This window comes from Oenanthe melanoleuca, chromosome 2 (genome assembly GCF_029582105.1).
Source record: "Oenanthe melanoleuca isolate GR-GAL-2019-014 chromosome 2, OMel1.0, whole genome shotgun sequence".
In the NCBI taxonomy this organism is placed as follows: domain Eukaryota; kingdom Metazoa; phylum Chordata; class Aves; order Passeriformes; family Muscicapidae; genus Oenanthe; species Oenanthe melanoleuca.
Window position 1 is genome coordinate 139,089,697 of NC_079335.1, and position 72,089 is coordinate 139,161,785.

Consider the following 72,089-nt stretch of genomic DNA (forward strand, 5'->3'; position numbering starts at 1 on the left):
CTCTATACAATATATTCAAAATGAAGTAGTACTGAAGTTGCTGTGGTTACTGCAGTCAAAATTGCAGCCCCTGGCTATGCTAAAATCCATACACTGACCAAACACTGCACTCCCAAGGTAAGTTATCATCAGGGCTTGATGATGGAGAGCTGGAAAATTACCTTAAGAAGGTGTTGGAGGAGAAAAAGAGAGAAATTGTTACCAATGTTATCTAGTGTCCAGCCAGTACAAGGCAGATAGACAGCAGTGCAGAAAGGCCACATGACAATAAACATTGAGATAATCAAACACAACAAAAATTGAGAACATTAGTAGATGACACTTTGAGTCTGGAGCCTGCAATTCATCACCATTCTACAACTGAAACACAAACCAGCAGCACAGGGTGATGACTATCAGTGAAGGGACACAGCTTACAAAGACTTACACAGAGTGAGAGTTTGGGGCTGTTTCAGTAATAGAGAAGGAGAATCAAGTACAATTAACATGTAAGTTTAGTACTGTATGAAAGCTGTTATCAGCATTTGACCTGACAACCTTTCACGTCTTCCTGTGCCACTGTGGACTGAGATACTTGGAGTGAGCAGATGCAGTTAGTTCAAGCATAATGTAATTTGAGGCTCATTTACCACAGAGCAGTCCATGCAATCAAAGCTCTGTGATGAAAGCTGTTTTACAAATAAAAAGCATCAATATTGAAGGTTTGTTACCAATTGACACATGCAAATGCATTAAGAAAAAGCAGGGGAAAGTGCACGTTTTAGCAAGGGAAAGCGTGCACTGTGTGTGTTCTTGATACACTCTATTTGTACAGAATGTCAACATCTCAATCCTGCTTAAAAAGAAATAAGAGTAAGCCTTAAAATCCATGCAGACAATTGCTCATAATAAACTTCTAGGACATTCTGAGCTTGTTCCTTTGTTTTGTGTTCTTGTCTTGTTTTAACTGCTTTGTGCCCTGTGCCATCTCTAACAAGTGTGGAAGGAATATGTAAAATACCACCAAATCTGGAAAATTAGCACATTATATCCACTCCAGTCATTTTGCTCCAGTGTAAATCACTGCATAAGGCACAAGATAATAAAGACTGAGGGCCACAGTTATTTCCATAGCGTGACCTTAATATAAAATCCTATGATTGGTGAGTCAGTTTCTGTCTGGTGTTTTGACATTTGCCTCTCACTAATCATTCTGCACAATTCCATTAAAAACAGTATATATTAAAGCAAGGAAATTACTTCTAGAATCAGTTTCTCAGTCCAAAACAGCATTGCAAGTGGGGAAAAGTTCTACTGACATTTCAACTCTGGGGACTGAATTAGCTAATTCCTGGCATTTTTTAGTGCACATCATTCCTCAGTGTGTGAGGTGCCCCATACTGCAGCTTGTTAAAGAATGATTGAGGAAATATGGGGCAAGATCTACTCCATGGACATCCATTTTCCAGGAAATGAAAACATCTGGGGCCTACCAGCACTTTATTTTATCTGTTCAAAGTTATTAATACCTATATTCTGTGTAATACCACAGCAAAAAATGCACTTTTCCAGAAAGTGGGAAATGTAGGCACCAGGGTTATGTAAACTGAGAGATCTGAACACACAACTCCTGGCTGTCCAGTCCACCAGACTCTCTGCTCAATGACATCCCCTGTGTCCCCCTGAAGCCACCATGGGCCACTCTGCCACCATGGCTCTGGCTCTCATTTCCTTTCCAGCTCTTTCTAACAACTTCCAAACCAGGTAGCTCCTGTCAATCCCAGAGCTCATCTCAATCCAGGACACAGTACCAAAGATGTAATCTAGAGGACAGAGCACACCTCTTCTCTTAATATTGCATTTCCCAGAGAGACCCCTGCTCACCTGAATGTCCATCTGTCTTCACCCACTAATGCTGACAGCCCATAGCACAGCTGCCCTGCCCTCTCCTGCCCCTCTGGTGTTTTCTGTTTAACTTGGGACCTGAACTGGGTGGTACTGATTCTGTCTATAGAACATTCCTGTAGATTACAAGACCTTGTTTTGCCAAAATCTGTTTCTTTTACCCTCCTGTTACATGGGAAAATTCTTCATACAATCCTCAGTAATCCTCTCCTGATCAGAGTGTCATTCAGATCACATTACACTGGACAATTAGGCTTCACTTACAGTGTTGTTTCTTTGCTACCTGATGATTTTTTTCTCTTAATGGAGACAGTCATTTTAGAGTGTTTAATCGTTTGATTACATCAATGATGACATTTTTCCTTTCGTATCTCCTGGGTAGGCTTGAGCTAAGCAACAGAAACCAAGCCTCATATTGATAACTACACCAAAATCTCATCTCTCCTTTTTCTAAAATTGTTGCTCTATTTATATCCATTAGGCTCATGGTTAGTCAAAGTTTTTGACAGAATGATGTTCTTAATTTCAAAGGCATTTCAGTCTTCTTCTTGAAGTGTCAAAAAAACCTGCCACAGTGCAAACAATGTTCTATCCTAAAGATACAGAAACTTGAAAATCAAAACCACCTTGAAGTGCAAACTTACTCTAACTAAAAATTCACAATATGTTTACTTGGATCTACTCCAAGATTCAAAATAATGCAAAACTAGCACTTAATCTTTTGACTACATAAAAGCAGTTCTCCCCCTCTCCCTTTACCAAGATGAGTGATGGCTGGGATTTTTCATCTCTTTTCTCAATCATCCTTTAATACAAATCGAAATGTTTTACTTTCCCCTAGTTCTGGAGAAGAGGCCAGTACAGGTTTTCTGATACAAATACTCTCAGATTACAAAAAAAAGAGGATCCAGATGCAGTTTTTGCAAATTTGCCTAAAATCTGCTCTGCTCCAAGAAAAGTTTCCAGTGAACAAAAAAAAACTTCAGAAAGTAGAGCCTAATAGTGACTTCTGTTTCCCCTCTAGCAAAATTTATAGTTGTTTTGAAAAGCCCCAAATGGAAATATTTATCCAAAAGCTAAATATTTGTATTTCTGGCAAAAATAGTCAGATTTTTGATGAAAAATAGAATTTTCTGCAAAGGTGTGCACACTGTATAGATAGCCACCATTTGTGTAAACAGAAAAAAAAAAAATTCCAGCAATTGATTTTCTGTAGAACAGTGATTTTGACAGAAAATTTGCAGAAGGACTATTTATGACAAAGTCGGATAGGGGCTTGAAAAAGACCTATAGAAAATCACAGTCTATTGTTTGTGCACAGAGCCACAGTACAAAATCCTTTCAACAGGCTGATCATGTTCTGTCTTGAAAAAGAAAAAAAAACTTTGCCTTCACTGTTAAAATATTTGTCCAGCACAGCCACCTGGATATGAATATGTGCATTTACTCTCACCTAGATTAATCCACCCATTTTTCTGCCAAATTTCCTTTAGTCTACATAGTTCCTTTCCTGATGACATATTTCATCTCAGTTTACATTTTCACAGGCAATTGAACCAAACATTCTCTAAAATCCTTAGGTCTTCATTAATATGTTCTCTATCTGCTGAATTCATCTTTCTTGACTGCAGATTGCTAAATTTATATGCAGTGCTCCAGGTAAGATCCAACCAGACCTCTGTGTGCTACCTGGCCTCATTTATTGCTTTTTAACTCTACAACAAATCTCTGTCCCACGTGTCCTGAGAGCACATTTATTTTTCACAGCCATGTCACATTAATACTTGTGTTTGCCACACACTGACTTGCATACACAGGACTTCCTGCTATTGCCCTTTTAGCTTATGGTGGTAACATATGTTTGCAGTTTTTAGCACATGATGTTTCATCTTGCTTTATTAAATTTCCAGCTTTTTTTTAGGATTTCATTTTCAGGTGATCCATTTCTGTAGGATTATCTGGATACTGCTTACTACTAACAGCACCTTGAATCAGCAGCACATTTTGTTTTGTCAAAAACAAAAATAATTACTGAAAGGCATAAAACAGGACCCCAGCCTGATCTCTGAGGAACTTGACTGCTATTTCCTTTTTTCCTTCTGTTTGTACATCAGCATTATTAGTCAGGCTTATTTAATGACATTTTAACCAAATAGATGCTTCATTACAATCTATCAATTCAACTAGCAATTTCTATGGCAGCATACAAACACATGACTGACAGCTATCTAAAACAAATCTAATGACTTTTCTTCGTATAGAAAGACATTTTCTTACTTTTTCTCAGTAAAAAATCATCTCATGCTAGTACTAACTTCCTTTGATAAACACTACTTGTATTTTATTTTTTTTCTTATTTGTCTTCCCGTCTGCACTTACTCTTGTCTATTCTTCTAAAGCCTTTTATGCCACTTTACCAGCTTTTTTTTTTTTTTTTTTTTTTTAGTTTTTGTATTTTGTCTTTAGAGCTTTTTAGGAAGATCTATCCTTTACTTTAAATTAAAAAAAAAAATAAATAAAATCAAACATCCTAACTAACTATTACAAACCTTCTAAAACTAAATGGGAGAATTTTCTCCTCATTGCATCAGAAAAAAAGATTTGATGTTTCTGTGTCCAATAAACTCTCAAAAAAAAAAAAATCACTAACCGAATCTGGAGCTTTGAAACAAATTAGAATTAAAATTACATTAGCCAAGTACTTTCCATTATGCTAAATACCCAACTTAGTTATTTTAAATTTAACCTATAAATTTAAAAGATCAAATTCTACTTTTGTAACTGAATGCCTATTAGTTTAATGAGTATAATAAGGATCTGAGTATAATGGAAATCAGAAAAATTGCATACCCTGGCCAAGAAATTGAAAGAGTTCATTATACTAAAGGGATGCCTCTCACTCTTTTGAAATTACATGGAAGTCTTCTACATTTGAAAGAGAGAAAGAAAGAAATTGCATACTTTACACTAAGTATTGTAGACTACATCCTGTGCATTCAGTGAAAAGTGTCCCTGTCCCTTCTGAGAATTTCACAGCTACAGACATTACTTTAAACAAGCTATTCAGCAGTCCTGAACTTAACAAAGCAGACAGAAAAGTGTCTTTGTTTTCACTGAATTTCCTTTGTATTTGTGATCTGCAGAAGCATCTTTGTGCAGCCAAGCTACTTTCACATTACAGAAAGACAACTCTGGAGGGTTCCTCATGTCACTGCAGCTGGCTGGGGATCTCTGCCCTGGGTGGAGCTGGTGGAGCTGATATTGGCAAACTGCCACTTCACAGGCCAAAAAGTGTTTGTGGAGCAGTTTGAGCCTCACCGCTGGAAGATGCACCCTCAGCTACATCCTAAAGCTACTTTTCATGCCCAGACACAGCAGGGCACTGCTGGGGATGCTCAGAGGGAGGAGAATGAAAAAGCTGAGGTGACACACTTGAGGACAGCCTTTCCTTAGAAAACTCTGTATGTGTGGTGTTGCTTCTCTGCCTAGAAAACAACACAGGGTCCAAGAGATTATGGGGACATAATATGATTGATAATGGTGACAAGAGTTTAGAACTTCTTTATCATCTGTATCTTCAGATAAAATGCAGAGAACCTCAATTTCATTTTATTATTTTTATTGAGAGAACCTGAATTTCCTCTTCTCCTCTTACTGCAGTACAATATGTGATGCAGGAGGGTTGGACAGTAGCATCACTGTGCTATCTCAAAGGATGGTGCTGCAGCCACATGTCCCCTGGAGCACACCCAAGGTCTGAAATCCCATTGTCATGAGCAGGACAAATACTGTTTGCTTCACTCAGGCCTGGAACTTTCTTTGTTGTATTCTATCTGATCACTGAGAGAGGCTGAGATCAAGTGTGTCAACAGTAACTGATACTAAAATTTTTCAGAACTTTAATTTTTTCCAGTATAAAAGATCCAAATGCACATACGTTAGCCACAATCTTTTTTTCCTGGAAACCCTTTCTAAAATCTATTTCCAAGGCTGATGGAATCTTTCCTTAAAAAGGGCTACAGGGAAAAAAAAAAAAAAAAACAACAAAAAACCAACAAAAAACCCAACAAAAACAAAGCAAACAACCTAACAAAATTTAGGATGACAGTAGAGAGTGCCTTTGGGAGATTTAGGAATATCTGATGAAGACCTTGTGTCTTTGTGAAGACCTAGGAAGAACACTCCTTTAGCAATAAGACTTAGTACAGCATTCCACATAAACTCTCTGGTCTGCGAAGCAGGGCTCAAAACACATGAAACAGCTTGAGCAGCTCAAGAGACAGACACTCTTGCAAGAGGGATGTTGTTCAGCATGGCTTGTAGACACATGCTTTGAGGGAAACCCTTCAAAACTTTTCATGCAGTTTAGGTATTTCTGGTATGTTATGCACTATGTGAGCAATAATTGTTAGATGATTGAGCAAAAGAAAACTCCTTTTAAACAATGAAAGCAATGGATTTATAGTTTTTATACACAGAACATGAACAAGATTTGTGGGTAAAATATGGATTTTCAAAGCATCTTGAACTTCATCAACAATTTAAGTAATAATTGAGCTCAAAGGGGATTGGTGTCAATACTTGAGGATGGAAAGCCTAAATCAGCCAATTACTGCCAGCACTGTATGAGAGGATTCTGAACAGACAGGTAGCCAGGCAGCAAGTACTTGTTACTTGTGTCTCTACTGGCATGTACCTTTCCTCAGCAGGCAGACTCTTCCAATAACTGGAATTGAAGAAAAGCTTTTGGGTCCTGATTGTGTTGTGAGAGCAGAGAACTTGCTGTACCTTGGCACAGCCTGCCACTGTGTCCATTGCCTGTTGCTGAACTTTCTATTTCCACTTTTACTGCTCTCTGAGGAACACCCAGGCTCAGCTGATCCAAAATAATATTTATTTCAGTCAAAATGCATGTTTTTCTCTACCACCCCTATTGTGGTGGATTTCTATGACGCCATTCTCTCTGTGTGTTTGCAGGCCTGTGCCTCATGGATAACTCCATAAAATTATTTCTTTTAATTTAACTGTCCTTTCTTTGAAATGTCATCAAATCAACTCTGTCCAAATTTATATGACTTCTTTGTTCTTTCATAAACTATCTGTTCTTGGCTGATTAAGAGTATCAGTCTCATTTATATTTACCTCTATATATCAACAGCCGTTCTAGTTTCATTCTCGTTCTTTATTTCCCTTCTACATCTGCTGTAACAGAGCACTGAATTGTGATATGTTTAAGTGAAAACAACTTGAACCATGATTTCTGGACTTCATCCATCAAGAATTTGTTTTCTTCTTAGGAAAAAAAGCACTTAGTTACATAAAAACAAAATATTAGTATTTGATACATCTCCGTCATCTCCTCTGTCTTGTCAAAGAGTCACTAGGAACAGCAACAGAGGAAAGGGCTGAGAAATAACTGATATTTCCTTTCACCTGAAAATGCTGATTCATTGAAAACAAAACATTGCAAAAGTCTGACTGTGTACAATCTTTTGACAGAAGAGATGCAAGTTTCAAAACTTCTTTGTTAGTTCTAAGATATGTGGACTACTAATACTTGAGACATTAGTTTCTGTCATTCCACAGAAGGAATAATGAAGACAGCTCCCAAGACTGTTTCTACACAGAACGTTAACAGCAATTTGTTAATTGGTTTCCCAGGCTACTCAGCTTCATCAGCCTAATGAATCATTTGCTCGAAGAATTAAACACTGGGGTTTGGTGTCTGGCAGCTCTTGTGTCCTGCTCAGCTGGGGGACAGCCTGGCTGGTGCTCCTGCGCACAGGGACTGCCCTGGGGTTCACTGCTGACGAACCTGATGAGCCTTGGCATGGATTAATTCCACTCATGAGAATGACTGCTCTCTTAGCAGGATGCCAGTCATCACAAAGGGCAAGAAAGAACTTCTAAAGACAGAAGACAGGAGGGATTTTCCAAAGCCTTGCAGCAATGATAAACCCTCAGATTCTTGTGAATGGTAAAAGAAATGGTTGTGATACTGTTGTTTTGGAAAGACTGATTGATAGCTCTTTAGAAATTGTGAGGAGCACATCCAGACTGCCTGTGTCAACCAAGAGCCCAAAGAGGAATCCTGGACCCTGGTCTCAGGAATCAGAGGGATCACACTGCAATTCTCATGTCTAGGAGTTTTGACCTGAGAGTTTGCCTGGGAATGTCAGAGCTGATGGCATAACCAGTCTCCTCTGCAAACTGGCTGTGTCAGGAGTAGGTGCAATCTGCCCTTTCAGTCTACCTGTCACATACAGATCAAAATCAATCCAAAGAGGTATTCTTTTCTGCTACAATGAGAATACTTTTATTACCTGACAATATACCATCCTACAAGTTTTTCTTTATACATTAATGTTTCCCTCTGCTTTCAGCGTGCAGGTCATAATACTGTTTATTAGTTTGTAGTATTTTTTTTTTATGATATCAAATATAATCAGGTACTTCTTCTTAATATATGAAAATAATTTTTACATACTCCTTAAAAATCTAAATTCTCTTTAGCTTTTTCTCATAGAAATGTCCTTGTTTTGCTTGTACCTGGTTATTTTGGGGGGCTATTTAGGAGACTTTTATGCTGCCTCCTCAGTCCCTTTCAATACATAATACTTACAACACATGTTAAGTCAATGGAAAGGCAAGTCTAATATATTTCCATGCTCAGCTAAAAGCCAATATTTAAACACTTCCTTTTCTATAACATAAGGCATGTGCTAACGTGTCACTTAACTGCCTACTTTCTATGCCTTGGGAGGCAAAACCCAGATCCATGCTTGGTGCACACTGCAACATGGAGTTGCCTTAAACTCTTGGTTCTCTATTGAGACCTCAAAAAAAAAAACCAAAAAAAAAAAACCAAAAACACAGTTGCGTGGAAGAAAGATTTAGTAATCCAGCTGTGGCTCTGCACAGTGGCAAGACTGACCCTTCCAGGGATCACTGCACTCACTCCTCAATGTTTTTGGTGCGTGCCTGGCTTGAGGGGACTGCGCTCGATGATCTTACCGGCAGAAGGCACCCAGTGCGGGCACGGTGCGCTGCCGGACGGGCACCAGCTCCCTGGGTGTGCCATGGGAATGGGGGTTCTGCGGCACCCTGGAGCGGGCAGCGAGGGGGGAGCGGCACCCAGTGCCCGCAGCAGCCCGGGGTGGCGGGGACACCTGCGGGACACTGCGATGGGCGGGGGGCGTCCCGTCAGGGCAGCGCTCGCACCTCTCAGCGAGAGGGAGGAGGAGAAAAGGAAGGCGAGGAGAGGGGCTGGGGAGGTACGGGGGCTAGAGGAGGAGCTCCGCGCAGAGCGGCGGTGGGGCCGCCAGCGGAGGCGGCGGAGCGGGGCAGGTGCGGCAGCGGCCGGCGGGGGCGGGGGAGCCGCCAGCGGCCCCGGAGCAGCCGGCAGCGGCCCCGGGCTCCCTATGGTGCCGGGCGGGACCCGCAGCCCGCTCCCCGCCTTCCAACGGGGCCCGCGGAGCGGCGCGGGGCAGCGCAGCCCGGCGGGGCCGGCACTCGGCGGGCATGAGCGCCCTGCCCTTCCTGCTGCTCTCGCTCTGCTGGAGCCTGCGGCCGGTAAGTCTGCGGAGCACAGCCCGCCCGAGCGAGCGCTGAGCCCTCGGCTCTTTCCTGAGAGCCCTGCGGAGCGCTCCGGGCTGTTCCCGCAGCCCCGCGGGCCGGGGCGGGAGCGGCAGCTGCGGAGGCTCCGGGACAGCCGATCCTCCCTGCAGCGCTGCCCTCCGGCTATCCGCGGGCGGGGAACGCCAGGGCAGGGGCGGCGCAGCCCCCGCCGGGACCCCAGGGCGCTCCCCGTGCGCTCCTGCCGCAACCCCGGGCGCTCCGCATCCCCGGGACGGTTCCGCATCCCCGGGACAGTTCCGCATCCCCGGGACAGTTCCGCATCCCCGGGACAGTTCCTCATCCCCGGTACAGTTCCGCATCCCCGGTACAGTTCCGCATCCCCGGGACGGCCCCGCATCCCCGGGACAGTTCCGCATCACCGGGACGGTTCCCCATCCCCGGGACGGTTCCCCATCCCCGGGACAGTTCCGCATCCCCGGGACAGTTCCGCATCACCGGGACGGTTCCCCATCCCCGGGACGGTTCCCCATCCCCGGGACGGTTCCTCATCCCCGGGACGGTTCCTCATCCCCGGGACGGTTCCTCATCCCCGGGAGGGCTCCGCATCCCCGGGACAGTTCCGCATCCGCGGGCGCTCCCCATCCCCGGACAGTTGCCCATCCCCGGGGCAGTTCCACATCCCCGGGACGGTTCCGCATCCCCGGGACAGTTCCCCATCCCCGGGACAGTTCCCCATCCCCGGGGCAGTTCCCCATCCCCGGGGCAGTTCCACATCCCCGGGACAGCTCTCCATCCCCGGGACAGCTCTCCATCCCCGGGACAGCTCTCCATCCCCGAGGGCTCGGCATCCCCGGGACGGCTCCGCATGCCGGGCGTGCTCCCATCCTCGCGGAGCCGCCGCTTGATCCCCGCAGTTTTCCCGGTGGACACCGCTGGTTTGCCAAGAGTTTTCACGGAGCGCTGCCCGGGAGCCGTCCAGGGGAAGTCATCGTGGGGGATAGAGCCCCACATCCACAACTGCTCTGTAATATGTACAGGTTGCCATGATATTCAGATATTGAAGTTTTCTTTAGGACGTCTGCATTTATCGTCTTTATATTTCCAAGTATTTCTTGAGTAGTTTGTAGAAGTCAGTTAGATTGATGGAAATATGATACACAAAAGAAAATTAAAAACCTTTTAAATTTTTTGTTACTGTATAACACCAAAAGTCGGGAAAGCATACTGAAGGTGAGCGTAAGCTGCTTGTCAGAGGAAATATTTATCTGTCAAACTGCTGCTCTAGATGCTTTAGAAATTGTTAAGCTGCTTAAAACGTAGAGAGGCTCCTGAGCTGGATTTCCAGCTCAGTGTGCACCTTTACACAAGGTTCTGTATTCATTGGTGACAAAGGGTAACCTACTGTTGCTTAAGCAGAGGGAAAGATGGATGAGCATAAATCCTAAAAAGTGGTGAATGACCTCAAAATCCTGGATGTGTTTTGGGAGTTGGTCAGAGTCACAAAGTCCGGAATCTAAATCTCTTCAGCTTTGTGAAGTCCATCTGAATGAACTGGATGTATTAGAACAAAGTATGGTACAGTTTAGCATGTAGCCCAGCTGTGAAAAGTAATATGCTTCCTTTGGGTAATAACAAATGTATCTTTTCAAATTAAGCTTTACTATTAATCACTGATATTTCTGAGGTACCAGAAAAAGAAGTTTATTCAGCAGGCTTCTTCATTTCAGTAGCTAGTTTGTCTTGTCCTTCATTTAGTTAACTTTTTTGGTTACTGAACCTTGCTTTCCAAGACCCATTAATTTTAATACTTCTTGATGAGTAGGAAATCCAATGTCAGTTACTGAATATTTGTACTTGGAGATGAAAAATAGCCAAGAATATGTTCTGTGAAAGGAAAGTGCTATTAAAAACATTATGTATACATGAGACTTTTATTTTACATGACCGCTCTCTGCAAAATGGATTATAAATACCGAAATGTAGGTATTTTCAGTATAATGCTGAACTTTAAATTATAAGTTCGAGAAATCCTAGTTTATGTTAAATATGTGTCTTTGAAAGGAAAAGAATTCTGCGCGTGAAACATGTAATTTCAGTGCTCAACAAAGACATGGAAAAGGAAGTCAGGTTCTTATGTTGTCGATGGTGAAATGAAACATTTGGAGAAGGAACAGATTTTTGTGAGTTTTCATAACAGCCCCTGCTGTTATGCTTCTGGATCTTGCACTGTATTTTTAAAAGCTGTGCAAGTGGTTTGTCCACAAAGAGACTGCAGCATCACCAGGTTCTCACTCCTAACTCTGGACCTGAAGTTCTGGGCCCAGGATCACAACTTAATTGATTATTATAGTTTTTTTTAAGTTGCTATGTCATGTATCAGAGATCAACAAGAGAATCAACAAGATTCCGTTATCAAATGTCCCCTAAAAGATGTGAAAGAAAAGACAGAAACTTGGAGAGAGACCACATTTTTCTTGGTAATTACAAGTGTGAGGTGTGAGAATGACTGAAGTGATGCATATTCCCATTTTATTTATTTAAGATGGATTTCATTTGAGCTAATCACTGTCCCATCAGCTCCACTGATGTTTCCAGCTTTTCCATTTGCCACTTCCTGCAGTAATTTCTACCATGCAGTCTCTTACAGACTCTGTGTGAATCTCTGTTTCTCTGTGAGACACTGATTGAGTCTGAGTTCAGCTGAGCCCAGTACAACTTTCCAGGGTCTCTCAGTACTGCTGCATTCCTGTCTTTTCCCATGGACTTTTCTGGAAACCAAAGAACTGAGGGCAGGGCTTTGAACCAGTAAAGGCATTAGTGCTTTAGTTTTTAAGTAGTGGGGTTTCCTTCTTGTGTAGCATTTGCTTGAATCAAATAATCATGCTCTGGGGCCTTCAGGAGATAAAATATGTGTGGTGGAAAAAGGAAGAAAAGCAGAATTTACCATGTCAAAGAGAATGAAATTTGACCAGTTTTCATGTTCTGTGATTTGTGTTAAACTTTCTCTAACTTACTACAAAAGGGAAGAAAAGCAAATGTATCTACTTTCCTGGTTCAATTCCAGCTCAGAGTTTTTCTGGAGAAAAAGATCTGATGGCACAGTATTGAGGAATGCACTAGAAAGCTAAATGAAGAAGCCAGTAGATTATTTCAACATTTTGTTCTGAAAAGTCAATGTGTGAGAAGCTAAACTTGGCATCAAGTGTGAAAAATGTTTAGCATGTGCTTGGGTGAAACCTGTGCCAGTTAAAGTTGTGACTTTTGTTATTGGTAGCTGCACTCTTCATTGAAACATTTAAATTTTTGTTTCAAGACATAACCCATTTGTTAATTTGACACAGGTGAATGGTGTCCATCCAGAATGCAGATTTCAGCTGGAGATTCACAAGGAGGAAACCAGGTGCATGGAACTTCTAAAGAATGCAAAACCAGTGGACTACAAAGGTAAGAAAACTGTAATGTAAAGATAACTGGAGTGTTGAAGATTTTCTCTCTTTACCTTCTTCATTGATGTGATTGCAGTTTCCATAGTTATCTGAACTGTGCTTGGAATTTTATGGTTTTTAGAATTTATGCAATTTTGCATTAAATGTACAGCTGCAGCAAGCAGTGGTGAGAGGTGTGCAGGTGCTAAGAGTGCCCTGGCTGGGAGCAAACACATTCTCATGTGCTGAGATGTTGGTGTAGTATTTTCTGGCTGGCAGAGCAGCTGCAGGCTGGTGATGACAGGACCAGCAGAAAGAGCAAATCTGAGGGAAAGCTCAAAGCCTTGGATTCAACCTAGCTGTGGTTGAGAATAAAGTAGTAGTGGACACTGTTTCAGACTGAAGATCAGATTCACACCCAGAGGACCATGGAGTGGTGCAAAGGGAAAACCAGACAGTTGTGTTACACCCAAAACCCCAAATCCCTCTGTTACTTCATTGTTTTCCTTTTCTTTCTGCACAGAAAGATGTCACTGGCTATATAGCTAGTGATGCAGCAAACTGTAATTTAATGGAAGGAAGGAAGAAGAATAGTAGATGTAGGGGGTTTTGTTAGGTTTTTGAGTTTGGGGTTTTTTTGATTTGGTTTTTTTGTGGGTGTTTTGGGTTTAGATTTCATTGGATTTCCTTCCTACATCTTCATGTGAGGAGAAAAAAAGTTTATGGAAAAATGACATTTTTCTTGTAAGTTGATGCTGCTGGTAAAGCCATTTGTTCAGCAAGTGGAATAAAAAGGGGACAGATAAATTCAAATTGCCAATACGTGGTTTATTTGGGCTTTTTGTGCTCATTTTGTTTTGAATGCACTCTGAAGATGGTTATGGGACCTCAGAGACCTGCCATCTGCAGTGCTCTTTGGGCATAAACATGAGTCTCAACTTATGGTGCTTTTTCCACTTCTCCTCAATTTAAATGTAACTCTCTCAGTGCATATTCTAACACTAATTTGTATAAAATAAAAAAATTTCAAAGGATCATCAACAGTTTGTATTTTATTATAATTTCTCCATTTTATTAATCAAGATCAGTAATTTTAAAAATGCAAAATCTTACTGGAATAATTAATCTGGAATAAATAATAAAGCCATAAGGTTTGTGGCTTTTATTTATATATGAGTGGTGAAGGGAGATGGCTGTTACATAAATAATACTAGTGCAAAGCCAGATGGAGAAATAATTAGTAGCCCAGCTTAATGAATTAAATAATGAACCAATAAATTCACTGTTAGCTGTTACATGGCTTTGAAAGTCAAGCTTTCCTCAGGAAAACACTTTAGTGATCCACATGCTGGACTGCTCCAAGGGAACCTTTGTGATGCACACCAGTTTTATTTTGGGTTCCCTAGGGGAAGAAGGAAGTTTGCTGTCAGTATTTTCTTCCCAGACTTTTCACTGGAATAGGGGTGCCTCCTGAAGGGAAACTGCTGTGAAAGAAAACTCGTGTCTTGGAAGGTCACAGGATGTCTGATGGTGTTGATTCAACCCTGCAGACAGTGGCAAAACAGCAGTGAAAGGATTTAGACATTTTATTGAATGCCCATCTGAAACTAAAGGAATATTTCATTTTGTTGGAGACTGGAATAAAGCCCCTGTGGTGATGAAAGCTGCATGGTTAATATTACAGGAGAATTTGTTCTGTGCTTCCTGTTACAGATACCCTCACCAAGAACCTCCAGAGAGTAGCCTATGTTAAATATATGCATTTACATTTTTAAAAATAGACATTCTCTGTGTGTCTTTATTTTCCTAGTAAGCTCTCTGTAATCATACAAAGAAGTAAGGACTATTTTGAAAAGTAATACTCTGACTACTGATAAAGAAGAATTACTAATGAAAATTGACAAGCTGGAACTAGTCCAAGTTGTAGCTCCACGTGTAACTTGTAGCAGATTTGAAACATAATTCTTTACAATAAATTCCCAAATACTATTCCACTTTTTCCTGCATGGGAAAGATGGTTATACAGCCCTTGTTATACTTCTCTAGCTTTAGTATTTGGTACCTGACTTACAAAAGCTGTTAATGAAATCCTGTGAAGGTACTGTCTTGAATTTGGAAAAAAGGATTCCCTGAGATTTTCCACTAAGGCTTAGACCTCCATTATCAAAATCAGTGGGAACATTCTCTTTAATTTATTGAGCACCTGAGAAACCTTCACACCTCTATGTCACATGCTCCAGAACTTGGCTGGCATGCACAGCCTCTGAATTTTGGAGGATCCAAATTGTATGGACAAGTAGTTTATTCTTTGAACTAAATTTCAATTATGTATTGAATATCTTACCTAATCTTTTCAGCTCCCAGTTAGGGAGATAAAAAGGAAACATTTAAAGGCTATTGGGGTTTCTTTGACATGATAAAATGATCTTACACCTGAGCTGCCTCAAGACATGGGCTGAAGAATTTTGCTGGGTATTTTTTACATTGTACCTAAAATCACTATGAAGGCTATGAATCACTTGTTAACTTCAAGACTTAATAAAGCAGTAGTGTGTTTTGCAAAGAAACCCTTTATAAAGACAGTGTAAATATCCTCTAAACTATGCTAAGGATATGCTAAAGCCAAAGGACCCAAATTCTGCTCATTTGCCAATATCAAACTGTGAGGCACCCAGACCTCTTGCTTTGCACCCTGTGGGGGATTTTCAGGCATTTTTACTTTTCCATTAGTGGACAGCATTACATTCCAATTAGGAAAGAAGTCACTCTCCAAAGACCTGTGGCAGTGCTTTCCTCTCTGCAGTGCTCTTTAGAACATCTGGGTGTTTATTTTATGCAGACTGCTTTAGCTTCTATCCACATTTGTTGTCTTCTTTCCTGCTATAATTTGGCCCCTGAGCTATGGATGCACCTTAGCTGGAAGCCTAGGAGAGGTTCTTCTGTCTTTGTGCACATCTCTTTATTTTTGAAGGGCAGATTAATTTTAACTAGCTCATAATCACTGCAGATTTTCAGGTCTATATGGAAAAAAAATAATTTGTTTTTTATCTGCTACCCATGGCTTGTCTTCTTACAAAGGAAAAAAAAAAAAAAAAAAAAAAAAAAGCTAAAAAGCTCCCAAGAAAAGTGATTGAAAATGCATAAAAATTGTCCTTCTGCAAATTTCTGCCTTTTTTCAGGATTTAGAATTTTTTCTTTTAAAGTAACTGGGTCATTTCTCTTCACCTTCAAGAGAAAAACAAAATCTTATGGTCAAAAAAGTTAAAATACAGGAAATTTTTTAACAGAGTTCTACAACCAAAAGTTCTTAAAGAGATTTCATTATGAAAATTATGAAGTTTAGGGATTTTTGATTCCTCTCGGACTGAGTGGCTGCACAGTTAAATGTGTCTTTTCAGAATTTGATTTCTGAAATATATTTTTGTGAGACCCATATGTCAGATAACTTTTTAAATTTTTAATATGGCATTTTAACTTTAAGGAAAAGTTGATGAAAGGAAAAATGGTTTTGGAAAGAATCTCATAAACCTCTCAAAGAGAAGCTTCATAATGCAACTTGTAATAGGAAATTAAAAGAGACAAGACACCAAAATAATGCTCTTAGTTATTCATAAGTTTAAAGCAAGAGGGACCAATATTGCTGTGTAATCCAATCTCCTGAATTGCACTGTTAATAGAATTTTCCTCAGTGATTCCAGCACTGAGCTCATGATCTTGTGGATGAAACAGAGATGTTCAGAACAGTGAGATGGACATTCAAATGTTGGACCCCTGGCAAGTTGTCCAGAAGTTAAATTTATCTGACTAGCTTACCTGTTGAGGTTGTTTTTCTAGGAAGAAAGGTGCATAACTTGCATTTACACCCTCCCACACACACTTTGTGTATAATACACACATCTCTATAATACTCTCTCTATAACCACACCAACGTGGTCACTCCATCCTCCACGTTAGTGAACAGAAGACTGACACAAAGCCAGATGAGGCTTTTCTTTTGCTGCATGAAAAGGAATCTCCTCAAGGTTCTCCCTTTCTTAGGGCTCCCTGTCTCATCAAGGTCTTGCATCAGCTTTTGTTTAGTTTTGAAGCTATTTTCTCTGTAAAATGAGTCAGTAGTTCAGACTGCAGAGTGCTGACAGTCCTCTGATGTAATATTCAAAGTAGAATTAAATGGGGTGTGGGTCATGGAGCTTCTTTCATGCAGCACAAGTAACTCTTGGAAGCTCAGCTTTAGCTTTCTTGAATCTCTGTGCTGCTGCTTTTCCAGCTGTAGTACTTTTAGCACTAGCACTTTTAGCTGTAGTACTTTTTAGCTCACACTTTTTTATTTTTTATGAAGGAAGCCAAAGGGGCTGCTTGGGATATTTTTGTTTTGGCTTTCACTCATTGAAGTGTCATCATTAATGGCACCACATAAAACTGACCCTTATGTTATTGACAGTGTCTGGGCTTTGTGGAAGCTGTACTTAAATATTTGAAGGCAGAAGGGAGGCAGAACTTTGTCTTTTAAGGAGGCTGGATGATAAAGGTGAGAAAGAGCCTTGAATGAAAGGAGTTTCCTACTGAAAACTAACTAGCTATAAATAAAATGGTGTAGACCAAGAAAACATCCTTGTCATCCTCATTCAGAAATCTCACATAAAATAAAGTTTATTAAGAGTGACAATAACAAACCCTTTTGGAAAGAAGAGAAGCACCAGGTATCCACAATGATTTTGACGACATGAAATTCCTGCTCTACCCAAAATTTAAATAGAAACCTAGCAGTAGTCATTAATATATGGCATTTGTAGTCCTAAAGAAGGAAAGTGCACAGCCATAAATGAATTTATTGTGTTTTCCAGAAGATTCTGAAGGAAATACTGCCCAGCATAGTCTTGCACTTCAGTTCTGTTAAAGACAGCTGTGGCCATGGCAGTCTGTTCTCCACGTTCAACATCCAAAGTTAAAATACCACAAAGAAGGAATTTTGAGTACCAAAACACTGGAAAAGCTTCAGCTGATACAACAGATAGCACATGGGTTAGACATAATACATACTAGCAGAAATACATGGTCCTACTTCTTATTAGAGACTTTTAATATTTTGTGGTGGTGTTTATAGGAACAGGAGATTGAGTTTTAATGGCAATTTTGAAGAATTTCAAAGCATGTCAGAATTGGGGCAACATAAACATGAAGGTACCTCTCAAAGCTTTGACTATACACACATTCATATATTTGCACAAGAATAGAAAATAAGTTTCTTATGGTAAGATTTGCACGCTGTTCAGTCACACCAAAATTGTGCTCTTGTCTCCAAAGGACAATCTGAGTAATTGAAAAGCAGAATTTACCTGGAAAATTTGTTTTCTTTTTTTGAGAGGGGTTTTTCCAAAGGTTTAGCTGACAATTTCTGTATTTCCTAACAGAACCCTAAAAATATATAAATTGAATTGTGTAAAACTAGCCAGTGGATTTTTGATTCAACTAAAAGATGTTCTTTTAAAGGGAAACAAGACATTTCTTCTGAAGTGTTTAATCTCGTGAAAATCCACAAATCCCTTAGAAATCTCAGAAACAGCATTTCTTGCCATTCCTGGTAATAGAACTTTTGAAGAACCTATGAATTGCAAATATTTCAGGTTAATATGAGATAAATCCTATTGGTTTCATCATTCTTTTTAAACTAGTTAAATCTGATGTATACTGCAGAATTTCAAATTTCTGTTTGCTGTTTTTACACGAGTAGTGTTTGTTGACCAGAACTAAAAGTTTTTACATTGGCATTCCCTCAGTGTTTCTGAGTAGCTGGGGGCTGCTTCTTGACCACATTGTAGCCTGTGTTTTTATTGTTTTTATTGTCCCAAGACTGCAGCTCCATGCAGAGGAGTGTTGGGCAGGCAGGGTCAGGCAGGTCATTGCCCCCAAGCCAGGACAGCCCCAGCCCCAGACATGTGTCACTGTCTCCAGGTGTCACCTCCCTGGGACAGGGACATCAGCCTGCAGAGGTGGGTCAGAGCCCAGCACAGGACACCAGGGCTGAGCCACAGTTCAGGGCAGGGCAGGCTCTGAGGCCATCACAGCCTGTTCCTGCTCCCTGACAAAAGCAGGTGGGAACAGCCTTTTTTGGGACTATCTCATTCCTATTCCTGCTCTAAGTTCTGCTTTGCTAGCTTGCTACTTGTGCAGCACCTCCTTTTGGTTTCTTTTCTATCACTCCTGTGAAAGTGCAGAAGGAATGTCAGCCCATATATGTTCATAATTCCCATGCGACCCAAGTTCCATGCTGTGGCACACAGACCTGCAGTCTAGAAATCATTGCCCATAAGAGGTGAGATGGCTCCTGCTTTGCCAAGTTAAGTACAAAACTCAAAACATTGAAAAATAAACCCTAGGCTAGCTGTCGACTTTCTGACTCGTTTTCAAAGCACTCTGTTGTTTTTTCATGTTTTATGCGCGCCCTGACAGTTTTAAAAATGCTAAACCACTCTTGGAAGTGACAGTTTTTAAATCCAAATACAAAGTGCCATCTAGTGGTTATGTATTTATAAAATGTGTCTATAAACAAAACTCCCCAGCACAAGCCCCAGTGTTTCAGGTTTTTACAGATGAAGAAGCACACATAGGTAACTGGACTTGTTGCTCAAAGACTGGATCTCAAAAAGCAGGATGATGAATGGAGTGGCAGTACTTATGTAAGCTTAAGAATATGGAAAACAAAATGTAGTTTATAGTCTGTTTCCTTTTATTATGAACTATCTTCAAATGCGTGGCAAGCATTAAAGACCAAACATTCAAATAAAGTAAGTGCTCTCACTGGAACTAGCTAACAATAGCATCTGCAGTATCCTCTGGAGGAACAGGAGGGGATCAGTAGGAGAGACTTTTGGGTGAGTCACTGACAAGCTTTTCAGGGAAGTTTGGTTATTTCCTTGGATATTCTGTGAATGAGACATCAGAGAAATGAATGGTGCAAATTAAGAGATTGGAAAAGGATTGTTCTATGCAGGCTGCGGGAGTGTTCTTCTAGGCACCACAGAATCAGGGATGAAGAACCTTTCTTCTTTTTGCCTTTGCTAGTTTTATTAGCAGTTGTTAATGGCTTAACCCCAGAGATAAGCTCAGCCCTGCACATACACTCACTCACTCCCTCACCATCAGGGTTGGGGAGAGAATTGGGAAGGTAAAAGCTGGAAAGTTCTTGCACTGAGATAACGACAGTTTAATAGAGAAAGCAAAAACCCACTGTTCAACACAAATCCAAAACACAGCCTCATATCAGCAACTGTGAAGAAAAATAACCATACCCCAGCCAGAACCAGTTCAATAGTTAAAGAAAAAAGTAAAGAATATAATAGTAGACATGCCAATAATGTTGAGAAGGTAACACAAATCTAAGCTGGACTGAATTTTTATGTGTACATATCAAAGTGAAAGGATAAAAACACTCAATGCTTGAGAATTTATCAAAGCACAGTGCAAACATAGAGAATAAATCAAATAATGAAGATAAAAGAAAAAAAAAGTACATTAAAGAATATCTGGGTACTTAGAATATTTTAAAAGTATTATAAATATTATATGAAATATACATTGGAGCAATTAAAGTTTTGCCTTAAAGGTGAGCTACAGAAAGAAATATAAAGCTAGCCATAGAAAGTATAATTTTACTGGTAAAATTGTTACCAGAACTAAAATGTGAAACCTTATTTAGACCTAAAACTATGAATATTTTTTATCTTACTTGATTAATATCCTTCAGAGATAGTAGGAAGCAGACCTGTATATGTGAGAGATGGGTAAAATTTCCAAAAAATGAGACTTTAGATAATGATTTTATGAGTTCTGAACTGGTGGATGACAGTCCAGAAATCCTAACACTGATTGAATTAATGACTGGACAGAGATTTGTAGAGAGTGAGTAGAGAGGAGAATATTTAGTTTGATCAAGTTAGATATTTTATGCAGAGAAACAGAAACATTTAACATATCATTACCACACCTTCACTTCCCAACAGAGGTATTTAAAGTACCATAGACTGCTTTGTGGTCATTGCAAAGAAACAGGCAATCATTGGGAGCAATTAACCTGGCCTAATTGCATGGGTTTTAGGATGAAGTCAAGTTAATTGTATCCCACCTCTGCATAAAGGTTTGATTTCCTAAGAGAAAAAGAAGATGCATTAATGCAATATTCTTAAATCTGGGCCAATCTTAGCCCAGTCAATATGCAGCAGCATAGGAAAAGTTTGTAAAGGCCTTAATCTGAGTTGTTGGCAGATTACTGTAACAAACCCACCACTTTACAGAGAGTGGATTAAACAAAAGGGAAAATTTGAGAAAGTCATCAGCTTCCATGGGTGTGCATGAACAGTTTCATGACTCATCTCAGCTCTCACTGCTAGTGGAAATGGGGTTGAAATAAAAACGGCTGAGGTCTTGCAAGATGATAATTATTCCTGTGTACACCAGGGCTTGTTTATGCTGGCTCAGACAGTGCATCAATCAAAGCCAAACAAGTTTCATTTTGTCACTGTAGTTCTGAGTGCTGGCAGATGAAGAAAATAGTTTTTTGGTCTTCCTGATTACTTGTATGTCGTGTTGTTGATGTTGGTTTTGGCTTAAGATCAATTGGGAAGGAAGCACAACCTGAACTGGTTCAGGTAAACATTCTCTTACTTTGTGTAATCCCTGGTGCTACATCATGGAGATTTGGAGTTGATTTTGACCCAGAAATGCAGCTCAGGAAGCACCTAAGCATGTTGAAATTCCACTTCAAAGGCTATGAAGGTGACCTGCTCAGTGTAAACCTCTGAAATCGTGTAAGATGGCCAAGCCACCATCAGAGATCTCTAAGGGATACTGTTAGCAATGCCAAGAGAGGCTGGTGCAGCATACAGGGCAGTGGAAGATAAGGAATTGCATTATCTATGCACAGAGATAAACTTTGTGAAGTGTTCCCTTTAGTAATCCCTTATTTTTGGCATCATCTTTCTGAATATAGAACAGATGCTGCATTTAGAACTGTACAATCCTAAGAGGAGTGAAGTCCCAAGCAAGTGAACCCTCTGGAGAATTGCACTTCCTCGGGAAACTATATAAAGAGGACTCTGTGGAATTGGTGACAAATGCAGAATTTCCCCCATCATCCTCCTCTCATCTTTATCATCTCCAAACCTTGTTCTTGGTACCACACAGAGGCTCCCTCCCAGCTATCACACTTGTATGGATGTTTCCAAAGGAAAGCAAGGCCCATGGGAACACTGTGCCACTGGTTTTCTTTCGTGCTGCAGCTAGGACACAGCCCTGGGACAAATCCAGCTGCTGGTCCTGGAACACATTCTTTGGTTCCCTAGTTTACATGTGCTTTGAAAGTAACTTAAACTTTGAAAGCAGGATGCTGCATATTTTAAATCAACACAAGCTGTCCAAGTCTAATTGCACTAAAAAGTTTTTATACAAATATAGAACTTCTAAATACTCCTTTTCAAGTTTCGTTTAACTCGTGTGGCTTGATTTTGGGCATGATTTCACCAGTGAAAATAAATTAATAATGAATTGTTAACACTATAAATATTCTGAAGAATAATATGACTGTGAGCAGTTCCCAGTCCAGGTTTTATGTTCTCTACTGGAAGGAAAAAACTGTCCCTTATACTGCGAATAATCTTGTGGAGATAACACCAGTGTGATAATAGTTTTATTTCTGTCTTTACCATTAATTACAAATTTAAAATTTTAATTGCCTTGTCTGAAGACATAAATGCCCAGAATTTTGCACAATTTCTTTTTTTCTAAATACCTTGAACTAAGATAATACTAGTAACATTTCCTTACTTCTTTGTCCTCACAAGTCTTATGTTGACAAACTTTCATAGCTTAGAAGATATTCATTATAAACAGACACCTTTAAAGAGGGTGTGATTGAGCCAAGTGCCTATAGTAGCTATAGGAAGATTTACTCTCATTAACAATACAGCCTTTGAGCCACATTAATATGGATATCAGGGGCAAAGCTGTAGCAAGTTACTCTCTACTTGTAACAAGCATTTACTCCCACTATAAAATATGTCTATGAAATTTGAAGGCCCCTGAGCTTCCTGAAACCAATATAAAGAAGCATGCTTTGTTCAAATGTCAGTTATTTAGTTTGAGAGATTATTCTGTAAGTTCATGCCTATTGTTCCAAACACTCCCCAATCATAATGCATTCCTATCTTACTTGGTGCTGAGTCCAATGACCTGCTTACGTATTTATTTGTGGTGTTCAATTTGCTTGATAGAAAACTCCATTTAACTGTCATTAGGAAATTCTCAAAATTTAGCCATTCTTAATAATCCATATCAATATTCAGGAGCTATTTTCTAACATTTCTTAGTTTTTCTTAGCATCCTCACATTACAATGACATTGTTTTAATGAGAAATTTTGCAAACAATGTATTAACTGACCTAAAAATTGGCTGGTTAATCAGCAAACTCTTATGATTCCTTTTAGATTTTCATAGAAAATATCATCTTTGCAGCTTTCTTGAAGGTGTCTAATATTTTTTGACCTGCTGGTCCAAAGTTTTCACCAGGTCTTTATAAGGTAAACTCCCTTATATAGTCTGTTAACACTGGTTTTGTTTCAGGATGTGTTGGAGTTTGGGATAACATCACCTGTTGGCGTCCTGCGAAGATTGGAGAGACTGTCACTGTCCCTTGTCCAAAAGTATTTAGCCTTTTTTCTGGCAAACCAGGTATTTTATTTTAAAGTGTATTTTTACTGGCTTCTCTCTGGTATTCTGCAACATAATGTGCTGAAAATGGTTTATTTGGGGGTTTAAATTTTCTTTATAGATTGAAAATTCTTGTCAAAGCTGTTCAGGATACACCATGAAAAGACCAAATGATCATCTTTGTGTTCTGTTTGGTGTTCTTTGAGTTAGATACTAAATATATTTTCTGATTACAGTGACACTCACCAAAGCTGCCGACTTTCTTGCTCTTTTTTGACCTATTTTATCAATTATTAAGGCAACTGAGCCTGACTGACATCTCTTTACAGTTGCCAGCAGGTCACATGTAGGTTGTTCCTTCTGTGCCTCAGGAGGGGAGCTCTGCCTTGCCATCATGAGCATAAAGAGCTCACATTAACAGATAATACCTAAAAATTACTGCTATTACAATTTATGGTAGTTAGTGTGAAACCTTTTATTCTGCTTTTTAATGGAACTTGAAAAGAGCTAATCAGTGTCTCAGACTGCTGAAACAATGAACTAATTAAAGTCTCCCATCTTCTGCACCATCTTCTCAATACATCATGTTTTCCCTGTGGCATGTAAGTGAGGTTTTGAAAATAGATGATGCACACAGAATATTTCACATGTATCTCAAAATGCTGCAGCAAAAATCTCATCCCCATTTCTCAGGTGGGAAACCATTGTCATGAAGAGCTAGTGAAATATCAAAAACTTACCTCAGTTATGTAATTCTTCCTTGGGGGGTATGGGAGCAGGGTTGGTGTCCCTGTAGAGAGCTTTAACAATATTAATTTTAACTTAGCAGCTAATTTGAGGTATGACTAAAATACCTTTAAACTCAAAACTGTTGAACAAATCTTGTTCCAGTAAAAAATAGATAAGTAAAACAATCTACAGATGAGCAAAGGTTTTCATTCCTGGAACTGGTGAATCTTGATTAGTTTATCATGAATAGTCTAAACAATTTGTAAAGGGGAAAGTATGTGTAATCGTCACTCAATGTTGTGAAATCTATAAAAGTTTTCAAATTACTCAAAGATAATAAACTGTTGTCATGAGACAAAGCAAACAAATATCAAAAATTCAAAATCTGAATTAAATCATGCTGCTTCTGTCCATTTGCCAAAAGTTACAGCATGCACACTCTCTCTGGAGTTTATTTCACAAACTTTAGTTATATTGCAACTTTATAATTTTACTATAAAACAACTGCAATAAATACTGAAGTCTGAAACCTTCACAGTACATTACAGCCCTATCTCACTTCACCATGGTGTCATCAAGACTGAAAGATAACTTCATTTTATAGTTTGCTATAATTTTTCCATATCCAGCTTTTTTCCATAGCTACCTGTTTACTTCCTGGTCATGGAATTAACAGGGTTGGTTTTTAGAGATTCCTGTTCAATTAAGAGTGTTTTTAAAACCTGGTCTTTCTATGATTTCAGAGAAGGAAGGCAACAAACATTTTGCATGGTTGATTCAATTAAGAGCTAACTAAATATCTTGGTACTTCCATAAGTTGATTATGCTCAGGAATATGTAATTTATTTAATTCATACACGGCACATTACAAATTAACTTCATTCTTATACCAGAAAATTATGAAAAAACCTTGAAACAAGAAATTTAACTCTTTTTATTTAGCCAGACTTGTGAGATGCATGTGTTTAGGAGGAGTTAAAATTCTATTACAAGATGATCTAGACTACCTTGGTGTTATGCATAGATTCCAAACCACAAGTAGGATTTTAAATACCATCAATTCCATAAAGGATTTCCCAATTTAAATTATGAATTTTGAAAACTAGTTGTCTTCTCATCTTTAGAACTTTTGGAGAGCAGGCTCTAAATTTTTTATGTGGTGCTCTATGTTACAGTTTCAGCATATCACATGATTAATTCTTTATTGTATTTAGTAACTTTTGATTAAGAGTTTTTACTGTAAAAGCAATCATATTACCCTATAATGTTTTTCCTGTATATTACAAGTTTATGAGTCTCAGAAAGTAATTCTGTAAAGTTTTTATTCAAATGTATGTGTCAAGTTATAGATTTTAAATAAGGCTGTCATCTAAAATGTTTAATTGCATGAAAAGATGTTGTAGAAATAAACATTGCCTTTCTAGAACATTTCCCAACTCTCTTTAGGTTACAAGGTATTGCAGTATTTGAAGTAGAAAATAGTTCAGCATCTTGAGTACATTGAGTTTTTTCCTGCAAAACTGGCTTTGACGCAATTTGTGGTTCTGTTAACACATTCCTCTGCTCTGCCTAGTCAGAGAATCTTGATGTACTTTTAAAGTGAAGACTCTTCACAGTGTATAAATAGGTTACATTTTCTTTTAAAAATGCCATTTCTATGCCAGACGGCAAAAGTGGTCCCGTTGTTTGAGGAGACTGTGGGTTTAGGTCAAGGCCTTTTTATTAGCTGGAAAGATTTGGCTGGTGAACCATTTATGGGATATTTACAACTTTGCACTGAAGACTTTATACAAAGAAGAAATTCCAGTAACCAGTGAACAAAGTAAAGATCACAAAAGCTTTAGTTTGGAGTGTATATAAACAAGGTTGGTTATTCTACCAACACTGGCCTATGACGCATAAATTTATTTTTCTATGGTGAAAATCAGGCATCTTGAATTCAATTATAGACCAGTGGTAAACTCCAAACCCAAGCAGTATATTATTATACATTTCACATATTATAGATATACAAATTGCTCTAGAAATGTGAGGGGAAGTTGGCTATGAATTAACATTGTAAGAGTTAGTTATAATAAATGTGATGACTATTCTTTAGTCGGACATCAGACTTTTCTGTTTTCCCCTCCTAAAGCTGTTCCATATTGCAAGAAAATTAATTCATTTTTATTAGATTGAGAAGTAGAATCATGGGTTGCCCCATCTCATCTATGTGACTTTGTCTCTAGAAAGAGTCAACTTTTTCTGTCAGTTCCAAAGAGAAACTTTCTGAAATCAAAAAATGTTCAAAACTCCTTTCCAGCCATACTTTCACACATCCTGTACATTCCCTGTACTACATTGTTTCAGTATTGGTTCAGAGTGAAATTCAGCACACATCTTTATTCCTCATTTTTCAGCTTAAGACATAATTTGGCCTTCAAACTTCATTACCAAACTTAACAACATTTGCTGTAGCAGTAAGTCATCACCTTTATGTCTAAGAGCTTTTGTAACTCTTCAGTAGATCCCTTGCTGTTGGCTTTTCAGAAGGCTTAAATAGGAGGTTAGAACAGCTCTCACTGAAATGACTTTTCTTCCAAATTGCTTTGCCTACAAATAGCCCATTTACAGAGTGAAGTTATGGCTCCCTTCTGAGTATTTTAAATAAAACAGCAGAACAGTTTAGGCTTTTGCAGATGTGTAACAGAAATTGCTGTTATACCAAAGGAAAAGTCTCAGGTTTGCTTGTGTACTTCTGTAGTGAAAAGGCAACTCCAGGCAAGAGTAAAGGCCAAAGTAATATGAATGAAAAGCACATGAAAGGAAAGGGCTGCGTTGAGTCTTAGGAAAGAAAGGAAAAAGAGCTAGATTGTGACCAGCTGATGAGACAGATTGTTTAAGAAGTCATTGATGAGGAGATTTTTGAATCTTTCCGATTTAAACTCTCTAATTTTGCTTTGTAGGAAACATTAGCAAAAATTGTACAAGTAATGGATGGTCGGATATATTTCCTGACATCTTAAGTACTTGTGGATATAATGACTATGAAGACGATTATAAGGTAGGAAAAATCCTTTTTCTTTTAATTTAGATATAAATTAATGGTGTTCAGTACCAGCTATCAGTTCAGCTATCAGATATATTCTGCTTCTAAATAAATCCCATTTTACTCAGACTGAATAAAATGAAAATCTGTAGTAATTTTTCATGGCATTGGTTTCAATATGCTTGGATTGCAGTTGTTTAATGAGATAAAATCAGGAATATAGAACCCAGTAACTGTTTGAAACTCAAGGCTGTAAACAGTTGGCAATTGCAGTAAAGCCTCTGTATACCTACAGTGCTACTCAGCTGATGCACCATATGTTTTGCTTTGTGTTGTTTCTAGAAGTTTGTTATTTCAAAAGAATATTTTTAAAAAGTTATCTCAAAACCTAATACTAATAATCTGTTCTAATCTGTTAATATTACATGCACCACTTGGTCGATGCTATGTGTTAAAATTGCAAGTAAAATAGAAATGTTTTAGGTCATTGGAGTTATTGGCAGATTTATATTGGACTTGAAATTGTGCTAGCAGTTGTAAGTTATTCAGAAGGTATCCTAAATGCACTATGCATGGAAAACTGAATTTGTTCACTTTGCAGATAATATCTTTTTGTTGAGGGAAGGGTTTTACCATCATGTTTTATGTATTTTCTGTCTGTTTTCCTGCTAAGACTAACAGAGCAAGAGTTTGTTTACAAGGATGAGCTCATAGTGTCAGTAAAACTCTTGTTACCCAAAACAGATTAAGTTGTCTCATGAACAAAGATACTTGGCCAGTTGTTTTTTTCCCCTGGATTTTAGTATGTGTGGAATAGCTGTAGCAGATCTGTTCTGTCTGGCTTGCAGAGATGCACTGGTATCCCAGCTGAGGCAGGAAGCTTTTGGCATTCTTTTCTGTATTTAAAAGCCCAACCATTACTGTAGTTGAAAATAGATAATAGAGAAAATTGAAAGTGTATATTGTTTCCCTAACTTTTCTGAATTCAAATTCTAAAACATCTGTGTCATCTGACAGCTTGAGAACACACATGTATTACTGCTAAAACAGCCACTTTAAACATTATCACTCAACCCAGGAACTGTCATGTTGTGGGAAAATGGGTCAAAACAGAAAAATTCAAATTAAAAAAATAAAATATTTCAAGTAGTCAGAAACAGTTCGAAGATGAACTAGTATAATAGAAAAGCAGTTCTTGTTTGACATATTCATTAGTAATTTGAAGGAAGTGAATGAAATGCAGATTGAATATACTTGCAGGAATTAACCTAGACAACGTGAAATAGGATATAGCAGCAACATTTGCAAAAGTCTTGAAAAAAGCAAATAATAAAAGTGTGAGAATGAAAATCAAGGAGAGGGATGTGGAAAGCAGTGCTGTAAAATTATTGCCAAACATACACTTGATATAATATCATACATTTAATATAAATCATAGAGACAATAGAAAAATGCAAGCATCATGCAGCAGTGAGATTTCAGGAGGCATTTGAGGTGCTGAACCAGCTACTTGTTTACACAGATGTTTTCTTGAATTCAGATCTTAGTGCTCAATGGTAACCCCTCAAACCAAAATCTTACTCAGCATAAATCAGTATAGTTATTTTCTCTTTTCTTTCTTTTTTTTTTTTAATCTAATATTTCAACTATGAGAGCTAAAAATGAAGTCCTAATATTTGGATACTGAGTATTGTGGGCATAAATGTGTCATGCAACAACATGCTCTGCAGGATGGAGTATGAAGTATATGAGGTTGTCCTCGAAGTTAGATTAAGTAATATTTTAGGGAAGGTGGAAAAATAGTTTTTCTAGAGTGAGTCCTAAGTTTTCTTTTTTATTTTTAATTTGAAGATGATGTTAGAGGAGTAGGTAGAAACAGTCTTTGGTGTAATTTTGGTGCTTGCATCTTCACTGCTGAATGAATTTTCATTATAGATCCATCAAAGTATTTGTTCCTGTGGGGGTTTTTTCTTGTCTTCTAAGATAGAGACTTTTTAATGCAAAGAGGGCTTATTTCTATGCATATCCTACATATTGTATATATATGCATACTCACATATCTCTCTGCAGATATGCATTTGTTTTGGGCAGCTTTGAATAGCTTTGAATATTCTAGAGAAGGTTTAAATTATAAAGATCCATGAGTAAATACTGAACAATTTGCTAACAGGTACCAAATTGCTATGCTTAAAAATGCACTGAAATGAGGAAGCTTAATAAAAAATAGCATAAACATGTCAGCTCTTATTTCCTTACTGAAAGATCTTGCATGCTTCCACAGTTTGTATTGATTTTATGTTTAAATTAAAATGTTCCATTTTTATTCCAGGTTAATGATTAGCACGTTGTATAAAAATAAACAATTTGCTTAACATTTTCAAATTAACTGTAAGTGCCTGATACAAGACCCTTGGTTTATTCTATGTTACATCTTAGTGTTCTTTACTGCTCTTGCCATTATTCATGGGGGATCAGTTTGATAAATATGACTGTTTCAGCTGGGATGGAGTTAATTTGCTATCTAGTAGCTGGTACAGAGCTGTGTTTTGATTTTAGTGTGAGAATACTGTTGATAACACACTGTTTTAGCTGTTGCTAATGTAGTGCTCACCCTAAGTCAAGGACTATTCAGCTTCCTGTGCTCTGCCAGCAAGCCTGAGCACGAGGAGCTGGGAGGGAGCATGGCCAGCAGAGCTGACCCCAGCTGGCCAGAGGGACATTCCCCACCACAGAACTGTCATGTCCAGGGTTAAACTGGGAGGAGCTGGCTGGGAGCTGTCACCTGCTGCTCAGGGACAGGCTGGGCATCAGTCAGGGGCTGCTGAGCAATGGAGCTGGGCATCTCTTGTCTTCTTATCCCTACCCAGGTTTGACCTTCTTCCCAGTTCTCCTCCCTACCCATGGCAGGGGAGGAGGAAGGAGTGGGTGTGTGATGCTTTGTTGCCACTGGGGTTAAAGCATGAAAATGACAATGTCTGAACAACATATTTGTATGTTGATATGGCATCAAAGTGTAGATCTAAACCTTTATTATATCCAGACCTCCTTCTGTAAGTAAAATATTTACTTCTAAGCCTTCAAGATCGTTTTAGGTTCATCTCAGGTGTTCAGATAAGTATCTATTTTTCCCATTTTACATTTGTGTGGAGCTCATGGCAGTAGAACATGTAAACAGCAAACAGCAAAAAAACCCAATGATTTGACCATGTTAGAAACACACATCAAGGTGTGTTAACCAAACCCAAGCCTCACTGCTATCTTTCCTTGACATACTTTGACATCTTCTATCTAGACTGAACAAGCTGGAGATAAGTCCTAGATGTTGTCAGAAGTTATTAGACTCTGTGTCAGCATGATTAATATACAGCAAGATGTCTGGTGAATTAAAGCCCTGAAATGTGTCCACTTTATTTAAAATAATGGCTGAATCTGTTATAGAGCTTTGTCTGATCTTAGTGTGAGTTGGCCCAGGATTTATTTGATCACACAAAAGCCCCACTATATACAAGTTACAGGCTGTGTGATTTAAATGTGTAGTGTCATATGAAGAGGAATTCATGGAGAGAAAGATCCTCAGGGCTATTAAGTGTGGTGATACTGCTGCAGCTTGTGCCTTTAGTAGAAGCATCATCCATGGAAGAAGGATCCCCCATTTGGCCAGATTCCTGGAGTGCTCACATCACCCTGGATGTGCAGCAAACACCACCCCAGACAAGTGGAGTCGAGGCAGTGAGGGCAGAGTGGCACAAGTTAAACATGGAATTTGCACTATTTAATTAGTGACTTGTCTTTATTTTCTTTTGTTTTACTTAGAGTCAGGATTAAAAACACGAAGGAGACACATTTTGTCATGTTCAGGCTTGGCTGTTTATTAAATCTTATCTAAAGTACAGAGAGTTTTGCAACACTTCTAGCTACCAGCTAAAAGTGAGCAAAATGGAGCTGAATTTAGCTAGTTATAAGATTTTTTTAAAGCTAAACAGTTCAATAGAGAAATAACATTTATAATATTTTTAGTTTTAATCCAATAACTAAACTCCTGTGACCTGCAGTGGAGTACTAACTATCCAATCAGAAACTACTGCCTGAAACCATGAAGAAGGAAAAAGACAGAAAGGAGACAGCACCCCAAATTCTCCTTTTTGTCCCATACTTACTATTATATTATAAAAGCTTAAATTCAAAACCCTTCACCATGTGAAATCACACACTTCTATTCTAACTACACACCTGTTATTCTAACTCCATCACTCAAATTTGGAAGCTTCTCCAAGGCCTCAGGACAAAAGCAGTGTTCTCCTGGGGGTCAGTGTCAGAAAGCACAGAAAGCTCAAAGCTCCCAAGTTTCTGGGTTCCAACTACGAGCAGTGCCTTGGCTGTAGCTGCCTTTGGAAAACAGATGCATTGCTGCAATAATGGATGGTTTCCAGTGAGTCTAAATGGAATCCTTGCCTCTCACCAAAATCAGACACCAGGCAGACATCTACCAAGGTGTTTTCTTGTGCCTGTAAGTCATGTTAAATTTATTTATGCTATGCTGCATTTTTCATTAATATTTTTCCATGAAGTGTGATTAAGAGACAAATATTCCTTAAAATAAGAGCAAAATCTTCCATTGACTTCAAGTGAGGACCAGGACTGAATATTAGCTGATATTCCCTCTTGTAGAGCATAGAGGGAATTTGCTTTAATTGCAGAATATTCAATTAACTTCTAAATTCCAGTAGACAATGAGTGTTCACATTCACAGATACATCTGCTGATACACGTTTGCCCAGGAAAATGTGGCACTTTGTGCATTTACAAAGTTGTCATCCCTCCCACTATGATTAGGGAACTTTGAATAAGAAGAAAATCTGAGTAGCATAATTAAAATTAATTATTACTAGGAGATACTTATGGCAATGCTGATCTCATCTTTTTTGGGGTGATGTTTAGGCTCAAGGTGAATTGGAGGAAAAATGTCAGAAAAAGGATATAATTAATTACTTGTAAAAAGATTATTAAATACTATGAGGAATACCAATTTTTATTACATGTCTTATTAGTAAATTCTATTCTTCTCTACATACATATTAAAAATGTGTGGAAGTGTCCTATAACAGAAAATTTAATTTTCCACAACGTGTAATCTGCCTCTTTATCTCAGTTTATATTTATTCTAGTATAGTACAAGAAAAATGGCTACTGCCTTGTTGAAGTTAATTTTGCAGAGGAAAGAACTAGGGTCCCTTACTCCATTTCTATTTCCATTTGCTCATTTCAGTGTTTTATAAGACACTGAGCTTATTTGCTAGGCCCAGTTCTTATTTTATGTTGTACAGTTTAAGATTTTCTGATATGTTCTTCAAGTATGAATATTCAAATATTATTAAATATTCAAATATTAACACATAGATCATGAAAATTTAAGATCACAAATTTTAATACAGTTGTAAGTAATTATACCTGTAAAGAGGAAACTCTTACTGCAGTGTTACAGGATTATAATAACCCATGGAATAAACAAAATGAAGAGTCAGTTGGGATGATGATGGTCATATATTCCTTAGCAATGATAAATTATATTTCTGAGTAAATGAATAAAAAGTTGAGGACTTTTTTTTTTTTTTTTTACACATTAAGGGTGATTTGTGGTCAAGAGCAAAACTCTTTTGGACAAAGAATCAAGCCCTTAACTCTCTGCAGTGTTTTCTCCTCCAGCACTGAGGAACCTTCTCACCCCTAGAGGTCCTTCCAAACCAAGGCTGAGCTTGAGAGATCCACTGGGGACTGTCAGCTCTGCCTAGGAAGTGTCTCTGCTCTTCTGTGCTATTTTGTAAATAAACAGAAGAATTCTGTCTCCTGAATTAAGTAAAAATACCATGAAACTAAATTGAAAGGAAACATTAGCAGAAACAGGTGTCTTTTCTAAGAAAACAAAACAAGTGTGCCTAAAAATAGATTTTACAAAAAATTTATTGAAGTTAAGACAAATTAGGCAAACTTGTACTAATGCAACTTCATTTTATGTTTGTGCTCTTTAAAACCCATTAACATTAAGTAGCCACAAAAAAAAAAGAGGAAACATTTTAGGATCAGTTCTTTAGGAAACACACTTCCTGCAACCATTTCCATAATTTTTTCCTGAAAATCATAAGCCACTGATTTTTTTCTGTGCCTAACAACATATTGACTTTGTTTTAGTGGTTGTAATTTTAATATTTTCCTCAGAAGTTTAAAAATAAATAGTTGGATTTCAGTTTTGGAATCAGCATTGTTTAAATAATCCTGTGAATATTTTGCAGAGGCCAGCTGTTCTTCCTATGTTGCAAAAGTACTGATTTTGTTTGACCTGCAGAAAAGTTTATGTCATTTCAATTTCATAATGGCATTTCAATTTCATGTGTATGACTTGAATCAGTTTTTCCTTTGAAAAGAGCTATAAAATCTGATGGGGTTATGATATTTCTTCTGTGTTAAACTATGTTTAAAGTATAATTTCTGAAATTCTCTTTTGGTCAATCCATGCTTTTGTTGCAGTCATTTTATTCCTGCCAATCTTGCACATTTATATTTTAAGTTTAGAGGTTAAAGTTAAATGTTACTTGAGACCAAGTAATTGCAGCTCACACAGAGTAGTAAGAAATAAATAAGAAATCCCATTTTGTATAAAAGCCATTGGGTTTTTGTGCTGTCAGATTTGGCATTGCTTTGCCTGTTTCTTTTGCACCAATACAATATAAACAGTTTGTTTGCAAAGGGTATTAGCTGAAATACAGATGAGTGACAAATATTTAATTGTTGTGACTAAGTCAATATTAGTCTGATGAATTTCCTGGTTTTCAATTGCCACAGCACAATTTGGAATTTAATTCTTTGTCTTTATGGATTTTGTGTGTATATTTAACTGATATATAATTTGACAACACCATTTACTAATTTTTTTTTGAGTCTCTAGGAGTTCTAGAGGTCTTAGAGGCAAATTAAGACACATCTGTTTTATGTTCACACAGGAAATGTAAGGAGCAGAATGATTGCATCATCTTTGGTGCTGAGTCTGATGAAGTGCTTCATGCTAATAATCTAAAGCATTCTAATAATCTAAATCATTTTGGAAAATCAAAATACATTATTTTGAATAATCGTAATTTTTGATGTAACAGATTAAAATGGGTTAGTGTTTACTTACCTTTGCAACAGTTTGAGAAGCAGGGTTAATTTTTCATCAGTAGAAAATTTTGTAGCATGTAAGATTTCTGTCCATTATAAAACTACACCACTAAAATGTCTGAGAAAAAGGGAAAGATGTTCTTTTCTACCATTTCAAGTGCAGAATACAGGATAATTATTATCATATGATAAAATAATTTTAATTGTGTAATTATTTCTAATTTTCTTGTGCTTAGATTGAACAAAATGACATGGCCATTATTAAGGTAATATCCAAGCACTCTTGGCTGATTGACTTCAGTGCTGACATACTTCCATGCAGTTACTCCACATTCATCTGTTTGGAACAGGAATGGCCAGCAGAGACTCAGTGCTGCTGGTCCTGGCAGCTGTTTGCTGGGCTAAAAGCACACGGGGCTCTTCTTTTGATTTTAGCCAGCTACTTGTTGTAGGGGTTGTGTATATACAGAACGCCAGACACATGAAATAGTGTGGTTCTTTTCTGGCAGAAGGCAGCCTCTTCTGTTCTCCCTAGCAGGGCAAAGTGACAGAGTCACAGCAGCCTGGCAGTTTCTGTCGAGCTCAGCAGTGGGGTGGGCAAGTGATGCTTTGTTAGTAAGCTCATGCAGGGCTTCCACCTATTTTTCCTTCATTTAGGAATTCTGAAATCAGATCGGTTCAATCTCAAGTGTCTCAGTCAGTGGAGTTTTCCTGAAATTAGATCTGGGCAGGATTTTCAAAATGGTGTGGAATGATGAAAAATTAAACCAGTCAGCTTTCTTGTTGGGCGTGTCTCAATCATGCCAATGCAGTTTGAACAGTTACTTTCTTTATACCAAAGTACAAAAGACTGTCTATTCTACAATCTAATAACAGTTGCTATGAATGCATTTAAGATCCATGGCAATTGCTTCCCATATTTTCCACTTTAACCATATCTACAACAGTGCAGTTGCAAGAGTCTTCATTTCATTCCACATTTCATTTTGCCTTTTCCATATCTGTATAACATTTGCAAAGGGAATGTTCAGCTAATTTCATAATGAGTTGTGTTTACTAAAATAACCTCCTTACTTGGCCTTTTGAATGCTATAAAAATAAATACACTAAGTGATTTGAGATTCCTTTGGCTATGTTAGTTTTCTTTAAAGTGTTGCTTCCTTGCTACTTTTTACAAACATCTTTTGGGAAGGCAAATGATAACCATGTGCAGTAAATGTTGAAATTCTGTCTCTTATATGTAGCATGTTCTACGTTGCTTTTTGAATCTTTAATTTCATACTGTAATAAAAAACTTCACTGTTTAAATATTTTATCTAGCTTGAGTGGAAACTAATGTCAGTCTAATGACTTTGTTGTAGGCATTAATGGAGAAGCAGTTTAATTCTGAAAATATATTTAGTCCTATTTTTCTTGAAGTTATCATTCAGAATAGGACTTAATGTGGTGTGTAGCTGGTGAGTTTACAGATAAATGCAGTTAATCAGCAGATTCTGCATTTCAGCCTGCTTTTCTTCTTTTGAAAAATTTCCTTTCCAAGTTTTAGCAAGTTACTTTACTAAAGAAAGAGTTGTTTGGGTGAACATTTAATACAGTATTTGAACATTTAGAATAGGAAATTAATGAAACTTGAATGTGTCTTTAAAATTAAATTCGTGTGTAACTGCATTACAAAGTACTCTAGAGCAGAAGGACTGAGGGAAATTATCTGTTTTAGAGATAATCCTTTCTTTCCAACTGACTTGCTCTTACCAGTTTGATTGTGTTCATGGAAAATGATGAATCAGATTCTTTATTTGACCTCATTGACATGCTATAATCAACTGGAATGGTACCAGATTATGTGTCTAAGTTTTGAGTTCCTGAGGCTGAATTTTCTACTGAAGTCAATTGTCTTGACATGTTGCCTTGCAAAATGTGTTGGAATAGAGATATAACAGTCTCATCATGTACTGTAGGGCAAAAAATGAAAATTGTGCTATAGCTTTCAGAGCTATTTAATGGACAATTACATCATTTCACAGACAATTTGACATATCAGTAAGTAGTTTCTGCATATACATTTTTCTGTGCAGGTCAACTTCTATGTGAGGGTGAAAGCAATTTATACCCTTGGACACAGCGTATCTCTGATTGCTCTTACAACAGGAAGTATAATTCTTTGCCTTTTCAGGTATGTGTTTTTCATGAGTAAATATTAACAATGATAAGACACCTTTAACTGATTGCTCAGCTATTTAGAAAATGCATTGAGTTTGCCCTTTTTGCAGTTAAACAGCTGACAGTAATGTAATGCTGACTAGATTTTTGCTAGCGCTGATTGTATTAACAATTTTCAAAGCATTTTACAAATTTACAGGCATTTCAGCCATGTAAGAAAGAACAGTAATTTAGAAATTATTAGATAAAACATTTTCTATTTGGTTATTAAAATCAACACCTTGAATTGCTCTTGAGAATTAGTTGGATGCTGATCTCACCACTGGACAAGAGCGCAGCCACATTTTGCAGAAGATTCTGAATGGTTTCCAGGGGTACTGTAATCAAAGGCAATCACTAATTTGTCCAGCTGGGGCTGTAAATCACTGAACCACCAAGATTGAAAAAGACCTTCAAGATCATCTACTCCCACCATCAACCCAGCACTGCCATAATCACCTCTAAACTATATTCCCAACTGCTGCATCCAAACACCTTTTGAACCCTTTCAAAGACAGCTGATCCACTGCCTCCCTGGGCAGCTCATTCCAATGCCTGACCACCCTTTCAGTGAAAATTTTTTGTGTAAAATCTAATCTGAACCTTCCCTGGTGCAACCAAAGGCCGTTTCCTCTCATCCTTTCACCTGAATCATGGCAGAAGGGACCAGTCCCCATCTTGCTACACCCTCCTTTCAGGTGGTTGTAGAAAGCAATGAGGTCCCCCCAAAACCTCATTTTCTCCAGGTAAAACAACCCCAGTTGCCTCAGCTGTCCTGCACAAGATGTTTTATAGACTCTTCACCAGCTTCATTGGCCTTGTCTGGACACCTCCATAGCACAATGTCCTTTTTGAAACGAGGGGCCCAGAGCTGAACACGGGGTTCAAGCCTCACCAGCTCCAAGCACTGTAGTAAAGGTATGGGCAATTGTGCTGGGTCTGGTTTTTGTTAGGCAGTGTTAGGAAAAGCAGTACTGCCTGCTGCTTTTGCCTAATTTCTATGAATTTTCTTAGACTGAAGGCAATCTTCAACTAGTAAAATAACTTTTAAAATGTTCATATCAGTATTGCAGTTTTTCTCAGTCCCTCCACTTTTGTGCCTTTCTGTATCTCTTCCACCTGTCTAACAGCACAGCCTTTATATTCTCCATTATGAACTTCACACAACTTTTCTGCTCCACTTAGGACCAAGAAAGCCAAGAAAGTGCATCTCACCGTTTTGGTAGAAGGGAAGTACAAACAATAGGTAGAAAACAGCATGTTGTTTGTCAGAGCCTCATCCCTCTCATGGAATATTCCTATAGAGAGTTCTGTAAGCCTTTCAGTCTGCCATCAAATGTTGTCAATATCTAAATATTCAGAGACCATTCAGAGCAGATTCATAACCCATAATTATGTTTGGAATACCTTCTAAAAAAATTAATTGAGCCAGTCATGGTTATACTCCTTCTACCAGCAAATGCTCCAGGCAGATCCCAGTGGAGATTACTGCAGTTTCAAAACTGCTAAAACCTAAATCCCCATTTAATACAGAGAATTGCAGACATCTAAATGTTGCCCATCACCAGAAGTCAAGTGTAACAGATCAGGCATTTAAGAGGTGTATTCAAAACCTTCAATTTAAATATCCAGCTAGAGATCTTTTCCTTCTAGTCTTCCAATAGAGTCAGGGAAAAGACAGACTTCTTTTCAGGAGGCAAGATATGCTCTTCTAACAGCTCCTTCAAGAAGAGTCTGTTATTTGCAGGAGTGTTGGGGCCTCCCAACGTAATTGAACTAGGAATTAATTTCTTGCCCACTAACTCCAAAATACTGGTTTGACAGCCTTGTATATATCCAACATTTATTCTTTGAGCTACTGAATGGAATTAATAACTAATCATCTACATGAGTTATTCAAGAAAAAATAGTTTCCTCCTATTTACAGCTTGCATGTATCTCTGAATTCCACAGAGCATCTGATGCAGTCCAAAGTAACAGTGGTATTTCAGCAAAGGATGTGCAGGGCACAGCAATTGCTGCATTTTTGACAACTGTTTAAAATTAAGCTTGGTATTATGTCCTTTGCCAAATTCAGGCCTAGCAAGGCAGGTCTGCTCTTTATTTTCTTACACTCACTGAAACTATCCTTGCTTCAGTAGTTTCAGAATGGATTATATATGTTTGGTAAATCACAACTGGAAGAATACTTGGAAGCTGCCACTGCACACTGCCATTACACCAATTGCATCTTCATTTTCACTTCTCATGCTTGCTAAAATGCTTTGGCTTCTGTCTATTTCAGGTGCAGCTCAAGGTGCTGGTTGTGACTACAAAAACCTCTTAGCAATTTACTTTATAAGGATTTTCTATAAAAAGAATATTTTAAATAGGAAAATTTTGAAGGGACTGTATTTTAAGGGAAAAGTCCTCAACTTAATAGCTTGCTTCTCCTGAGTACTCAGAAGAGAAGTTGTGCATTCATTGGATAGAAAGGATAGGTGATCAAATGTTCTGAATGTATTTTTAATTACTCCTGCATATACCAACATCACAGGATCAAAAGTCACCATGTAGCAAAATACAGGAGTTAAATAAAAGAATGAAACCAGAAAATAATAGGTGAGAGCACATCTGAAATATATCCAGGATAATCAAAGCTGTATTTGCAAGAAAAACAATGGAATGAGTTGGAATTGAATGGAATGCACACAGAATACACACAATGGAATATACACAGAAGGATATAATAGCCTGTATTTATTGTCAGCTTATGTTAAAATGTGAGAGAAATACCACTGGGAGCTTTTAGTCTGTGATACTGAACAGAAGTAAGAGATGAAAGAAAACAGGACAGCAGCACTGACAAAATGACAGAAAAGGAAGGGGTATGCTCTTACTCAAGGTTCATATTGCTAAGAAATATCCACAGTGTAAGAGAAGTCTGTTCAACAATTTCTGCATCATAATCTAAAATGCCTGTTTTTAAATCTCTTTTTAGAAAACTTCATTGTACTCGGAACTACATCCATCTGAACCTGTTCCTCTCTTTCATTCTAAGAGCAATCTCTGTTTTAGTCAAGGATGATATTCTCTATTCCAGCTCCAACACAGCTCACTGCCCAGAGGATCAAACTTCATGGGTAATAAACCTCATTTGCTACCTAGTGCAACACTATTTTGTCACTGAATTTTCCTCCCTGATCCTTTTAAATATTTAGGAGTACCAAGATTTCAGTGTAGACAATTCTGAAGAGAATATAATGACCAGGGGAATGGTGTATTAGACATATCCAGATAAAGAAGGTTGCAGCACAAGTAGGAGACCTTAATATTGTTTGCATGTACGTGAAGGACAGCTTTTCATCAGCCAAGACAAATCATAGCCAGATACAGCTCAGAATAAATATGGCCACTGCATTAATCAGCTGGGAGAGTTGAAGACAAACAGAAGTCCCATCAGCTGGGAGTGATTAAAGGCAGATGCTTTAGAAGTGTTCCAGCAGCTTTATCAGGGGTTCAGGAATTGGACAGGTATCAGTGGAGGGAGGGAAATAACTCAGGAAATTAAATATTTGCAGGAGTTGTCTTCATTAACTCCTCTGTACTTCTGGGCTATGACAGAAGTGTTATCATCTGCCTTCTTGGCAAGCTAATATGTTTACTGCATTTTCATGTGCAGGGTTTAAAAAAATCTCAAGTTTTGCTTAAGTTAAAAGACTGACCTCTGTATTATATGCCCCATTCTCTGCATTGTTGTTTCTGTGAAAAATACTTCCAATTTTAAAAAACTACAGTTTAAGCTTGTGAGAAAAAAAAGGAAGAAGATATTTTTTTCTTGATGAATCCATATTGTCCCAAAACATGAAGTTCTTAGCAGTGACTACCAAGCTATATATAGAAATTAATAATCTAGGATATTTCTAATGGAGAAAAACAGGAACTGAGGTAGTAGACTCCAGTCAGGCAAAGTAGATAGTAGACATGTTGCCAGGGGTAATCAGAAGTTCTTAGGTCCTTAAAAGACTGTTCAGTGGACTCTCAAAATACTAGTTTCTGCAATTTCATCTATTCTCCAGTTATTCTTGGCTACAAAGCCTTACACTTTCCTATTTAAACATGTCAGATTTTGTGGACTGCTGGCTAATTTCTGTTTCATTGTATGTGGGTTGGTCTGGCTCCAGCCTGACAAGGCTGTTCTGTCTTGCATTGGCTTGGAGCTGCTTTTCACACAAAACAGCACGAGAGGTTTGCCCCTTTTGTCTCGTGTGTGAGATGTTCCACAGTTCTGCTGCACTCACAGAGGTCTCAAACACACAGTTCATAAGGCTCTGGAAGTAGTCCTGGCTCAGGATTACATGGAGAATTAATTTTGGCTAATTTTACTGATAGATACCTTCACTGTTCAGCATCTGGAAATACAGCTGATACAGGATTACCTGCAGAAGGAAGGGAAAATATTTTAATGCAGGGTTTTGGTATGTAAACTGAGACTGAAATACAAGGGAATATTGGAATTTATAAAGGATTACAAAATTTTCACTGCTGATCTGATTGTAAGGAGTCTTAAGCCTAAAAGCAAATTTCAACTTGCTTGAAAATTTCAACTTTTTACACATTTTGAAATGCTTAATTTTATCCATCTTATATTTTCTGGCCCACTGCTGATCTGCAGTGGACATCCCAAAGTGCAGAGGTAAGATCAGTCTTATCAGAGTTAGATAGCTTTTAAACCTAAGTTGTGGGCAGATAAAATCAGGTGAAATTAATTCAAGCCTTTGGACTCTTCCTTAGCTTTCTGTATGTGAGTATACACAGGCGTGAATGTTACCTGGGATGCACTGAGGTACCTGAGACATCTTAGGGGGCTGATGGAAACAGAGAAGTTCCCTGAGGAGGTCTGTGCCCTTTTGGCAGCTGGTGACTGCATCTCACTTCTTAATAAGCACCTGTGTTTAGAGAGAGCAATCAATCACTGCAAGTTACCTGCTTGGGTATCTGGTGTACTTGGAATTTTAACAGAAAAGTGCAGGTATGAAAGGTTTAACAATGAAGAAGTGAGTAAAGCTGGCAGAAACTAGAGATTTTATTTGGTCCAGTTTGTTTAATCTGTTACATTCACCATATCATCACATTTCTCTGCATATTCTCAGTCCACATGAGCATTTTCATATTCAATTCTCACATCCCAGACTCCTGCTGGGAAGTACCAAAGTAGCAGCAGCCAGCACCGTGGAACATCAGCAGCACAGACATCTGAAAATTAATTCTGGAGAGCAGCACACAGTCTATAAGTAAAATTTTTTGATACATGTCTGTGTTTTGTTAACTAAGAAAGTCTACAACATTTTTTAAAAGGAAAATATTATTTTTTAAAGTCTAGCCAACTTTTTCTTCTAAGTCTACTTAGTCATCACACCAAGTTATATTTTTCACTCAGTTTCACATTCAGCTTTGAGAAAATCATAAAGTAGTTTCTTTGTTAATTTTTACTGTCTTAGGAAGCCATGTGAAGTTTTAATACATTTATTAGATTCTTAGTAGATGATAATTTAGTTTTATAGCCATTCATTAACAAACTGTTGCAAAAGTTTGCATTTATTGATAACCACCATATTTTTCTATATTTATCCTATGAAAGTTATGAATTTTTCAAAATTTCTGAGAGAATTTGCAATGAGATGCATCTAAATAATTTTTAATAATTCACTTTCTTTTAATATATACGGTAACATTTACAATGTCACAATTTGCTTGACTGAAGATAAAAATTTCTACTGGATCTGGTTTATTGATATTAAAAAACTAAGATTTTTGGCTGTAGTAATAAAAACAATGGCATCTTTCCTGCAACAAATTTGATCCTTCTTCTCATATTTCAGGTGGGCTGCAAGGCAATTCTGGTGTTTTTTCAGTATGGTGTTATGGCAAACTTTTACTGGCTCTTAGTAGAAGGACTTTACCTGCACATCCTCCTTGTGCTAATATTCTCCCCCAACAGACACTTCACCATCTACCTGCTGATAGGATGGGGTAAGAACTTGCACACCTTGCAGTAATGCTCTTTTTCCTCTGTGTGTGTGTGTTGGGCAGGTTCAGTGTTTCATGCCAAGGCAGTGGAGCTGTCTCTGGTGTGATCCTCAGTCTCAGGTTCCCCAGCTCAGCCCCAGCACAGGTTACAGCTGCTCCAGCACAGCAAAGAGCAGGCACAAAACTGCTGGAGCATCACTGCTGGCTTGATCCCTGCACAGCTTTCACCTGGGCTGTCTGCACCACAGCCAGGGAGTGCTCTGGTGCAAGGACTGCCACTGCAAAATATGATTCAGGTGTCCTAATTTGGGAGGAAAATTAAAGTTTAGCTGCACAGCCATGAGCTATGCTATACAATTTTCCTTTTGAAAAGCACAATAATACTGTCCATCTGGCTCTAAATACATATATTCCCTTCATTTACAGAAAATGAGATTATGTTTATATGGAACACTTTAATGCTTCCAGTAATAGGTGGTCATAAAACATTTGGGTGTTGCTGGAAAATGGGAATAAACCAGTGTGTGGACAAGGTTCCTTATGAAATGATTTATACTACTATTTTATACTGCAGTCCTTGGAGGTGCATTGGGAATGCATAACTTGTATCTATTTCCCTGTAAGTCACTCTGACACCTTGCAAGAAACCTAAGAAAGGCGTTTTTTGTGTATTAGTAATTATGGCTGCATTTTTTCTTTGTAATATATTGCTGAAGTATACATGTAATCATGTAGCTCATCAGATACTCTCCTTCCATTCATGGAACTGTTTTCTGTATGCTGTGGATTTGGGGAATAACTGCTTACTAGCAGGCTGAACTTTTTAAACTTTTTGTTTTCTCTTTTTTTTCTTTTCTTTTTTTTTTTTTTTTGTGGACTTTGTGGATTTTTTGTGATCATTCTCTGAACCTCTTGCCATTTTTCAGGAATTCCGACAATATTCATTATTACCTGGACAGTGACACGGATCATTCTAGAGGACACTGGGTGAGTGTGTGTGGGAGAGAAAGCTTAAAGCCCCCCCATGCCTGTACAGTCCTTGCCTTGGATATGGTGTTGCTGACACAAAGCTGATTTGCTGCTCTGGAGGGGACAGGCACAGACCTGAAATTTCAGAGATGGCAATAAAAGGATGGGTGTTTGGGAGCTCTTCTGTGGTTTATGCTTGATGCTCAGAGAGCAGGAGAGAGCAGAAATGGGTTATGACTGCTGTTACTCCTTGGCACCCACATCTTGTCAAAGCAAAGTTTAAAACAGCAGTGGGGTCCTTGGGTTCAGTGCTGCTATGTGCAGGAAGGTGCTGGGCATCCTAATTTTATAACAAGCAACTCAGCAGATTGAAGTGTAGATAGCTTTGGGTACACATAAATTACACTCCCAAAAGTGAAGTGATGTAAGAGTATGACAGATGCACACAGCCAGGTAAAGCTAAAGCTCCCTAGAGCTAACCTGGCTCCTGGCATGAGAAGGGGAACTGAGACAAGAATTCTGTGGGAAGATAAGATTTGATCCTGATGCTCCCAAGGAGTGGAACAACATCCCTAACTAGTGGACAAAGAGTTTTGTTTTGTCCAACTAACTATTATTTTTCAATTTATTCTGTAATTAAACTGAAAAATCATGTCCTACATAATTATTTCCAAGGCTTTCTTTGCAAGACCTCTAACATGTAAACCAAAGGCAAATTCCTTTTTCCTTTGTCATTATGATTACAGAGGATGTCTGAAGGGTGATTAATCTTTAATCTCTAACATTTCAGAGCACTTAGAGTATTTGGATCAAAAGTCCTGAGCCCAGGGTGAAAATTAAATATTCAGTTTTTCAGACAGAGCTTCAGGTTCCATCTCACATTTTCACAAGTTCCAGGCATCTATAATCTAAATATCCCACAAGAAATTATGTTATTTCAATTGCACCTGTCAGTTGCTTTGGATCTTCCTGCTACCCAGAGGTCAGCATTAAGTGCACACTGAGAAGTGTCCTTACACAAAGTGAAACTAAGCTTGGTTCTCACAAAGGTCAACATCCTCCATGGTGTTTAATGGTATACAGCCCAGTATGGTTGATGTTTTAGCTGATTTCACAGAATCACAGAATGAATTGGGTTGGAAGGGGCCTTGAAGACCAGTTGGTTCCAGCCCTCCTTGCCATGGGCAGTGATGCCACACTCAGGTCACAAAGACCCCTTACAGGGCCTCCCTGGAAAATCATCCCTTAGATGAGAAATTGCTTCCTTAGAATGGCTCATGCTGGAAATATCTCACCCCCTCTGCAGATCCCTGCTTTATCTCTTAGTGCTTTAATTGGTCCTTTCTCAATCCTTTAAGTAATTGGTCACTTCTTACCTAAAACTTTTAAGTAGTTGGACAGTTTTCAATCCTTGATATCATTGGTCCATCTTCTAAGGCACCCTAACCCTAAAAAAGCCCCTTTAGTACTTTATGTACTGGGACTGCTGCCAGAGCCCTTCGTGGACAGAAGTAAAGTTGCCTGGGAACCTCTGTGCAGCTTTCTCAGTCTCTTATCTCTTATCTGGCTAAGAAGGTGCTGCAAGTGAAAATGAATCTCACAAAAGAGCTGAAAGCCTAAGCTTTAGGCATTGCTTGCATCTAAGCACCTTGTGGCTGAAGTCTGCCTGAAGCAGCCAGGAAAAGCTGTTCCATAAGGAATGTTTTATCCGGGCTTGTTGTGGCAGCCTGGGGCAAAACCCCAGCCCTGGCAGCTGCAACTCAGAGCCCCATCCAGGGGCTCTGCCAGGGATGGGCATCCACAGCTTCTCTGGGCAGCCAGAGGATGCCAGAGCCTCATCAGCCTCAAAGTGAATGCACTGCTGAGGCTGTACCTGGAGTGCTGTGTCCAGTTCTGGGCCATCACCACAGAAGGACATTGAGGGGCTGTACCTGGAGTGCTGTGTCCAGTTCTGGGCCATCACTGCAGAAGGACATTGAGGGGCTGTACCTGGAATGCTGTGTCCAGTTCTGGGCCATCACTACAGGACATTGAGGGGTTGGAGTGTGTCCAGAGAAGAGCAGCAAAACTGGTGAAGGGTCTGGAGCACAAGTTATGAGGAACAGCTGAGGGAGATGGGGTTGTGTAACCTGGGGAAAAGGAGGCTCAGGGGAGACCTTATCACTCCCTACAGCTGCCTGCACAGAGGCTGTAGCCAGGTGGGGTTGGTCTCTTCTCCCAGGCAACCAGTGACAGGACGAGGAAATGGCCTCAAGCTGTGCCAGGGGAGGTTCAGTTTGGACATTGGGAAGAATTTCTTCACTGAAGGGGTTGTAAAGCATTGGAATGGGCTGCCCACAGAGGTGGTGGAATCAGCTTTCCTGGAGATGATTGGATGTGGCACTCAGTGCCATGGTCTAGGGGTGCTTGGTCATAGGTTGGACTCAATGATCTCAGAGCTCTTTTCCAACCTAAATGATTCTATGACTTTATGAGTAAAGAATTTCTTCCTAACATCTAAATCTCTTTAATTTTTAAACTATTCTTTCTTGTCCTATCACTACATGCCCTGTAAAAATGCCATTTTAACTCTTTTCTAAGCCCCCTTTAAGTCAAAATTTCTCCATGTAGCCTTGTATTCTCCAGGCTGAACAAACCCAACTCTCTCAGCCTGTCTTTGTAGGAGAGGTGCTTCAGGCCTCTGCTCATCTTTGGGGTTCTCTCTGTACCTGTTCTAACAGGTCCACACCTTTCTCATGTTGAGGACTCCACACGTGGACACAGTACTCCTGGTGGGGAAATTAAATATATATATTAAAACAAAGGAAATAAAATCAATAGCAGGAAATGATTGAATGCCAAATTCTAGGCTAGAGCAGGCATTATTTTAGTGTGCTCTGACTTGTTTGTAAGAAATACTTCTCCTCATAGGTCTTGCTTGCCAGATGATATTAATGTCAACATGATTTTCCCTCTTTTTTTTTTAATAGTTGCTGGGATACAAATGAGCATGGTGGTCCCTGGTGGGTTATACGAATACCAATTTTAATTTCTATTATAGTAAGTAAAATTTGAAGCATGAATTATAGATCTGTTCAGCATTGTGCAGTGCATGTAACCATTATTCTTTACTGCTAGTTACAGATAGGCAAGAATTCTGTTTTAATGAAAAGAAATTGTGCTGCAGGAGAAATGTTAAACAGATGCCAAGGCCATTAAAATTTGTTGCCTTCAAAATTTATCAGCATCCTATTAAATGAGCAGTTCCTTTTATTTGTGTGTTGTTCTTTCTTTAACATCTCTCCTGTTTATGAGCCTGGAGGAAGGAAAAATCTAATTATACTTTTCAATGAATTGCAGATTTGATTTTGTGTGTAAATAGATAGTCCTGCAATTGACAATCTGATATTAGTCATAAAAAAGCATGGCTGTGTATATCTTTCTTTAATTGGTAACCTACTGAAATATATATTGAACATGAAGTATTTGCAAAATAATACCATTTGAGAATGTTTCACAGGGCTTTTCCTGTTTGGAACTCATTAGAATTACTGGACTAGTGCAATAATATTCCTGTAATGATTGTGTAATTAACTTTGGGCATATAACTGTGGTTATATGTCCATTTCTGAAAACAGAAAGAAAATTAATGTATTTTAGACATACTTGCTTCATTTTTAAATTGTAGGCAGAAAATCTAGGGCATTGTTAGATTACACAAGATTTCAGGAGTTTGCGTTACGCTTGGGCTTGCCTTTCAATCTGTGCCTGCTGAAAATCATTTTGGGAGAAATTCCTGTCATTGCCCTCAGAGTGAATCCTGCAGTTTGAAGAGAAAGAAGGGTAGGCCATATATGTGAAATGACATAGGGTAAGAAATGAGCATGCCACAGAAGAACAGCATTAAGGGAATACTTGGACCTCAAAGGAGCTGGAGAATGGGGAACAATCCAGAGTGAAGAAAATATGTTGGAAGATGAAAGCAAAACAAACCACCTGGTGTTTACAGGAAACTCTGTTCTCTGGATGCTCAGTTTGAACAGATATGTGAGACTTCATGTGCCAGAAGGCAATGCTCCTCCAAAGCAGTCCTGGACCTGGAAGTTATCCCAGGGCACGTTGGCAGATCTGAGCTGCAGCTGGATCCTGGTGAAGGCTGGGAAGAGTTCTGATCTAAGAAAATGGAGTACTGGTCAGGCAGCAGAGTCTGATCTGTCCAACAGTGTTGTGAGAGCAAGTTCTAGCACCATCTTGCACAGTGGAATGGCTTCAGTTAATTCAATGCCAGAGCCCTCCCCCCTCCCTGGCATTTCCTCCTGGGAATTTTGGCTTGAGAGAAGTCATTTGGCAGACATTCACACTTCATGCTGTACACACTTCAGAGTTACTCAGTGGGATGTGACTGTTCCAAATGAATGTGCTGTTACCCATTCTCTCCTTATCCACTAACACTGGCTCCAGTGCATATGGCAAGTTAATATCCCCTGCTGGGTGCACTCAGCTGCATTAAATCTGCAGATAAAATCTGCAATAACAGATTTCTGTCTGTTACCTTTATAGGCAAGCTTCTAAGTAATCATCTGCCTGAAAAAAATGTATGTTAAGTTCAGCAAAAGCCTATATTTTCTAATATTTCTTTTTTATTCTTTTTTGAAAATATATTAGATACGATTTTTCTGCACTTTTATTTCATCCCTGTCAGTTCCTTTGACTACCCTTCACCTGTCATTTCAAACAAAATGTTAAAAACCCAAGACATGCAGTTGCTATGACCATGGTTTATTTATTAGTATCCAAAATTCTAGGCTGTGTTACAGAAGACACAGAAATTAATTGAACTTGAAAAGCTCAAAGCCAAATTTTTAGGAGAAAGGAGAAGGGTCCCACCAATTCATGAAGATAGAGATTTATAACAGTGAGACAGGCACTGGTTAGGTACCCCACCTCCTGATTTTGTGCTTTGGGATGGGGTTAGTTTAAAATAACAAAATTCTCATTTTCACCATGTGATAAACTTTTCTCTAAATTAATTTATTATAAAATGTGGGCATTTGATACAACTGTTTCTGTAGCAGGAGTTGCAGTTTTTAGCACACATTGTTGCTCTGAAGTTGTGGATTCCAACTGTTCCTTACTTCAGTATGGATGTGATGTATTTAATGTACAGTTTTCTTGACCACACCAAAGGATCTAACACCAGAAAGGATGGTGACCCGGACAAACTGAAAGTTGGCTGAAGAAATAATGGGACTGAGACTTAGGATATATTGAGTTTTATACTTCACTTTTCTAGACTGATAAGGTTCTAATCATAATGATTTTTATGCAAGTGCCTTTCTATAAAGTAAAATATGAAATAAAATACAAAATAAAATGCTACTCTTCTGTCTTAGAGGGCTGTCATGAGAATTAGGCTGCAGGGATTCAGATGGACTAGATGATCTCCAGAGCTCCCTTCCAACCCCAGCTCTTGTGTGATTCCTTCATTCATAATATCAGCAACAATATCCAAGACAGTCAGATACTTGTGAGAGACCTTTTTGTGCTTGATGGGAGTAGACAGATCAGCTGACAACAATCTTCCCTAACCCTAATTCAGACAGAAAATATTGAAAGTTGAGGTGAGGAGCAAGGGAAGGTCAAAACTACCTCTGGGCTTCCAGCTGTGAATCCATGTGACAATTTAGGACAGTGTTTGATTGCAGAAAACCATATCCCATCCTGCTGGGAAACCTGTCCTCAGCTGGAGTAGTGGAAGGAGGACATTCCTGAAAATTGGGGCTTTCAGAGAGTTTTGGCAGCCAGAGCAGCCCTGGTGGGCAGGCAGTGGTTGCTGGATGTGGCAGAACTGGTGCTGCAGGGCTCAGCAGGTTTGGCACTGCAGAGCTGAGGGGTTCTGGAGGGAGGTGCTGACTTCACTCTGCCTTGATAAACATTTCTTTGTGCTCTGTGTTGAGCAGAGGATTCAGAAATCACCACTATATTTGTTTTCTTTGCAGGTGAATTTTATACTTTTCATAAGCATTATAAGAATCTTGCTGCAGAAGTTAAGATCTCCAGATGTCGGAGGAAATGACCAGTCACAGTACAAGTGAGTCATGTTTTTAGATATTATAGACAGAGCCAAAATAATCTCTAAGATTCCATCTGCTGAAAACCAACAACTGCTGTGCTACTATAATTACATTTAATTTAGAAGTATTTTAGATATGGTTTAATAAATACAACTATGTGGAAATTGAGATAAATACATTTTTATCAAACACTGAATTCAATAAAAAGCACTAAATTTCAGGAAGATCAACCAGCTATTTTTGAGTTTGAGTTTGATCAATTAATTAATGTTGATAAAAAATATATGGAGAGTAATATCTTTGATATATAAATGTTTCATTTTGACATAAGAAAAGTTTCAAAAAGTTTCCCTTCATCTCCTTAAAACCCTTTTTTAAACATTTCTAAAATTCTTAAATATATTTTAAACACTGAAGAGAACTTACATTGTTACAAAAATATTAAAATTTAAGTACAATATTTTATGTTAATTTAAAATACAGTCTTTACTTTTCTAAAGGAAAATGGTTGTTTCTGGCTCAGATCAGCTTCATTTCTGTTCAGACTTTCTTCTTTTGTGTTTTGGTTTGAACATCAAATCCTAAAATATCTTTGTTTCCACAGCTTTAAAATCAAGGGATATTTGGGGACAATTCAAATACATTGCTCAAATTAGTTTTGTTCTTTATTGCCATATCTGTTATTGTTGTTTATTATAAGAGCTGCTGGATATGTAATAATCTGCAATTAAGTCTATAGATCTTATTTTAAAGCCCAGACACAGATACTGACAGTTCAGGGTATCAATATGATACTTGAGTGACAAAGCCTGACATGAGCACTGAAAATCCAAAGCCATTGTGAGTGGCCTTTGAAAATGTGCTGCTGGACAGCACCTTCCTTTCATTTAAAAAATACTGAATTCCTGTTCTAAAAGCTAATAAAACATGGTGTGCAGAAATAAATAATATTGTTGAAGCCAAGAGAAGCACGACCTTATGTGTTTTGTAGACAATGTGTCATGTTTGATGCAAAAAGTGAAAAATTCTGATGTGCCACAGAAGAGTCAACACAATTGGACTGACAAGCACATTTGTTTTGCAGAGCTACAAGGGTCTTGTTTTGTGGGAGAGTTTATTGAATCTAAACTGTGCTGTTTCCACATTGTTATAAAGATGTCCTGGTTTCAGTTAAAAAATTATTCTAACTGAATTTGAATTTGAAAAATTTCAAGAAACCTTCACAAACTACCACAGTAGCACAATGACCAATCCACAGGCAGGAGATCTCCTCAAGTTTACTTCTTGTGACATAAAGCTTTCTTTGCTTCCATGTGGTATTTATTTACTTTTTGAAAATTAGGCATTTCCTTGCTTTCAGTCCCACCATTTTCCACAGTTTTCTGTAGTACTTTATAATATCAAATATTCACATTAATAGCAACCTTGACCTTCATTATTCAGCCCTGTAAATTCTTTGCTTTAGCATTTGATTGCCTGATTAAGTTTGCATTTCTGATCTTTAGCTGATATCCATGAGAAAGTAGATTATCCTCCTCAAGAAGCTGCATCTACAGAGCAAATTAAAAGGTCTTGGAGGCTCATTTATAAAATTGCACATGCATTTTCTAAAATGCAGAGAAGAATAAGGCTGTTTTGTTTTACTAAACATTTTTTTTACTAAAATGTAAATGAAGCACAGAGAATGTAGAATCAACTAGACAAAAATTACTAAGCCAAGCATGGAGTAAATGTGAAATATGAATCTAACTACTGATGAGAGTCACCATTTTTCTTCCCTTCCTCTGAACCTGCTTGTAGCTGGTTCCATCCTTTTTGTTGTTCATTTTACTTTTGCAGTGGATAAGGCTAAGTTCAAATAAAATCAGTTTTCCATTTCACTTGGGAAAACAGGGCATTTGCTGCCAGTGTCATCTCCTCCAGTCGTAAATTAATTTCTTCTGCTAAGGAATCCCTATTTTTCTTACTTCTGGTACCATCTTTAGATATGAGGAGTTTACTATTCTTGAGAAGCTTTGCTGTCAGAAATTATTATTTCCACATAAACAGCAGCCCCTGTTTATTACAAACAAAGCAAGGTCATGAGGACTGACAAAAAAACCCTAAAACTACTTGAAATACCTTTACTGATAAAATAGGTGAATTCACAACAGCATCCTTACATTGTTGAAACAAATTACATTCATCAAGACAGTGACGAATTATGGAACTCAACATTATAACTTCTCAAATTTTATCTGATACCAGACATCTGAAATTGTGTATGACTGGCCCTGTATAATATATAAAACTGATGCCATTAAAGTGAAATAAATGGCAGATAAGGTAAAAGTAGCAATTTATCATTCCATAGTTTCATGAGCTGTTTGTCATAGCAGTTCTGCTTAGTAATTTAAAGTTTTTTCCTTAACTTCAGTAGTGTCTTCTGTTAAATTGTGTTGTGTAATTGACAACATTGAAAATTATTTAATGGGGTATGCTTAATACCATTAGTAAAGCCATGAAGTTTTAGAATTGAGGCTCATGAAAATCTCACAGTTGAGATGATTCTTGATTACATTTCCTAGGTACTGTTTTCATACTGTGCATGTGCAATGTACAGACTTACCATACAATTACACATTCATCTCAGTAAAACAAGAGCTCATCATTAAATTTCAGCTTTGTCTCTTTCCTTTACCCAGGAGACTTGCAAAATCCACGTTGTTGCTTATTCCATTATTTGGAGTTCACTACACAGTGTTTGCTCTGTTTCCTGACCGCAGTTCCAACAATTATAAAATAATCTTTGAGTTGTGTTTGGGATCTTTTCAGGTAAATTTTAAGGTTTTTATTCAAAAGACATTTTATTGACCTAGGTGAGTGCTGCCTACCAACAAAAGAATATTTTCTCTTTCCAGGGGCTGATTGTTGCTGTCCTGTATTGTTTTTTGAACAGTGAAGTAAGTCTCACCTTTCCTACTGAGAATGTTAAATATTGGTTTTATTAAATGTATAAGCACCTATAATTCTGCTCTGATAAACAAAACTGTTTTAGAAGATGTCTGCATTCCTATTAGTGGAATATATTTGGGACAGTTTGTATACAACAGGAGAAATCAGTGTAGCTGGGTGAAGAGTTTTAAAAGCTGTTTAAAATCTAATTCCTGGCAGGTGTTGGGATCTTCTGCTATTTAAGGTGATCTAATCTAGCTCTGTTAGAAGCAATGTGTAAGTGAGGTGAAACAAGCCTGGAAATTTATCCAGAACTTGAAATACCAGTTAGTAAGTAGTTAGGGGTAACTTTCTGTCAGTATCTAAACCTCAGAACAGCAACAGATTTTCAGAAGTGCTCAGCATGCTGTAGTTTTGATTGTCTCAACTGAGAAAGATGCAAAGAATTCCTTTCAATTTCAGCCACCATGCAGAAGGAATCTGTCTGAAGAAGACAATTAACATTCAGCTCTCCTGAGTGCTATTCTGGTCTTTGATATTCATGAGATGCCTGATTTTGGGCTAATCATTTGATTCTATGCCTTAAGTACATGAGATAAATAGCTAATAAATAAATAATGGTATCAAAAGCTAATGTTGCAGCACAAATGATGCAAAATTGATTCTAGAAAGTTACCTTAGGGCACCTCTTCACACAGAGTGTAGGCAGTCTTCCCTCAGTTACGTGATCTTTGTAAAACTGATTGGATACTCTAGAGGGAAGAGATGCCATCCAGAGGGACCATGAGAGGATTGTGGAGAGGAGGGAAAGGATCTCCAGAGGTTCAACAGGACCAAGTCCAAGGTGCTGCACCTGGGTCTGTGCAGTGCTGACCGAGGGATGAAGGGTTGGGAGCATCCAGCAGAGAAGGACTTGGGGATGAAGAATGGACTGTGAGCTGGCAGTGTGCACTTGCAGCCCAAAAAGCCAGCTCTATTCAGCATTGAAAGAAGCATGGCCAGCAGATGAGTACAAGAAAGACATGGACCTGTGAGAGCAGCTCCAGAGGAGGCCACAAAAATTATCAGAAGGCTGGAACACCACTCCTATGAAAGCAGGCTGAGAGGGTAGGGATTGGTCAGCCTGGAAAGGAGAAGGATCTGGGGGGACTTTACAGCACCTTAGATAAATGGGGGATTATAAGGAAGATGGCAAAAACTTAGCAGGGCCTGTAGTGTCAGGACACTTTTTAAGTGATCTGTGGTAGATTTTAGAATGAAAAAATCTTTTCTGTGAGGGTGGTGAGACACTGCAACAGGTTGTCCAGAGAAGCTGGACAAGCAGAGAAGGCCAGGCTGGATGGTGCTCTGGGCAGCCTGGTCTGGTGGAAGGTGTTCCTGCCCTTGGAAGGGAGTAGAACTACATCATCTTTAAAATTTTGTACCTATCCAAACCATTCTATGATTCTGTTCCTAGAGATCTCCATGTGACAGCCAGTAGATGTGGAAAAGTTCCTGGCATAAAAGGAACTTTTCAGCTCATATTGTGCATTTCCTTTCTACCACAGGTGCAGGGGGAGCTGAAAAGAAAGTGGCGGAGCTTGTGCTGGAAGCAGACAGCAGGCAGAGACTACAGACTGCACAGCTCCATTTCCCGAAACGGATCAGAGAGCGTTTCCCAGCTCCACCGCAATTCGAGAGCTCACTCCTTCATGCAGACTGAGACCACCATGATATAAGTGAGCTAGGTCCCCCAAAACATGAATAACTGTGGGATGTATCGTTCATTATGCAGCTTGATGTGATATTTTATAAAATGTACAGTTTAGTGCTTTGCTTTTCTACATGTTGGTATTTGGGGAATTGGTTTGTGCAGCCAAGCTGTTAATAGGGGAGAAACCTGCCCCATGGATGCTTTCTGTTTTGTTCAAATGGTATTCATATTAATTCTGATGTTCTCTTGCAGTTTACTAGTCATAACAATTCAAAAATTCATTTTCCATAAAGGTCCCTTTACCTTCCAAAATAGTTACAAGATCCATACAGGGTATCCTGCTCAATGCAGACTTCTTTGGCACATGTAAGGGTTAACATGAGAAGCAAGAAAATTTCTTGCACTTTATTTATACTTAAGGAAACTTTGCCTTAAGGATTAAGAAGATCTTTTCTAATTATGGAAAATAAATTAAAAAAAAAAAAACAAAACCCTAAGACCATAATTAACCACACTGGGAATTCAGTGTGCTAACCCAGGAAATCATGAACATGATTTGCACAGAGGGAAAAAGGTAGTATTTCTAGGCTGATGGTATAAATTTCAGAAATAACTTTCTACAGAGTTCGATTCCAATCCTGTTGTTATTTTCAAAAGTGCCTAGTTTAATGTTTGGGTGCAGAGTGTAGGGCTACCTTTACAGTCCATGCAGAAAAAAAACTACTATATTATTTTTGACTATAGTAGTTCTCAGTTGTTCTCTTCTGTTCGAAGTCAGAGTTTTGTGTTGATCTTTCATGAAGGAATTTTCTGAAGAGGTATGTTTTATTGCTAAAGCAGCCTAGCATAGGATAAACAGCCTTGGATAGCACATTACACATTGAAAATATCATTTTTTTTACAGTATTATCATTGAAATCTGTCTCTAGGAACTACATATTTGAGTCCAAACACAAGGAATATTGCAGTGAGGTTACAAGTCACATTTAACTAAAAATGTAAATTCTTTTAGGTTTATTCAGCTTTGTATCTATTTGAAATTATTTAAAATTTAGTCCTGACTGTGACTCCATTAAAAAAAAAAAAGACAGAATCCCTAAAAATTACCATAAAAGGCATAAGGGAACAATTTTCAACAATGCCAAGCCTCTTATGTAGCCACTTAAAAAAAAAGGCAGAGAACTGACAGTCTTATAAAAATATACATAACATTTCCACTCTTTAAAAGAAATAAACCCAGTCATGTTCTCTCATGTCAACATTTAACCATGTCCACCCTACATTACAAGTGGGAATAATATGTATTTGCATAAGTACCTCCATATAAACCATTGCCTTCATATTTCAGATAAAAGATTTTATGGAGCCAGCAGAATTCAAGGTCCCTCCTCTTGTCAGATTGAGGGAAGAAGAGCAGCAAGGGCATCTCTTGCCAGGCATGTTTGTACATCCTTGAAAGTATTACCAGCACTGACAATATTGTCAGCAGCTGTCCCTACAATTCTTGGTCTGATTTAATCCAGCTCTTTATCAGTCAAACACAATTTTTTTTAATGGGATTGCCATGGAAGCACACAAGGTTTTGTCAGACCAAAGATGGAAAGGGCCCTGTGGTTCACATGAGTACTGCAGAACATGGTGAATGTTGAATTTCATCAGTAGGTATCATTTGAGTTAAACAACAATCACTCAGAGAATTGTCACTTACAGAGATTGAATTTAAAGAAGCTATTGATCACTTCTGGATCGTTCATTATGTTTTCTGCTTGGCAAGGTAACTGTGAGGTTCTGGATGGAAGTAGGCTGTCCAAGGACATTCACATGGGGTCTAAAGATGTCTACACATGTATTTAAACTAAATATATTCCCAGAGACTTCAGACTGAGGAAACACTGCTAAAATTTAGTATGTTTCCTGGATCTCAGGAAAAACTTATCACAAACTCTTAACTGTAAATATATGAAACCCACTGGAGCTTTGGGAGCTGCTTTTACACCTAAATTAAACACATCTGTACACATTAGGATTCTTTGTTTGCAGTGGCACTGGGACTGCTCAGCTCCCTGAGATGTGATGTGCAGAATGTTCTTTTTTTCCCCTTAATTTCTAGGGTAGAAAGGCACATGTGACAAGCATTCAAGTGTGCTCATCTTTTTGCTCAAATGAGGTTATGTGAGCGAGTTGACACAGACAGAATGATAGCACAGAAATAGATGTTTCAGGCAATCATTTCCATCAGTCTGTTCTGCATGATGCATCACCAATTATATGTGTTTATAACACATTGTATCTTAGAGAAAACTGTCTTTGTTCTAATTAGGTGAGCATGAAAAAATCTGCATTTTAATTATTTCTGGGTTATAATAAAAGAAAAGCTTTAATAAGAAAATATATTTTATATTGCAACAAACCAGCATTGTTTCCTTTACAGATGGTGCAGATGCATTTGGGCTGATTCTACTTTTCATGTAGGGTGAAATGCCACAAGAAATTTGCAGTGGGAGAACATAGAGGTATCACTGAGTTTGTAAAGGACAATGTGGACATGCAAAGAATGGCACACTGGAGAGAGGTGCTGTATGAATTTTTCTTTCAAACCAGTGAAAAAATACAGTACTTTGGAGAACCTCATCCCTCTATTAATAATATAACTGAAGATAATCTAGATATTGTTTTGTGAGACAGTTAAACTTCATAATGCTTTGTGTAAGTATTATCATGGCAGTAAAGACACACAGGGCACTGTGCTCACTTGTTTTTAGTCCCAGAAAATTTCTGATTTCCAAATAATTGTATGCAAAGTTACAGCATCAACCCTAGCATCACCATTTTGGCTTTCAGCTGCCTTTTCATGATATAAAAATGCCTCTAAAAGGAGCAGAACACTTTGACAGATGTAGAACTTGATCAATTTTTTTTTCATCTTTACGACACCCAGAACCAGACAGCTTCTCTTGGCTTAGTCTTTCATTGCATTTTGCTGAGGAATATGGGATTAAATGCTCTTGCTCTGTGCTGTAGTGACTCTAAAGAGCAATGGAATGAAACATGATTTGGCCTTCTGCATCCCTAATCCTACTTCTCACTCACTCCTGGCAGCATCAGGGGAAGAAGTAGAGGCTGCAAGCCACGTGTAACATTTCCCTGCACCTCCCTTTCTTTATTCCTTTATTGCCTTTCCCCCTTTAGTTGCATCAGGATCCAAACTGAGTTGTGAAGTCTTCCAGGCATGAAACCTGGGTTTTTTGTCCATCCCTACTGAAAAGCCAGTAGCACAGCTTGTACTTATTGAACAAGAATGGTAATAGAGTTCACTGCCAGCACCATGGTTAATTGCTGTGTCTGGAGGCACCATTAATTTTGAGTGATTTCTGTCAGCATTACCTGCTGCTGATGCCTGAGGAACACAGTGACAACTTGCTCTCCACTTACTAACCACAATGAAAAATATACATGGACACTGACTTAAATTTTCCTCTGCAGAGTCGATTTCAGCTGGGTGCTTTACAAACTCAGATGCATTTCAGGTGAAATTCATCTGCCCTGTTTTGGTGTCTAAAAGCTGCATGTTTGTCTCTGAGCTAAAGACACTTTTAAAGTGCCTTCACAGTCATCATAGAGAAATAGGTACTAATTGAAGATGACTTCTTCCATGTTCAGCTGGGCATCTGAGGCAGGTAAGCTGGACCTAGTTTTCTCTGTCCTTGCTATAAAAATGAGCCAAGGGTAGCTGGCTAGTACTTAGATTTCTCACTCCATAGATAGAATCAGGTAAGATGTATCCCTCCAGAAGAGATCAGTAAGCTGTCTGGGTAGTATTAGACAGATACTCCTTTTTAAGCCAATTACCTTGGGTTGGCCAAACTTATCCTCCAAGAAATGTGCAGTATAATTCAAAGTTCAGGCAGTGGAGCATCCTGCAGCTCATTTGGTCAGGTGTCCCTCCCTTCCATTATAAATCCCACAGCCTTATGTCCCATATTGATTTGCCTGGCCTCAGCTTCCAAAAAATGTTTGTTGTTTTTGCCTTTTGTGGGAGGGGGCATATGCTGAAAGAAAGTGCTTTACAGTACCCAAAATGTTCTTTATTGTACTGCAGGCAGGAATACCCACTCTAAGCTTGTGATGGGACTGTGCTGTAGCAGCAATAGATAATTGGTGGCAAATAGCTTTACAAAAAACTTCCTACAGTCAAGTTAGAGCCATTCTACCCCACTCTGTAGCATCTGCTTCATGTCCTGATTCACCCCAGGCTTCTCTTTACCTTTCAAATGCCAAAGAGGAAAGCAACAGGCATAGACCCTCAGCAAACCAGAGACTCTGTCTGGGTCAGATTGATGGAATAATGCATTGCCAGGTGCATGTGTCACACAGTCCATGTGCAAAGATTAAACATCTGCATCATTTTTTCTAAAAATCATCTTCTGTTAACTATGAATTTGCCCAGTTCAGCAAAGTGATTTGGGATAAAGTCCTAATTCAGTCTATACAGATTTTTTTTCAGATATCCTTAAGGAAAATACAAACCCTAAATATGTCTGACAAAAAGAAAGAACTGACAAGCTATCTGCAGACAAAGCTGCTATGTGTATAAGGGTCATCATCTGAACAATTACTGTCTGTGCATGGTGATACAGGAAATACCTTTATCAACAGAAATACCTTCATGTTACCATGAGTGCCTATATCAGCTGTGGGCTCCCAGAACTGCCCTGACATGACTAAATACAGAAGTTAGCATGCAGGGCTATTCTGTTGCCAAAAAAAGATAAATTTAAAAAGTGTTCTAACATGTTACAAGAGTACATCAGGATAATATTTAAAAGGAACATTCTGTGATATGGTTTAAGCACTCTGTGTTGAATCTGGTTCTGTCCAATGATAGCAGGTTGTAGTTAAATCTAAGTCAGGAATATTTTCATTGTCAGCTTAAAAAAGCAACTGAAATGTTCCAAACCCCTCCCAAAGCACTGTAATGAGTTTATGATTCCCTGCAGCTTTTTTTTTGTCCTGGCACATTAGTATGAGTATTACATCAAATTCCTCTTTTGTCATCTTTGTTATAACTTTATATCTGTCAAGTATGGTAAAAATTAAAGACTATGTAAATGAATGTGATTATTTTTTACAAAATGTACAGATTATGATGTTGTATAGATTAATGTGTGTAAATAGATTTCATACTGTAATTCACTATAGTTTTCTTCTGGTTTTGCTCTTTTGTTCTTTAATGATTTCAGTTTTTAATGTCACAAACCTAACAGCCTTCTCTGAGATGTCATATATAAAGCTGTGAACAAATAAGTGTTTACATCTTTATGCTATTATACATAATAGTAGTGTATAACACCATAATGGACTGAAGAGGAATCAGAGAATAAAAATTTCAAACGTTTTGCACAAAAATTCTGATATTTATGTTTTTTAAAAACTGTTTACAATGATACTGTTTTCTTACTGATTCCGTGGGTGATGGCCATGCTGAAGGACATGGCTTAGTTAGTATCTCACTTTTTAATTCAGCAGCTGTTATACACACATTTTAAAGAAAAGGAGTCCCTAGTTTCACTGAGCTTTCTCTAACCTAGATGTGCTTACAGGGCCATGAGAATGGCACACAGCTAGAGCAGAACCAGGTGATCCCATATGCTGTGTATGGCACCATCTCCATGGGCAGCAGCTGTTTTTGATTTACCACAGCTTACTCAGAGCTTGATTACCCAGTTATCTGTCAGAAGTACAGGTGTCTGTCAGGAGTACAATATAATGCAGTGAGAACAAAGGAAAGCTGTGAAATCTCTCCTGTAGAGGCAATACCATATATCATATATCGTATTTTCTCTAAAAATATGTATCTATTTCCACACCTGTAATGGGAATGGGCACAGGGAAGAGACTGGCTGTGCTGCTGATGGGGCCAGAGAGAGAGGGGAGTACATGTGGGGGAGGAGGTGACACCTCGTGGGACAATCCCTGCCCTGGCAGTGACACCGAGCAGGGACAGAGGGTGGAGCCTTTTTGGTATCTCTCACGGACCAGGGAGTCCATCCCCTTCTGTGTGAGTCTGTGACTCACAGAAGCCAGAGGGCTCTTCTGAGCCTTTGGAAGACCTGAGCTCTCATCCCCTCCCACCTTATGTGAGTTCTTGTAGGAGCTGCATCAGTCTGGACCCTTTGGCAACCAGCAGCACATCTTTAAAGCACTTCAGTGTCCTTGCCCACATGCATCCCCTATCTCAGAGCTAAAGGGGCAGCGCCACAGCCAGATCACCCTGATGTCTGCATGAGCTGCTTTGGAGCTGGTGAGCCTGAACATGCAGGACAGCCAGGGTGCAGATGAACAGGGACACTGGACTGGTTTCTGTCAGTTCTGGCAACAGCACCTGCAGGTTTCCATAGTGAGTCTGAGTGCTCTCAAATTCAGAGGTGGATCCCTTACAAAAATTCTGGATAATTAGAGGAATGGTTATCCCCAGAATCCAGGCAGTATACTGTGGAGGGGAAGAATAAGGGAGTCTGCATTTCAGAAACAGCCTAAAGAGGGAAACACCTCTCTGACAACTCCTGCATGGTCACACTGGGCAGTAGCAGCTGCAGGAATCTCTTAGCTCTGTACTCTTACCCAGTGACTCACAGGCACAGTGAATACAGCACAAACTGTATGTGAATACACACACTCCTTTTTCTGATTGCACCAAGGAGCTTCTAACTGGGACACCTGGAAAGGTAAAGGAGAAAAGTGGATGGGAGGGTGGAAGAGTCAGAAAGACCAGCTGTCTTCCCTTCATCTGTTTAAGAAAGCTGAACCAAAGAGCTACAGCAGACAGAGAAAAAGGAATTACAAACTCGATGTGTGTGTGCTTCAGTTTGGTGTGGATTGTAGAATGAGGTTACTTTTAGAGAACACCTTGTTTTCCCCTGCCAATGCGTAAGCCAAATTCCCATTTATCTCCCAGTTCCAGTGCCATTCCCAGCACTGTTCCCAGTTCTGCTTGTACCAAGGCAGAGGTCAGCCCTTAGGTGGCAGAGTGTTGACACAGACCACGAGGAGGAGCAGGGTCTTCATGAGAGCCCATGTCAGGTAAAGCAGCATCTCCCCCACACCCTGCTGAGCAGAGTCTGTGTCTGCCCTCCCTGCAACACTGCCCTGTCTGTGGAGTTTGGGGGAGACTTTTTTAAAGCTGTCACTCTGGCAAGCTACAGGTCATTCCAGTTGGCCAATGGGTTCCCTGCACAATGTTAAAAAAGTTCTAAATAATCAAACCATATGTGTCCAACAGAATGAAATAAAATGCTTCCTGTTAGTTAACTTCTATTATTTACAATCAACTATATTATAATATCCTTTTCTTAACATAGACTGGGATATATTATGAGCTGGCTGACATTAAATTTAGGTTGAATTATTGTATCAAATTTAAATAAGTAAGTTATGTTGCATCAAACCACTAAATGACTATGTGTTGCATAAAAATACTTATAGATTTTTCACACAGGACAAATAAATATTTTTTTCATGTAATATCCTGCAAATTACCCTAGGATATTCCATTAAATATGGATATTGGATTTGGAAGACAACAGAAAATGAAATGAAGAGCTGTGCTTTATGTTGATATCCTTCTGGATTTCTCAGTTGGTGCCTTTGTTATTGAGACAGCTTCTCAACACAATCCCATTAAGCTGTGAAATTCTCTGTTCAGAAAGGCTTTATTTAGTAATAGCCCTTGGCCACTGCTTATCCCTTGTTTCCTGCTTATATTCTTCACCTGCTCTTAATTAGTACCTTGGGTTTTGCCTGCCTGTCTCTGTAGGATATGAAAAAATACTGAGGGGAAATAATGAGGGAATCAGTAAGCAAGTTTATAACAGTATAATTAATAATGGATCCTGACTACAAGGGGACATTTTGTCATACAGAACTGCATTCATGAGAAGCAATTTGAAAATTAAAACATAATCTGAGCAATACACAAATTTGTTCTATAGAGAATGTTTGTGCCTTAGCCAGGTGATGAAATGGACAATTTAATCATTCCTGCAGATTATAGTTTCTGTTATTCAGTTAAGTACCAAAATCATATGACCTGCTTCAAAAACACTTAACTTGACCTTATTACTCAACAACAAAAATAAGAAGAAAAACACTGTTTCCCTCCAACACACATCATCTTTAAAAAATATTTTTCATTTTGCCCTTGATGGCCATAACATCCTGTTTCTTGGATTAGGATAATAATTTATTAATTTTGACATTTAAAAGCACCTTTTTGTCATGAAACATATGGAAATAATATTTTTAATAAGTAGTGGTTTTTTTAAAATAATTAAAAAACCCAGCATAAACCTTGATCAATGTATAGCTCTGGTTGCTTGTCCTGATGCTCCAAACATGAGCTGAGAGCAGCTTAAAAGACACAAGCAATATTGGGTTTTTTAATCATTGAGGCCTAGTCCATTTCTGTCTTACTTAAAACATCTTGAGTAAGGTTTTCATTCATAATTCTCCTTTTTGATTGAATGCAAAGCTAAAAATCCAGCCCAAGCACTGCTCCTGCCTCTTGGATATTTCATGCCCTGCCCCAAAGGAGGCCTTGCCTGGTGCTTACGAGGGGCTGCCAAGGTGTCTTGGTTTGAAAGACAGGTGTTTGTTAAGAAAGTCAGAAGCCTCTCTTGAAATGGACAATGTAAACCCTCTCCCTCCAAATTACTATAATTTTGAAATTAAGGAGCTCTCAGGCAAAGATATGGGAATAGGAATAACACTTCTTTACAAGGAAAAATTAAAATAAAAGTGCAGTACTTAAAAAAAACCAAAAAAACACCAAACAAAAAACCAATAAAGCACTGACACCCTGTCAGTCAGGGTGTTGGCAGCAGTCCCATTAAATGGTGGCTGCATCCTCCTGCAGTGGCAGATGTGGTTCAGCTGAAGCAGGGCTCCTGTAGAAGAGTGTAGTTTTCCTCTGAAGGTTCAGGGATGATGTAGAAGGGTCTGGCTTTCCTCTGGGAATCCAGTGTAAAAAGGCTGCTCTGATGTTCCAAATCTCAGATCATATCCAGGTAGAAAATGTTTGGCTCCTCCCCCTGGGTGGAGCATTTCCCAATGGGATGATGAAATTTTATCAGTCATGCACTGGGACTCAATGGCCCATTAACAGAAGATATCTCCTGGAGGGAGGATGGATTCTGGAAAAGATAAAGATGACTGCCCCACTTGGTTTTAACAGATGGCCCATTAATAGAAGATATCCCCCCACCAGAGATAAAGATCTGCCTGATTTCAACAGATGGTGATAGAATACATACTTTTGGTTACATCCTGCTTTGCAAGCCAAGACACATGGGGAGTCCCATGTCCCCACAGAGGGTTCAGCAAGTCTGCTGCTCCCCTTACACACAATTCCCCTCACATTGGTACTCTGACAGGGCTGTGCCATAGATATGTTGAGGTTTTCCCACTCTTTCAGCAGGTTACAAAATCTGCATCTTAATTTAAACCAGGACATCTCTGATTTTATTGTCCCACTCTCATGATATCCAGAAGGAAGATACTTCACAACCCGTTCTGGCTTCACTGCAGTAAAATATTGAATTTAGAGCAATGCTTTCAAACATAACAATGGATTTAAAGGATTAAGTTGAGTTACAGCTGCTCTTGGATGCGCAAAAATCAGCAGCAGGGTTTTTTTATGGTTCTGGTACCTTTGCAAATTTGCATATAAGAATAAGTCAAATATTGACTGGCATTACATAAACTAAGGCTGGAAGCTAGAAAGTTATTTGCAATAAAGAGAGGAGTGAGGTTTTGAAAAAACTTCATGTCATCTCAGGAAAATTCCACTTCTAGATTCCTATTTATATATCTTAGGAGGAATGACATGTTATGAGTCCAGAGCAGCAGGGGATTAGACCTCATGACCCATATACTTATACTTCCTGCACTCCCATCAGGCTATGGGATCTTAACTGCATTAATATGTCCACAATTTTGGAAAGAAACAGGAAAACTTAAAAAAAAATTATAAACATACACAAATCAGAGTTTAGACAAATGAATTAGTCACAAAAATCATTAGATTTTGATCTGTTTTCAACTGCTATTACAAAACTCGCTATTAATGCCATTTCAGTCACTTATTTCAGCTTTAGATTCAGTCTGGTGCTGCTCCATTGTGTCTGGATGAATGGAAACTGCTGTGACGTAGATACTTTGGAAGAAATGTGAGCACTATAAAGAGACTTTTAGTCTCAGTTCATCTTCTCCCTCTATTGTGCTCTGTATTCATCACAAGCCTAGAAAAGTTCTTCCAATTTCCTATTCAGTTACTGACCCATGAATAGTACAACTGTACTGCTATATATGTTCTCCAAATATCTGGGCTGAATAGTTTATTTCCTCTGAGTTGTAATTATTCATCCCACCATTTGGCAATGTTTTCAAGTGCTTTTAACCTTCCTCATGCAGAGTGTCATGAAGTTTCAAAAATAGTAGTTTCTTTGGACAATCTGGATACTGAAGTATTTGGTTGGCTCATAGCGCAGAAAAAGGCTTCTGACCTTTACAATATCTTATGGTTGCCTGGGTTTTGACTGCTCTAGCACATTTGAAAAATTCATATTAACGCAAAATTAGAAGAAAAACATCAAGAAAAAAGATGTGAAGCTGGGGAATAAACTAAGGTAAAAGTGAGGATCTAACTTGGAGGAAATACAATTATGCTCTAAGAAAACGGAAGTGGAAAGGGAGTGCTGGTTTGGGGAGGCTACATGTAGAATGAAATGAGTTGAAAAAAGTTTGTGATAGGAAGAGAGGAATTGTGCTGAAGATCCCATTTGAGTCAGTCACTACTTGAGGACCATTTTCATTTCATTTCTAAATATTTTCCATTGTGTATGTGTGAAGCTAAACTAGAACCTAAATATTCAGAAACATGCATATGAAAAACTTTTCCAGTTTTGTTCCAGTTTGCAAAACTGAAAACATTCTGAAAAATTCAGGTGTTCAGGTGCAATCCACCTATTGATTTTAGAAATTTTACATGTTTTAGATTACATGAAAGTAATTTTTTGGCTCTCTACATAGCAAAAAATGAAAACTTTTCAGAGTAGATAAGAGAATTGGAAAGCACTGATTTGTTTTCTAAGAAAGAGAAGACAAAAGCTTTTCAGGTCACCAGACCAAGAAAACATTTTTACACCAATAAGCTGACAAGGTAGTACATTTTGGGGCATTAAACATAAATCAAGTATCTGTGTCTCCTTACCAAACTTAAATACTGTGGCATTAACTGTGTTAGCTGATGGATTATGTGTGCTGTGATTTCCACAGCCAAAGTCACTCATGAAAAAATTATATTCTTTATATTTTAATATGTCTTGAATATTTAATGATTCTCCTAAACCAAAACACAGTAATTTTGGCTTTCACTCTTCCACTAGTGTCCAGTTTGTACCTATTTAATTGCAAATGCTTCACTGAAGGTACAATCCCAGTAGACAGCAGGCTGCTAACTATGAAAGCATAGCTTAACACCAGCTAAGTAGGAAGTCGATTTTTGAGCACAACTGGTTAACTTGCCTTTCCATTTTCAATTTGAAAGTAGTTAGCATTTGGTTTTAAACCTTAAAGTTTGCCCTCTGCCTTTGTAAAACCATGAATTTTGGACATGCTGAGTCAAATTCCTTCAAGATTACCTGTGACCTATCCCAGCCTTAACTTTGTCCCTGCTATTCCTGATGTATTTATTCAGTCTGTACTTCACGTCCCACAGCAGCAGGCACTGAACAATCTTGAGAGGGCAGAAATCCTCTCAGGGAAGATGTTTGTCACAAGCTTTGGCTGGAGAAACACCTATGCTTTGTGTACAATTCTTCCTCCAATGAGATCCACGCATTTCATGGAATACAGTAGTCGTTTGAAGGAATTTAATTGCTGCTCTAAAATAAGTCTTCTGAAATATGTTTTAGTTCACCTTCTGCAATGAGCAAAACCCAAAAGATATCTGCTTAACATAAATTTTTATTGTTTTTAAATATTCAAATTTTCAGCTACTGTATTATTTTATCTGTTGGGGCTACAAGTGACAGGTTGGTACCAGCTGGGAATAAGGGCCCATTTTCTGCAAAAAAACCCACATTCTCTCAGGCCCATTTAGGTATCCAGCTGCACATATCTCAAGCTTTAAACTTATACTTAAATCCTGAAACAGCAGAACTTAGGATGCTGATCTGGTGTTTTGCTGATCATAAGCAAGTTTAGAGCAACTGTGCTTGCTCATCCCTGCTTATGCTTTATAGTTTCCATTGTGTAAATTATATATGATCTTGAGAATTCCTTATCAATACCTCCTCATCTTACAGCATGTTTGTAACTCATCTTTTGCACTTCACCAAGCATGCAGTTTCTTCTTTTGCAATACTGTGAGTATTTTATGATGCTGTATATATTTCCCTTTAATTTAATTTATATTTATGTGTTTGCTGACATTGGTCTGTGGTTACAATACTTATGGTCTCTGGATATATTTTCAGAAATGCTATGGCAGAAGGAAAGCAAGATCACAGCTACAGCTGAGACAAGACAGTCATGATACCCTTGAGGAAAGAAAACAGATTGGAACACTGAGCCAAGAGGGCAAGTGCCAGGGCAGGGAGCTGGAAGAGCAAAGCTTGTCAAGGTGCAGCAGGAATGAGCCTTGAGCCAAGGAGATACCACAGTGCCTCCCAGACAGGGTCTGAAACCCTTCTCAGTGATCCTGGCACTGACACAAATTGACAGCCCACTAGAGGAGCATAAGGGCAGGGCTTGGATCAGCTGCACCAGTGCTAGGGGAGCTCTTTTGAAGGCTTTAGCTGACTTTTTTCAGTGAGTGATTAAATCACCCTAATCTTATCTGGGGCCATTGGACAGCAGTGCAGACATCCCCAGACTTGCAGTACAACCTCCCAGCTGTGGGTTCCAGCAGGACCTCTGGCTCATACATCAGAAAGTCTCACTATCATTGCTCACATTTTCTGTTTATTCTTTCCGATATCTCCTTGCAAATGTTTGTTTTAATTTCATGGCATTTACCTAAATCAAGATGGCTTTTATCATAGTTAATTACTAAGATCTTGAACTTAAGAGATACTTTGAATAGTCCTACCAAGCCCATGACTTTGTTACTGTGGAAGAAGAGATATTGAGTAAGTTAAAAGCAGTCTCAGAGTTTGAGAATGTAGAACCAGCCAAGATGTAGACAGCCATTAGGCCAAATTTTGTTTCTTCTTTTCTTGGTGAATAATAACTTAAAGCAAGCCTATAGCTGAATTTCAGTTTACAATAAACAAGTAAACAGTCAGACAAATCCATCTAGGTCCCAGTATAATTTAGCACTCCTTAAAAATCAGACATTGTAATGTAGATGAAGAATTTAAACAAGTGGACAAAGAAGTCCACTAGAATTTCCTTGCAACCTCCAATCCAAACCTATTTTTAAAACAGTTGTTTGTTATGGATGGACAATAAGAATAGTAGCCTATAGCACTATTTGTACAGAATAGTAATTCTGAATGACATTTACATTAATTCCTGCTTTTTTCTAAGCTTTGTTTCCCATAATTAATTTTTTTTTGTCTTTTCCTGTGTCACTCCACTACCCCAGCAATATATTTTGTGATTTATTACATGATGTTTTAGTACCAAATTAACAAACTCAAGAGATGATGCCTGGACACTGAAAAATAAGATGTAAATCACTGACACAAGACACTGAATTAGTGCAGAAGTTTCTGTGCAATTAATGAGTGCACTTGAGAATGGTTCAGTATATTTAAAGTACTTAAGGATCTCCACTAAGTCACACAATCCAAATACAATCATTGTTACTAAAGCCAAATCTTGGCTTAAGAAAGCTTGGACTTCACTCTCTCAAGTCAGCAGTGATAGAAAGACATGGATTTGCTTACAGATAAAATTAGAGTTACAGAAATTGCCAACTATATGGGCTTAAAGATGAGAGCTTTCTATTTATCTGTACACTGCTCAGATTCACATAAATTTACTTCTAATACCATTTTACTCTGAGAATCATTCAGCTGGGTTCTAAAAGATGTCCCTACAAAGGGAAATAATTGGTGTAGAATAGACTTCAACTGCCTGTTATAAACTATTAACTGTGTACATGCCTGCTAGTTTTCAAGAGGATTTTTCTGTTTATTTATCAATTTGGAAACATTTCTGAATGCATTGCTTTATCATAGATAATACAGCATGCCATACTAGATCAAATCAATGGCCACATACAGCAAAAGCTTCAGGAAAAACCCATTTTTACTGTAGAACCTCTGCTTGGTCTCTTTCTAACCCAGATCTGTGACACCCATCTCCCTGTGCTGCCTTTTAGCTCTTCCCTTACACCCTCCTGAGTGTGTTCCTCTCTTTGCCAATCCTACACACTGTAGACTGTCTTTACAAAGGGTAACTTTCTTTTCAGCTCTGTTTATTGAGCTGATCAGTGCATTTTCTAAGTTCAATAGTTCCTTGCTGTATAATACAGAAGGTGCATTAATTTGAAGTCTCCTAATCAAGGTACTGCATTTCCTTACTGAATTCTGGCTGAAGCATTTCCCTGTGCAGCTCCATGATGTTGCCTGCACACCAAGACATCTTCTTGCTATTGCTGATGGCTGGAAGACGTTTTTTGCCCTTCCCCAGCCCTTAGGGTAGCATTTCCCAGGCTGCTTACACAGATGAAATCAATCCCATGTACTGAGGATTTTGTTCAGGATTTCCACTCCCAGAAGAATAAAAAGCTTCATCACACATCAAATGTCTGAGACTCTGCTGTTTCAGAAACCTTACAGATTTGCAAGAATGAATAAAATTGCAAAATATCAATGGAATGTATTTAATTATAAAAGTTTTCTATGGCTTCTTTATCCCAATTTCAATCAAGGGGGAATTAACTTTGTGAAGTTAAGATGATTTCTGCCTTCTCTTGCTTTTTGCCCTCTATATAAAAAGGACCAAAAGCCAGAATTTTCATGTTGATGCAAGATAGAAAGCCTTGTTGTACCCATTTATCTGGTACAAAACCTTGCTTGTTTGTTTCTTACTGTTGTCTTAGTATATTTATTTTCCCAATAAGGAAGATTTTCTCTTTGAAAGTGTGTAATAGTTCCCATTTTATACTTTTATTCACCTTTTTTTTTTTTTTTTTTTTTTTTTGCTTTCATATATCATGTCCTTTTGAAAATGGTTAGTAAAATCTTTTGTAGCATCGTATGAATAATTTTCAAAGCACATTTTTTGCCGGATTCAAAGCTGGGTTTTTTTGCCTGTGAGGCTGTAAAAAGATCTAAAGATACCACAGGTGGTGAAATTGAAACAAAGCTACTTAATTTGACTCATATCCCTTTCCCTAATACATGGTGTTTAGGATGCATTGCATTCACATGCTATTGGATTCATGAATAAATCATGGGCATGCTGGCTGTGTTTGTGGGTTTTAGTTCACAGTATTTATTTCTGAGGGTGACATCCAGAATTCAAACAACATGGCACGCCCCAGGTACTGCCAGCTCTGAGTGATTTTGTGGAAAGACCAGCTCATTTCTGTGTGGAGCTGGAAGGGACAATTGAACTGCTTTTGTTGGAAAGGAGCAAGACTGATCAGGCAGTTAATTAAGCAATCAAACTGCTTGGTTAATGATCCTGCAGGGGCTGTCAATTCTCATTACATGGTAGATTTGTTTCACTGAAGTGGAGCTGAAAGCTGAGGGTTGGTTTCTGCCTCTCTCTTCAAAGGCAGGAGCAGGTAGGGGATGCAGGGCAACCTCCACAAGGTCCTGGGCCAGCAGGCAAGGGAAGGGAGTGCAGTGTTTTAGCACAGGCACGAGAGGTGGTGCTGGTCAGTCTCACCATTCTACCTGTAGTTGTCTATCCCAAAAGAAAATCACCCCTCAAAATATGGTTAGTTTTACCTTAGAGCAGTTCTGGGCACTGTTTCATCATGTTGCCCTGCAAATGGTTAATTTGGCACACTGAGAGTTGCTGACAAAGCAAAGGGGATGGAAAAAGGGGGCCAGAAACTGCTTAAGCCAAAAAGAAAAACTTGTCACTTTGTGCCCATGTGTGGGACAGCATAAAATCTTACCTGTGGCCTTTCAGAGGAGCTGCAAGTTCAATCTCCATAGAACAGGAGTAATTGGTAAAGTATGAACATAAGGAAAATTTAGTAGCTTCAAGAGAAAGGGCTGGAAAAGTAATGACAAAGAGACAAATCAAAGAAAATTAATTTTATCAAGTGAGAGATGAGAATATATTAATATTTAATGGTAAAAATGTACAGTGCATGAATAATTTAGACTTCTACTAAGAAAGAGAATAAGTTCCAGGTGCAGACACCCTGTTATGCACAGTGATGAAATATAATTTATATCCATTTTTTCGGGCTCTATACTCAAACGTGTCAGAGCATTTGAAAAATATCTGTTAATAAATTCTCTCAATTTATTACCTTGATAGAACTAATCCCATTTTTCCTAGGAGTAAACTGAATATTTCTCATATGCTTAGATCATACAGGAAATCTGTGGCAGTTCAGGATATAATCCAGATCTTCTGAATATCAGGCCTGTATTTAGCTATAAATTCACCTTTCCTCAGATTTGACTTGTTTTAGGTTGTATTTTGTATTCCAAAAGAGCCTCCTTCTTCCACCTCCTTCCCCCACTGCAACCCCCCCCCCCCAAAAAAAAAAGATAAAAACAAAAAAACAAAACAAAACAAACAAACAAACAAAAAACTTAATTCCAAAGAAGATTTACAGTATGAATTTTTCGGTGCTATTGGTGTAAATTTGCATGGAGAGGACCCCAAATCTACCAGAAGACTGGCTGGTTTGACACTAAAAAGAGAGAACACAGAAACTTCAAGACCTATACAGACATTTTTGAGAATTTTTATATTGTTGCAGGGTTGCATGCAAACTGTGCATGATGAGACATCATCTATTCCCTTTCTGGATGACAAGCTCAAATCAGCCATTGTCTTCTGGTTTTCACCTGTTCACGAAATATGTCCTAGTTTACTAAAACTTTTGTAGACTGACTTGGATTATTCTCGTGAAATTCTGGACAAGAGAGAGAGTCTGTGTAACCTGCTTTTCTTGAAAGATGAAAATTTTTACTTTCTGTTCCTTCCTTACCTGCCATCAGTTTATCAGCATGCCAGAGTCTCTCAAATCTGACATTATTCAGAGCTTTGGAAGAAAACAAAAACATAACATTGCAAGTTATCCTACAGTCTAGACTGGAGCCACCCCAGAATCTCTTCTAAATTTGGTTTCTTGATATTTCACTTCTATCTTACTTTTTAAAAAAATATTAATTGGTTAAAATTATTTTCCTCTGAATCTTGAATTTTTGTTGAAAAACCCTCTAAATAGTTTGTATTTTATGACACTTCCTGCAATTCAAAGATCTAGGCAGGTACATCCCAAATCCTGGCTGAGTCCTAGTCCTATCCTGCTCTTTTAGCACATTTTTAAGGTAAATTCCTGAGCACATCACTACAGCAGCATAAACTGTCTCACCTGCAAACCCATATTTTCTGAAACCACTGCTCAAGTGTTTGGGCAGTGCTGTCAGGCACAGGGTGTGCCTCTTGGGGCTGGTTCTGTGCAGGGCCAGGAGCTGGACTCGATGATCCCTGTGGGTCCTTCCAGCTCAGCTGATTCTGTGATTCTGTG

General features: G+C 38.5%; 1 protein-coding gene across 1 annotated transcript; it reads left to right on the forward strand.

The window, feature by feature from the left end:
- Positions 1-9,239: 9,239 nt before the first annotated feature.
- VIPR2 (vasoactive intestinal peptide receptor 2) lies at positions 9,240-59,761 on the forward strand. The gene is made up of 13 exons (XM_056485177.1): positions 9,240-9,456; positions 12,804-12,906; positions 23,503-23,610; positions 27,264-27,361; positions 36,574-36,671; positions 39,678-39,819; positions 42,559-42,709; positions 43,633-43,693; positions 46,645-46,714; positions 49,654-49,745; positions 52,413-52,542; positions 52,629-52,670; positions 54,210-59,761. Exons 1-13 carry the CDS (start codon positions 9,406-9,408, stop codon positions 54,378-54,380), a joined length of 1,317 nt encoding a protein of 438 aa, XP_056341152.1. The 5' UTR covers positions 9,240-9,405; the 3' UTR covers positions 54,381-59,761.
- The last annotated feature ends 12,328 nt before the right edge of the window (positions 59,762-72,089 follow it).

Excerpts from the sequence above, each read along its gene's own strand:
- VIPR2 (XM_056485177.1), top strand. The coding sequence starts at position 9,406 with ATGAGCGCCCTGCCCTTCCTGCTGCTCTCGCTCTGCTGGAGCCTGCGG. Across the intron at positions 12,907-23,502 it reads AAAACCAGTGGACTACAAAG|GATGTGTTGGAGTTTGGGAT; the intron begins GTAAGAAAACTG and ends GTTTTGTTTCAG. Across the intron at positions 43,694-46,644 it reads ATCATTCTAGAGGACACTGG|TTGCTGGGATACAAATGAGC; the intron begins GTGAGTGTGTGT and ends TTTTTTTAATAG.